This window comes from Zingiber officinale, chromosome 3A (genome assembly GCF_018446385.1).
Source record: "Zingiber officinale cultivar Zhangliang chromosome 3A, Zo_v1.1, whole genome shotgun sequence".
In the NCBI taxonomy this organism is placed as follows: domain Eukaryota; kingdom Viridiplantae; phylum Streptophyta; class Magnoliopsida; order Zingiberales; family Zingiberaceae; genus Zingiber; species Zingiber officinale.
Window position 1 is genome coordinate 147,020,002 of NC_055990.1, and position 72,089 is coordinate 147,092,090.

Below are 72,089 nucleotides of genomic sequence, written 5' to 3' on the forward strand. Positions count from 1 at the left end.
CTCATCAATATAATCAATCAAAACTCTCAATAAGAGAATGATAAGCAAAGATTACCTAAGGTTTAAAATGCTAGATGAGAATATTTCAAGAAAATTGTGAGAAACGGAATTGGAAAGTATATCGGGGAACAAAATTGACAAAATTCTCAATTTCCATGCACACAAATGTTATTGTGACTTTGAAAAGAAATTAAGCAAATTCTAGAGTTCAATTGTTGTAAGTGCATGCCACACAAAAGAAAATAATGTATAGGCTTAAAGTGGACCTCACTAGGTGATATTCATGCAACAAGCTCAATCAATCAAAATGGAATTCACCACCAATTTAACCAATATCATGTAAGTAAAACATCCAATCATGCCACATAACCTAAAATTGTTGATCAAATTTAAGAGACTTTTACCATCTTAAAAGTATTACTTAGAAAATTTCCATGGAAACTTTTATTCAAAAATGACATGCTATGTAAACAAGACTAAATGCAAAAGTGTGGAAGCAAAATGCAAAGTATGTAACTAAAGAAATGCATAAAAAGGATTTATTAACAAAGCATGAATTAAAATGTAAAAGAAAATGAAATTAGAACCAACTCCCCTTTCATTCCGGTGGTCGAAGAAGATTTAGCAACAAAATCCACACCAGGAATGGAGTACTTTTGGTTGCAATCAATTTCTTTTTATTATTGATCATTTTTCCCTTCAAAGTTTTTCCTAGAGGTCTGAGGCGGTTCAGTTCAAGCATCCACTCCGGAAGTTTGTGTTCTCCTACAACATCATTAAAAGAAAATCCCTCCCATATACATGTGGGGTAAAAAGAAAATAGGAGAATATTAGTGTGGGTAGAAAATTTAGCAAGGAATGAATCACAACTAATGAAATCAACAAATGGTACCTCTATTGAATTTTCTGATGACTCACAAAAAATACTCACCTTGTCGTTTTGAACGGTACCTGGAGTGGTGATTGTTACCTCTTCTTCATCATGATGTGGCTCAAACTGTCGTTCTGGTGAATGTTCATCCTCATGTAGTGATACTCGGGTGCTTGGCTCCATAGCACAAGTCCCTACACTTACATCTTCAATTCTTGGTGATTCTTGAGGTAATGCTTCCAGTAAGCACTCCCCTACACTTAACTCATCTTCAAAAATATGTTCAGAACCTGAATCACTAACAACATCTTTAGCAACAATATCAGTAGGATCAGAAATTTGCATAATCACATAATCATCACAATAAATACTAGAAAAATCATGTGAAGTAATGGAAGTAGGGTCGGGCCTGACAGAATCGCTACTTTCCATCTCTCCACTGGAGTTTTGTGCTTTCAACTGATTGATGGATGATGCAATTTGATCTATATGACTCTGTATATTCTGTATCCTTGAAAATTGTTGCTCTTGATGCTCACTCATTTGTTGCATGATCTCCTTGAGTTTCCATGTTGATTCATCCATCTGGGGATTGTTTTGTTGAAAAGATTATGGGGTAAAATTTGTTGAAACTTCTTGGAACCCATATGAACTCTGGTAAGCTGGATATGACTCAATAAATGGTCCTTGTGCACTTTCATACCTGAAATATGAATTATCTACCCAATTAGCATTAAAACTATTTGAAAATGACTCATACCTATTTTGTTGATCCAAATTTGGGTAAATTTGATACTCAGGCTGAACACACTGATAACTCTCCATTCCACCTCTAAAATTCTGAAAATATGGATCCATGCTAAAGAAATCTCCTGTTCTTCACTACAACACTAGCAAACAAAATTAGAAAATTCTAAAGCATAAAGTTTCAATCTCATGAAAACATGAACAGTAAAAGCACTTAATAATTCAAGAACAAATCAACATGAAAATACAAAAAGAATAGGCAATCAAACCAATCAACATGCTAACAAATAAAATCAATCAAATCCAAAATAAACACACATTGCTAGTTAATTCCCCAGCAACGACGCCAAAATTTAGTGTCGCCCTTGTTACATGTCACGAGACACTCCAAATTAATTAAGATTGTAACTCATTGTAATTAAAGTAATCACTAGGGATGGCAATTTTCCCCGCGGGTTTGGGGCCCCGCGGGGAAAACCCGAAATGGGGATGGGGATCCCCGATTTTTCGGGGATGGGGCGGGGATGGGGCGGGTATGGGAATACTATCCCCATCCCCGAACCCGCCCCGAAAAATGATTTTTATATCGAATCATAATTTAATTATATCATATTATCATATTATCAATTTTATCTCGAGTCAAGTACTCAAGTTTAAAAACTAAAGTAGATCTAATAAACGTGAATATTGGTAGTTTAAAGTTCAGTAAGCTAGGATGAGTATATAATTATATTGGTAGTTTAAAGTTCAGTAAGTTAGGATGCGAAATCATGCTTTCTTTTGGAAATGGGGCGGGGATGGGGAATCCCCGAACCCGTGGATTCGGGTTCGGGGAATCCCCGAACCCGAAAAAATGAAAACGGGGCGGGGATGGGAATGACAAACCCGCCCCCGCCCCGCCCCATTGCCATCCCTAGTAATCACGTGTAGTAAAGAGTCCCAAGTCGTATTTTTCCAAGGGTAACTAGTAAATTGTGTGTAAATTCTAGAAGTGACTCAAATTGAATTATTACATCCACAAAGTCAAATTAACTCTTCCATTTATCTTGCAATTCAAATTCAGTTCTTCTAATAAGATCAAGAATAGATTCAAGAAAGGTTCCTCTCATTTAAACATGATTCTATTCCATCTCATCAATTAAACAACAATTAAATTTGAAACCTAATTCATTATTGAATCGAATGACTCAATTACTTGCTCTCTACTTCACAATCACAGTAGCAAGTAAACCATAAGCTCAAACACTCTTGTACAAACCTAATCAGTATCAAATTCACAATCACCACTAAATTTAACTATTAAACTCAAAAGTTCAATCAGTGACAACAAATCCATTGAATAGAACTAAGGTTTGCTAACTAAATGAACATCACTCAACAATTTGTGACAAGTGAATCATCTATGTCAAAAACAGAAACTAGATTAATACCTAAGTCAGTAGCTAAGCATGGGGTTTGAATTGCAGAAATCTAAAGAAATCAAAGTTACGAACAAGAAATCAGGAATAGAATTGCAAATGAAATTCAAACAAAACAAGATAGCAAGAAAATGAATCAGATCTGAGGATCTGAGCAAGTTCAATAGCAATTCAAAAACAAAATAAAGAAATCTAAACCCTAGCATTCCATAAACCACAACCCGTAGCAAAACTTCTTCAACCTGCCAAGAAATAGAGCATCTCTGAGAAACACCCTTCGGGCGACCACCAACGACAAAACAAACTTCCAACTAATCCAGCCGACTCCTTATAGCATCTGGGAAACACCTTCGATCTCACAATCGGCTGAAGTTTTCAATGCACGAAGAAACAATGGTTGAATCTGGATTTTGCGCACACTCGATTGGATGATCAGATCCAATCGAATGCAGCTGATGAAATGGGGAGGAAATGCGATCAGAAGCTTCTGGGAAACACCCTCGAGAGCATCCGATGCCGATGGAAATCTAGATCTGGGAAACACCCTCGAGCTGGATTGCGGCAGATAGAACAAGCACTGCGGACTGGGAAACACCCTCGATCGCTCTCTGTGACCTCGGAGGAAGATCGCCGGAGCTCGGGAATCACCGACGATGAAGAAGAATTGCTCACTGATATGGAATTTGGAACGGGGACTTCGGCGTCGCGGTGGAGAAGAAGAAGCTACAATGGAATGTCGTGAGGAAGCCGAGCCCATCGTCTACTGTAGCTTCTCGTTCCTTTTAAATCCTCCTCAAACTTGATCGGACGGTCCAGAGTATTCCGGGGCTTGATCAATGGTTAGATTGTCTCTGATCTGGCTCAAAACCCTTGGATCTTCATCTATGGCTGTGATATGCTTCCTCGTAGCTCGGATGGACCACATCTTTGATGGATGGCTCAGATCTCTCCAATCTTCAATGGACGGTTCATAATGCTCCAAGGTTTGATCACCTCATTAAGCCCTTGATTTGAGCCCAAATGCGGTCTGATTTAATCGGATCCATGACCCTTTTGATGCCTACAAAATAAGAATCAAATATTAGCATCAAATACCATAATTATAAGCCAATTTGCAATTAAGTCTAAATTCAAATGTAATTATGAAATATGATGTAAATGTGAGATTAAGCTATGAATAAACCATTAAAAACATGCATTATGAATTAAAATAATGTAGCAAAATCATGGTTATCAATAACCCTAGGTCCTAGGGGGTGGTAACCCTAGGCAGAAAGTCTTGGCGGGTTGAGAGTTTTGGGCAAAATCCTAGGGGGTGGTAACCCTAGGTTGAAATCCTGGTGTCGCGAACTGGGTGGAAGACTGGATGGGTCATGGAGCGGACGTCCAACATGAAGACCGGAAGCTTCGGACGTTGAGCAAAAGTCCAGTTGGTCTAGAGGATCAACTGGCAATAGGTAAGTGTTAGGACCGAAAAGTAGCTAGAGGGGGGGTGAATAGCTCTTCGCGTGCTCGTTGCTCGGCGTTGCTTGTTTCTTCAAGGATGCGCAGCGGAAATACAAAGAAACAATACAAACACGCTAACACTTGGATTTTACTTGGTATCCACCTCCAAGGGAGGTGACTAATCCAAGGATCCACACAACGCACGCACCCTCCACTAATGAAACTCTCCTTTATGGTAACTACCAAGGGCGGAGAAGCCCTACAAGACTCAATACAAGAAGAAGAAAGGGTAGTAAAGAAATACAAGCTTACAAGCTTACAATGAGTGCACAAACCTTAACCCTAGTTTCTTCTTCTTGCTTTGATCCACCTCTTGACTTGGAAGAGCCTCCAAGAACCTTCAAGAACTGGCGATCTCGAGCTTGAGAAGAGTTGTGGAGGAGCTGGTGAAGATCTGAAATGAATCGGTGAAGAGATGCTGAAGGAATCGCACCACCTATAAGCAGCCTAACGGTCGAATCCCAATCGATTGGATTGCTCCCAATCGATCGGAGGCTTTGGATCGATCCACGATCGATCCGTGGCTCAATCCATCGATACGGATCGATCCACGGATCGATCCGGCGCTTATCGCGCGCAGCGTCCCAATCGATCCACCGATCGATTGGGACCTCTGATCGATCCACGGATCGATCCGAGGGTTCTCGCGTGGACTCACCGGATCGATCGGCGGATCGATCCGGATCTCCGATCGATCCACCGATCGATCCAGATCTCCGATCGATCCACGGATCAATCCAAACCTGCTGGATCAATCCACGGATCAATCCAAACCTGCTGGATCAATCCACGGATCAATCCAAACCTGCTGGATCAATCCACGGATCAATCCAAACCTTGGTTTTTGTCCAAAACCAAGTCTAAAGCCCCCTAAATCAACATCTAGTCAACCATGACTTGTTGGTACATAAGACCTAGCATCCGGTCACCCTTGACCGGCTAGGACTCTCTCACCAAGTGTCTGGTCAATCCCTTTGACCCACTTGGACTTTTCTCTTCTTGCCAAGTATCCGGTCAGTCCCTCTGACCTACTTGGACTTTTCTTTCTCGTGCCAAGTATCCGGTCAATCCCTTTAACCTACTTGGATTCTCACCAAATGTCTGGTCAACCTTGACCCATTTGGTTTTCTCTTGCCTGGCTTCACTCACCAGGACCTTCCCAATTGCCTAACTTCACTCACTAGGTCTTTCACCTGGCTTCACTCACCAGGACTTTCCCAATTGCCTAGCTTCACTCACTAGGTCTCTCACCTGGCTTCACTCACCAGGATTTTCCTCCTGCCTAGCTTCACTCACTAGGACTTCCCAGTCAAGTATCCGGTCATCCTTGACCTACTTGACTCTTCTTCAATCAACCTTGCATTGTCAAACATCGAAACTCAAACTAAGACTCAAGCTTGGTCAACCAGGTCAACCTTGACCTGAGGGATGTTGCATCAACAGTAAGCTCTCCTAAGTGGAGTAGGTGAGGATGTGTTCCCGAATAGGAAACAGTAGATGTCGGTTCGACCTAGGATTTCCGGATGGAAATCCGAAGTCAGAACCAGACAATCCGGTGACTGTCAAATATTTATCTTAATATTATTTTATTATGATAAACTCTGTTTTGTAGGATATGTTTTGTATTTTGGACTAACACATCTTGCAGGGAGTGAAAAAGTCTTAAAGGCTCGGATGAAGAGTACCTGAGGCACCCTCCATGGAGCTTGGAGGCGCCTCGGGTGTAATGCTTGAAGACTCCGCGCAGCAGAGCAAGAAGCATCCTCCATGGAGCTGGAGGTGCCCTGGACGTTGGGTGGAGGACGCCGACGCTGGGGTGGAGGGTGCCCTCCATGGGCTTCAAGGCGCCCTCGGGCGGATAAGCTGTGAGCGAAGCGGAGCTTATCCACGCTGTGGATCCGACTGGGTTGGAGGCACCCTCCATGTTGTTGAGGGTGACCTCAACAGGCTATATAAGCCTGTCTCGAGCAGCAGCAAAGAAGAACAATGAAAACATAATCTTTCTTCTGTGTGCTGCTCAAAGGATGATTTGATAAAGCTGTAACTCGACTCCGACAACCAGAAGCTTCAAGTTTACTAATTCCTTGTTTGTCGGTATAAGTTTTTCATTTATATTGTACTTCAAATTGTAACTTCCAAATTGATAGTGATTGCCCGAAGTAAACGCTCAACGAGTGTGGACCTTGGAGTAGGAGTCACCACAGGCTCCGAATCAAGTAAAACCCTTAGCATTTGTGTTTGTGTTTTACTATTCCACTGCGTATTACTCGAAAGTTTTTCGAAACGAATGAAATAGCCACGAGCGCTATTCACCCCCCTCTAGCGCTTTCGATCCTACAATACTTGTATTAAAAACCTATGTTCGATAATTCAAACTCAGCCAAAGGTTTGTTACCAACTTTTTGACATGAGTTTTGAAAAGAAAATCATGAAAAAACCTCTTTTGGAGATGCCTTAAGTGTCTTTCTTTAGGTGGGGGCAAAAAAAAACCCCCGAACCCCACGATTGGAGATGCCCTTAGAAGTTGTTATTTACTGAGATGACATTTGGTTCTTTCCTAAGAATCAGAATGAGAATGTGAATGAAAGCATTGTGGAATGAGAATGGATATGAGCATGAATATCAATCTTAAAAATAATGTTTGGTTAGTTGAATATTTTCTATCGGAATATTTTTTTTTTTACCCATAGAGAAAAATAAGAGAAAAAATTAAATGGGAGAGAAAGTTGAATGTGAGAGAAAAATATGAGAGAGAAAAAGATAGAGAACATGTAATGAGTGAGAATAAGGGGAGAGAAAGTATCATGAGAGAGATTAAGGAGAGAGGAAGTATGATGAGAGAGAATGAGGAGAGAGAAAGTATAATGAGAGAGAAGTGTGATAGAAGAGAATGAATAGAGGGAAAATGTAATGAGAGAAAATGAGGAGAGAGAGAGTGATAGGAGAGATTGAGGGAAGAGAAAACATGATGAGAGAGAATATATGACGAGAGAAAATAAAGAGAGAGTGTGTGATGAGAGAGATTGAGGAAAGAGAAAGTATGATAATAAAGAATGAGGAGAGAGAAAATATAATGAGAAAGAAAGTGTGATGGGAGAGATTGAAAAAAGAGAAAGTGTGATGAGAGAAAATGAGGAGAGAGAGTATGTGATAGGAAAGAATGTGTGATGAGGGAGAAAAGGATAGAGAAAGTGTGATGAGAGAAAATAAGGAGAGAGTAAGTATGATGAGAGAGAAAGTGTGTTGAGAGTGTTAGATTTTGAGGGATATTCTAAGGTAATCACCTTATGATTTTTACTAAATATAGATTCTCTATTTAGTGTATATTATATATTTGATTGTCTTAAACTCATTTACTCAATGCCCACAATATAATTTATAGCATGAGAGAAATTGTGATTGAATCACAACTAGTGATTATCTCTACATGTGCAATTATGAACGTATTAGAATTTCCCTAGTCGTCAAATTGATACATTCAAGATTATCGATTCTATAAGATTAGCATGAGTTATACTCTATGGTTTGCTAAGCAGTTGTTTTCTCACTGGGTGGAGACATTGGGATGTCGAGAGTTAAATGTGGATGCTAGTTATGATAATTAGTTCATTGAAGTGACTTGCTATAAGACTTCATATGACTATCTATATATATGAATATGTCTGTGAAGCTTTTACTACAGCTTGAGTGCAAGTTTCCTTTTACTTGAAGTATACAAGTCATTTTGGTGATGGAGACTTATACTTTGACATTTTAAGCAAGCATCTCATTGAGGTGTGGACCCGAGATGATTGGATATAAGTAGAGATGTTCGAAGATATTTGGATATCCCATAGAGGATTCACCGCTCCTTACGAGGAGACGTATACCCTATGACCACTTGTTAGAATTATTACTTAAAGTTTTTGGCCAAAGTATCATATGTTAAGAGCACGAGACTCTTGTACACATATACGAGTAATTTAAATTCGTAGAATGAGGAAGTATTACTTAAGATATGTGTGACATAGTCAGTTTAGTGGGGATAGACACATAGACCGTGTCCTGAACCAAGTGGGATAAGACAAGTGAAAGGAAGAAGACACGACTTATTGTAGCTGTTGAAGTGTTTAGAATTAGTTCTAAAATCAACTATGATTTTCCGACTAATTGGAGATCATGATGTACTACTAGGTACCACTTATGATCGTTCTATAATAAAGTAGTTAATTATGGACGACCAAGATAAATCGGGAACCTATTTGGTTACATGTACTAACGAGTCTCTAAAAGACGTAAAACAAGTTAAAGAATAGGATTCTTAGATCAAGAGATAAATATTTGGTTGGACCATACATAAGACAAATATGGAAATATTTGTCGCAATGGAAGCACGGATGTACCACATCTCTTATGGAAGAGTTGGGCCATATTTGGTTTAATCATGAATTAGTCATGAATTAACTCAGTTTAGTTGTGAACCAAACCAAGGGGTTAATGAGCTAATTTTTGATTAAGGGATAACGAGTTGAATTTGAGCTTTCTAATCCAACTCTCATTAAAGAGGATTATATATAGATGCAATTAGGAGAGAATTAGACACAAGTTTCATTATTTGGTTGATTGACTTTTGGAAACCCAATCCTCCTCTCTCTCCCACAGCCAACAAGAGGGTGCTCCCTCTTATTGTCGTGACGACCGCAAGGGAGAAAAACTCTCCCTTGTGTGCCTCTCTTCTTCTTCCTCTTGATCTCTCTTCTTCGCTTGTGGCTAGTAACTTCCGAAAGAGAGGCTTGTACTCAAGGAGTTGTCTTGAGGAGCTCAGCGTGGATACGAATAGAGGCAAGGTTCGACAACGTTGCTGTGGTTGATACCCTTCTCGTTACAGGTCATCCATAAGGTATACTTAGTGTAAATTTACTTTCCATAAAATTCTAAATATGCGATCATGTTTTGAATGTTGTATCCTTGTATATATGTGGTGTATGTGATGTAATAATTAGGAATTGTTGGTGCGAGAAGCACCAGACGATAGAACTTGTGTTTTGATTATATCAAAGGGTTCAAAGTTATGGTTATTTGTTATTTGACAAGTTTGAATGAGATTGCAGGAAAGTCCTAAGTGTTCTTAGGTAAAAGTCTTAGTGGATTCTAGGCACATGGAAAACTCTAGGGGGTGGTAACCCTAGGCAGAAAGTCTTGGCAGGTCGAGCGCTTTGGGCAAAATCCTAGAGTCGGGGACTCTAGGTTGATATCCTGGTGGTCACGGACCGGGTGGAAGTCTGGACGGGTCATGGAGCAGATGTCCAATATAAAGATTGGAAACCTAAAGTGCTGAGCAAAAGTCCAGTCGGTCTGGAGGACCGGTCTAGCAATAGGTAACTTCTCTTGAGAGGAGTATGTGAGGATGCGTTCCCCGAAGAGGGAACAGTAGGCGTCGGTTCGACCTAGAATTTCGACGAAACTCAAAGTCAGAAATGGACAATCAGAGGCTGTCAAATTTCAGTTTAGATATATTGTTTTTGCCTGAACTAACTTTATTTACAGAAAATAAGGGCTGAAAAAAGCTGGTCCGAGCACCCGAAGCTGGTCCAGGCGCTTGGAGTAGGTCCGGGCACTCGGAACTCAAAAGTTATCGCCAAGCTGATGTGGAGCTCGCAGAGTGGCCAAGCCACGTAGTCTAGGAGCTCGGAGGGGTTCCAGGCGCCCGGAGCGACATATAAAAGCAGCTTCGACCAAGAGCTTGAGTACAACACAACGAACAACTTTCGTTTTTTCGAGCTGCTCATAAAACACTTCTACGACACCCAAAAGCTCCAACGACGGTTCTACTGAAGATTTTCTTATACAAAGTTATTGGTATTCTTTAAATTTCTAATTACTTGTAAAACTCTATTTGTAATCTTTCCGATTGATTAGTGATTTCCCATCAAAAGTACTCTCACGTACGACCCTTGGAGTAAGAGTCGTCATAGGCTCCAAACCAAGTAAATTCTTGGTGTTTGCGTTGTCTATCTTTGTTTTCCGTTGCGTATTTACTCAAAACGAACGAATTAGCCACGAGCGCTATTCACCCTCTCTAACGCTTTTCGATCCTACAGGAGTTATTATTATTTTATTTTCCACTATGCATGTTTACGAAACATATTCTAGTATGCACCTGTATCGGATATATCCCAATAGAAAGAATGAGAAGAAAGAAAGTATGACAAGTGAAACAAGGAGAGAAAGTGATATGAAAGAAAAATTAAATAAATATATTAAAAATATTTTCGTCCAAAATAATTTAGATGATATCCAAGTTTTTGGATAGGATGAAACCCAAGGAGGAGGTGGATTTCATCAATACCCAAATTTTTAAGCTTCATTTCAAAATCTTATTCCCATTCCCATCTACCAAACATAAATTTTGGGAATGAATCCAAACGCCACTCGAGAACCTCCACTTCTAAATGAATTTTGTTTAAATAATTTAGTTGGAGGATATATATGTTGGTCCCTTTGGAGGCCGACAAGAGGGGAGGGGTGAATTTCCATGAAAAAAATAAATCTACCCTTTCTCGGACTATCAACTAAATAAAGAATACTTGTAATTAAAAAAACATAGACTAATTAAAAGAAAGCAGACACAAAGGAGTTACTTGGTTTGCAATCAAAAGATTGCTAATCTAAGGAGAAAGTAGCGCACTATCTGAAGATCTCCTTCGGGCGGAGTAGCCTCTTACAGTGTTAACAACACAGAAGAAAAGTATAACACAGAGAAATGAATTACAAGTAAATTACAAATTGTTGTTCAGCTTCTTAGACCAAGTCTATATTTATAGTCTTGGTCGGGGTGCCTGGAAGGGGATAAAATTTTATCCCTTCTCGCACAGATCGCGTTTGACCGCGATCTGGATAATCATCCAGGTCCGGGCGCCCGGAAGGGTTCCGAGCGCCCGGAATGGTTCCGACGCTCAGACCAAGAAAGTCAACAAAATTAACTTTTTCGGTCCGGGACCTCTGCTCCAGTTCAGCTCGCCTCGGTCCGGGTCTTCTGCTCCGACTCCGCTTGCTTGGGTGATCTCGGCCATTCGGAAAAAGGCTCACTCGAATCCAAATTTCGACCTTCTCCTCGAGCAACCTTCCTTCCTGGTTTCTCGTCCCTTGAACGTCACGTACGTTCTTCTTGTCCACCGGTGTACTCTTCCGCGGCACCTCGTCCCTCGAATGCACCGAGCCTGTCGGCTCTCTCCCTGTGTCATCTTTCTCGCTAGCCGTGTATTTCACTCAACTTCCTTTGCTCTTAAGCTCCTGTACACTTAAACACAAGGGTTAAACCAAACAGGACCTAACTTAACTTATTTGATCACATCAAAACACCTTGGAGTTCCAACAATCTCTCCTTTTTGATGTGAGCAACCCAAGTTAAGTTAGGGTAAAACAAACATAATGTAAAGACAAACAATTTTGCAAATAAGATTTTTCAATGAAAAAATTTTGATTATACCTCCCCCTAGACTTAACATTCTTCTCCCTCTTTGATCACATAAAAAAATGGGATTTCTTAACCAGTCTAAAGTTAACTTTAACACTTAAAAAAAATTGCAAAAAAAATTTAAGTAAGCAAATTTTTAGGCAGAAAAAAAATATTTATAATTAAGAAAATTTCTAAGTAAGAACAATTTAATTTTCTGAGTTAAAAAAAATTTAAGTGTTAAAAAAAATTAAGTTAGAAAATTTTCAGGCAGAAGAAAAATTTCTTATTAAGAAAATTTCTAAATGAGAACAATTTAATTTTCTAAGTTAAAAAAATTTTCTAAGTTTTTGCAAACATAAATATTTTTGAGAATTTTCTAAGTTTTTACAAACATAAATATTTTTGAATAACCCTTAAAGGCATTAAGTAATTTCAATTCAATGTTTTTTCAATTAGTCAATTAAACTTTTTTTTTCAATACTTGGCTTCCAGGCAGTGATGAGGTACTAGACTTTCTTGGTTATTGGAGCAACAACCACTTTCTAGACAAAGTCTCATAAAGAATTTAAAAGTTTAATTTTCTCACTGAAAGTGCTAGGTCTTAATTTTATATTTAAATTAAAAAAGTTTTTGGAACTCAATAGAGGTTCCTTCCTATAGGGTTAATCAGATATTTTCTAGGTATATAGGCTTTTGATATTTTTCTGATTTGATTTTTGTGAAACCTATAGTATCAGTTTAATCCTCTATAATTTCTAAAAACAGAAATATTTAACAAGTGAAAATTTTCAAGTTTTCTATTTTTTCTTTTAATTTATCATTTTCAATTCTTATTTTATCAAGATCTTCTAACAGACATGATTTTTCTAAAATTCTTTTTATTTCTAAGTTTTATTTTTTAATTTATTATTTTACTTTTTAATTTACACATGGATTTTGTCATTGACTTAATACCATAATAAAGCTGATCAGGAGGTAAGAGACATACCTCACTTACCATATCAGACTTGAAGTCTGACTCTCCCCCTGCTTCGCTGCTTTCATCTGAAGTCGCTCCCCCTTCATCGATGCTGGCTTCTGATGTACTTTGCCCTTTAAAGCTCGCCATTAGTGCTAGTTCGGCATATTCTTGTATTTCGGACTCAGATGATGAACCTTCGTCCCAAGTTGCTTTTAGGTTCTTATGCTTCTTGGGTATCTTGACTTTATCCTTCTTGAGTTCTGGGTAATCTTCTTTTAAGTGTCTTTCCTTTTGACACTGGTAGCAACGAACCTTTCTTCTATTTCTTGGATTTTTCTTATTATGCATTTCTTTAAATTTATTAGATCTAAAGATTTTTTTAAAATTTTTTATCATATAAGCTTCTTGATCTTCTTCTGAATCTGACTTGGGTTCATCCTTCTTGGTTGCATTTAGCGCCATAATCTAGCTTGAGTCTTTTGATGTTCCTGCACATATGGTTTTATGTAATTCAAGAGTAGAAAATAATTCCTCTAAGGTACTTACCTCTAGGTCCTTTGAGATGTAGTAGACATCGATGATTGAGGTCCATTCTGGAGTTCTAGGAAAGACGTTGAGTGCGTAGCGTATCGTGTCCCGGTTGGTTACCGTTTCACCAAGGTTCTCAAGTCCAGTAATTAGTTCTTTTACCTTTGCGTGTAGATTGACTACCTTCTCACCTTTTTCCAGATGGATATTTGTCAGCTTGTTCCAAAGTATATCTCTTCTAGCGAGCTTGGCTTCAGACATGCCTTCGTGAAGTTCCAGGATTTTTTCCCAGAGTTCTTTGACCAACGAGTAGCTTCCGATGCGGTTGACTTCTTGAGGCGGCAGCACGCTCAACAAGTGATACTCCACTCGGTTATTCGCTACGGAATCATTTTGCTCCTTCTTCGTCCAAAGACTCTCTTCTTTTTCTTCTCCATTTTGATTCGTAGGAGCTACAAGACTGTATTTTATTATTAAACGAAGTTCAAAATCGGTTTTCAGAGAATACCTCCATACGACGTTTCCAGTGTGTGAAGTCTCCCTCGAATTTTGGTGGAACGATGCTTGGTCCGACCATTGGTTGCTTTGCTTCGGTCGGCGGTTAGTCATTCTGAAACGTCCTGGCTCTGATACCACTTGTTGGTCCCTTTGGAGGTCGACAAGAGAGGAGGGGTGAATTGCTCCGAAAAAAATAAATCTACACTTTCTCGGACTATCAACTAAATAAGGAATACTTTAATTAAAAAGACAGAGACTAATTAAAAGAAAGCAGACACAAAGGAGTTACTTGATTTGCAATCAGAAGATTGCTAATCCAAGGAGAAAGTAGCACACTATCTGAAGATCTCCTTCGGGCGGAATAGCCTCTTATAGCGTTAACAACACAGAAGAAAAGTATAGCACAGAGAAATGGATTACAAGTGAATTACAAGTTGTTGTTCAGCTTCTTGGATCAAGGCTATATTTATAACCTTGGTCGGAGCGCCTAGAAGTGTTTTAAGCACCTGGGAGGGGATAAAATTTTATCTCTTCTCGCACAGATCGCGTTTGACAGCGATCTAGTTAATTATCCAGGTCCGGGCGCCCGGAAGGGTTCCAGACGACCCGGACTGGTCCGGGCGCTCAGAATGGTTTCGGGCACCCAGACCAAGAAAGTCAACAGAATTGACTTTTTCGGTCCTGGACCTCCGCTCCGGCTCCGCTTGCTTGGGTGATCTCGGCCATCCAGAAAAAGGCTCACCCGAACCCAAGTTCCGACCTTCTCCTCGAGCAGCCTTCCTTCCCGGTTTCTCGTCCCTCGAACGTCGTGTACGTTCTTCTCATCCACCGGTGTACTCTTCCGCGGCACCTCGTCCCTCGGACATACCGAGCCTGTCGGTTCTCTCCCTGTGTCGTCCTTCTCGCTGGTCGCGTCTTCCGCTCGACTTCCTGTGCTCCTAAGTTCCTTTACACTTAGACACAAGGGTTAAACCAAACAGGACGTAACTTAACTTGTTTGATCACATCAAAACACCTTGGGGTTCCAACAATATATATATATATATATATATATATATATATATATATATATATATATATATATATATATTTTTATTGAACCCAGTAGATAAGTAGTTTCTAAAATATCCGAATCATGTATCATAGTTTCAAAATTATCAAATCGCGTACCACTTCCTGTTTTACCCTCGTCCTTAAAGCAATTCGACTGCAAAAATAAATCAATCGACTAGTTTTTTTCCAGTCGAATCGATTTCATTTTGTTTAAAAAATCCATCGGCTGAATTCGATCAAAATCAGTTGATAGACCTAGAGACGTTGGAATGATATGAAATCAGTTTCTATATGTTCGTCTAATTCTCCTAATTGTAAAATGCTATCAAATATCAATTTTACCTAATATATTAAGAGCAGTGATTTTTTTAACATGAATTGATTTTTTAGACATATTTGTGTTAAAAAAAAATCATTGTTCTCAATATATTGGATCAAATTGATGTTTGATAGCATTTTAATAATTAGGAGAACTAGACAAACTCATAAGAACTAGTTTCATATCGTTCTAAGGTCTCTATGTTCATTAACCGATTTTGGCCGAAACCGGTCGATGGACCTATATATCTTGAAATAACATAAAACCAGTTCTTATGTGTTTGTCTAGTTCTCCCGATTGAGAAAAATACTATCAAATATTAATTTGACATAATATATTATGTCCTGTGATTTTTTTTAAAACTATGACCGAATGAACCTAAATAAAATCAATATAAGTTCATTCAATCAAAATAGGTTGATGGACTTAGAGAGCTCCGAATGAAGTGAAATTAAATTCTATAAGTTCTTATGATTATATCCATATCCTTAAAGATCAATTTATTTGACCCAATATACTGAGAGTTTTAATTTTTTAAAAATGAATTAATTTTTCGGATATATTCATGTTTAAAAAATCATTGCTCTCAATATATTTGATTAAATTGATTTTGATATTATTTTTACCATTAAGAGAATAAAAGAAAATATAGAAATTGATTTTATATCATTTAAAAGGACAAAGGTAAAATAGAAAGTGGATATGATTTAATAATTTTGGAACTATAATATGTGATTTGAGTGTTTTGGAAATATATATATATATATATATATGTGATGTGCGCGTTGCGCAGTATATCATGATTTTTTTTAATTTTAATTAAAATAAATAAATAAAATAGATTAATTTTGATTAAAAAAATAAATAAAATATATTTTTAAAGATTTTATTAGTAGGGTTCAGGCATCCTAATTGGGATATAATTTTTCAGTTAATTTTTTTTTTTAAGATTTTACCTCTAGGGTTTAGGTTTTTCAATTAAATTATAATATTTAGTTAAAAAAAATAAAAAATGAAATAAATTTAAATATTTATGGAGCATTGTAATATGTTAAGGGGATATGTTAACGTAGCTACTTATATAAAGAAATATTATTTTTTTAATTCAAAATTGTTGGATCGAGATCGCGCTAGAGGGGGGGTGAATAGCGCTCGTGGCTATTTTATTCGATTATCGGAATCGTAAGAATTATCGAAGTAATTAAGCAGCGGAATAAAACAAAACAAGCACACAGAGACAGGAGGATTTTTACTTCGTTCGGAGCCTTCATCGACTCCTACTCGAAGGCCCGCGATCCTTGATCGCTTCCGGTGGGCAACAACTATAAGCTCGATAAAAGGATTACAAGATGAAGTACAAGTAAATGGAGAAACTAGTTATACCGACGACAAGAGTAGAATTTTAAAGCTTCGGGTCGTCGGAGACTTGTAGCAGCACTTCCGGGCGTCTTTCGGAGCAGCACGTTGAAGAGAGAAGACTTGGAATGCGTTGTTTTGAAGTGCTGGTCGAATCCCCCTTATAAAGGGTGTTCAAGGCTCGTTCATGGCGCCTCCATCTTCCTGGTCTTCCGAGTGGATAAAACCTGACCTGGTCGTTCATCCATTCAAGGCGCCTTATATCCCTCTCAAGGTGCCTTCAGGCGCCGCCTTGAGCGCCTCCAGGTGGTGTGGCCAGACTGCAGGCGCCCAAGCTCCACGTGGGCGCCTCGGCTCATCCGAGGGTTTAGGTTGCTCCTTTGCACTGCAATATACGTTAGTCCCAAACACTATCCCGCAACACAAAGTTAGCACAATACACATGATAAATGAAGTATAGCCAGTCTCCGGAGTCTGACTTCGGTTTCCAACCGAAAACCCTAGGTCGACCCGACGCCACTTGTTCCCTCTACGGGAACGCGTCCTCACCTACTCCACTCGGGAGATTTATTGCCAGTGCGATCCTCCGGATCGATGGACTTTTGCTCAAGACTCGACCCGGACTTTCTGCTGGACATCCGCTTCCGGCTAGTCCAGTCTTTCACCTGTTCGCGACACCGGGACTTTCCACCTAGGGTTACCACCCCTAGGACTTTTGCTCAAGGTCGTGATCTAGCCGAGCCTTGGGTTACCACCCCCTATGACCTAGGGTTACCACCCCCTAGGGTTTTCCCTTTGCCTAACCGCAGCTAGGACTTTTCTCCACCTAGGGTTACCACCCCCTAGGACCTAGGGTTACCACCCCCTAGGGTTTTCACCTGCCTAACCGCAGTTAGGACTTTCTTGAAATACTCATTCAACATGTTAGATAACAGAGAATATTAACTTTGAATCCCTTTGCCATTATCAAAACTTAGGTTCGATCGTCAGATGCTTCTTGCACCAACAAAAATGTATGTGTTTTGTTATTTTTTATAATTAATTTTTAAATTTAAAAAAAAATTAAAATATTTTTTTAAAATTTTATTTCTAGGATTCAGGTTTTGAGTTATAGTATCAAAGCTATTTTTTTTTTAAGATTTTACCTCTAGGGTTCAGACTTTGGGTTATAGTATCAAAGCTATTTAGGGTTCAAGCTTTGGATTATAGTATCAAAGCTATTTTTTTTAGATTTTACCTCTAAGGTTCAGACTTTGAGTTATACTATTAAAGTTATTTTTTTTTAGATAAGCTATTTTTTTTTTAGATTTTTACCTCTAGGATTCATGCTTTGGGTTATAGTATCAAAGCTATTTTTTTTTTTTTAGATTTTATCTCTAGGGTTTAGGTTTCCTAATTAGATTATAGTGTTTAATTTAAAAATGAAATTAAAATAAAATAAATTTAAGTATTTATTGAGTATTGTAATATGTTGAGGAGATATATTAATGTATTAGAGATTTATATAAAAAAATATTTAATTTTAATTAATTTTTTTTAATTTAAAATATTAAAAAAAATCAAAAAATAAAAAAAAATCACGGACGTGCACGATATCAATCATCTATATATATATATATATATATATATATATATATATATATATATATATATATATATATATATATATATATATCAAATTGTTAATTTTTTTATATAATATTTTTCATGAAAACAAGCATATGCAAAATTTCTTGCGCTCTGTATCATGATTCCAATTCCTTCACAGATCGGTAAGTAAATTGCTTATAGCACAGCAAAATTTTCTTCTTGTTTCACATGAAGAACACTCGAGCAAAGAATCACTTGAAGTCTGGGCGGACCTCCTCCTCCACTGCTTCCTCGTGATCACACCACTTCGCTCCCTTCATCGCTTCCCCTTCTTCCTCTTCTTCACAATCCAAGTATTCGCTCCATTTCGACGAACCGCAACCGCGCTTCTCGTCCATCGCCACCGCCTTTCCTGCTACATTGATCATAGGATCGACCTTTTTCACATCGAGAGGGGCTGTGGAAGCCAAATTGCAAAGGAAAGCACTTGCCTGAAACACCAATTGGCGTCTTCTTCCTCTTTTCCACCGGAGACTTGAAGCAGGAACTCCTCTTGGTAGCTGATTTCGCCAGAGGCAGTTGCGTCACCACCACCGCAGGCTCCGGCGAAGCATCTGAACACTCAAATCGAGCAATCAGAAGGTAAAACACAGACGGATTTGAATTTTGAGAACCAAATAAGAAACAAATTAACCTGCCTTGTTCGATTCCATCGAGATCAGCTTCCAGATCCAGGTACTCGGACCAATCCGTTCTCCTCTTCGAGACGGAGAAGGGGTCGTCTTCTGCGCGGGAAAGGGGCGGATTTGGATTTCCCAGATCGGCTTCAGCGGCGGCTCGGGCCATGTTGAAGTCCTGGACGAACTCGCGGAGGTCGCGAGCGAGGGGGCCGCGCGCGTGGATCCGCCGGACCGACTGCCGCTGGTTGCAGACGGCGCAGACCCACTTGGAGATGGTGCCCTTCCGCTGCTGCTTCACCTGCAGTTTCACCACGTTGCAGGCGCGAACAGGGAGAGGAGAGAAGAAGAGATGGGTGCCACCGACCTGCATCGTGGAGCAGTTACAGCACTGGAGGGCGATGAAGAGCGTCGCCATGGCCACCGACTTGATCGCTCTCCACTCCCAAGTTCGTTCTCCTGCTTCTGGGATTTTGAAGGAGAAACGTTGTCGGGCCATCTAATACCCTAACCGGCCCAAGAACCTGCCCATCAAGATCAGCCCACAGCAGCAGCCATTATATTATTTAGGGAAATATCTCTTAATAAACGCTTTTTTATCATTGTTATCATTAAAACAATGTCACTTTGAACAAAAATATATTAAAACAAGTATTATTATTATTATTTTAACTTTTTTATTTTATTTTTTTGCATTGCGTGCGTGGACATTACACTGGTAAATTAGTAATAGTAGTATTGTTAAGAAGCAAAAAATATGCAATCTAAAGTCTCGAGCCGTTCTCAACTGTATCTCGCGAAGTAAATACCACATCGACCGTTACTGATGGTCGATCTGGACCGTTCAATAGAGTCTGCATTGGCCCAAACCGGATCCTGTGACCGTCCGATTCACAAACACCAGGCGAGAATCCTGTCGATCAACGGTGGGGATGGTGGGGGGACGCCCCACAAAGCGGGCGAAGCCGCCATGGGAGCTCAACTGGGTTTCCCTCGGTCACTGCCGCGGCGGGGGTAGGGTTTCATCATTGGATACGACTGCTCCTCACCCGAGCGGAGAAACCTTCTCGATTCCACCTTCCTCTGCCGCCTTCTCCCCCTCATATCTGTCCTGCGCTTCGCCTCCTGAGTTTCCTTAGATCTAGCCGAAAATGGGGTCGTCTCTCCCCTCCAAAGAAGCTAATCTCTTCAAGGTCATCGTGGTAAGTGCCCTCTCAGCGTGTTTTTAATCAGAGTCGCCACCTTGATTTCATACGATACTTTCTTAATACTATCTCGATGCTAGTTTTATCGGAGCTGATGTTTCTCGGTGTTGGTCTTCTCATGGCCTTGATGAAAGATTGCGATTTTGTATTTACTCTTCTGGCAGTGTTATGTATTGCTGCCGTATTTCCGGGGCTAGAATTTTGATCTGAGGGAGTCTTTTAGATGGATTTGAAACTACAAAGTCAATGTTTTTTTTTGGAGAACTCAATGAAACGTCGCTATGGATGCTCGTCTCTCTTCTTTTTTTTCTTGGATCTAGTTATTTCTTTCCTTTCTTCTTCTGTCAAGTTTACAATTTGGTGGGTTTTGGAGCGAAATAGTACAAAGCTAGTGCAGTAAACATTGGATTAATAAAGTACCAGTTTTGTGATTGATAATATTCTTTTCTATGGCTCTGACCTCATGATGTGCAGAAAATTTTTCCTTTTTAATTTTTTTTTTTTTTGAGCTAGTATTGGGAGGTAAATCCTATTTATAATGATCGGAAGAAGATGTCAAATTTTGATGAAAAATTATTTGCTTCTGCTTGCCCTTCGTGACATGCCTTAATCTCACCATGTCCCGTACAGTTTCTTAAACAATATGTCTGATAGCCTGACTCACCCCGATCAATTAGGAAGCACATTTCTAGAATGAACTCAAAAAGATCCTGCATATTCAGCTCTTGAGCTTGCTTACCATCTATTATGTACAGCTAGCATGCAACTTTATAAGAAAACTACTTGCAAATAGTGCTGCATGCAACAAGTGAAAAGTAGAGCTTTTGATTTCTGATGTCCACTTAGATGTCATTATGAAAAATTTGCTACAAGGAGCAACTGAAGGTACTGGCATATACAAGCCTTTCATTTCGACTCATAACTCAGTGTTTGCTCCATTATAAGTTCCAAAACTGATTTATCTGTTGGAAGTTAGAATTTATCCATATCTTCTATTGAAAATTGCTGCCCTTACATCACCAAGAATTCAACAGTCGCTTCATGAACTACACATGAGAAAATTCTTTTGTAAATCTGTTGTGGCAGGAAATTGAAAAGGTGTGTGATACATGAAATTTTGTTTGAAAAACATTAATTTAAATTTTATCTTAAAAAATTTGTTGAAATATTGTGATACATGTAAGCTTGATCAATTTGTAATGGAATCATCAGGGGGTGGTAAAGTTAAATCTTTAAAAAAAATGGCCATTGTGATTTTCAAATATCTAAAATGCATAAATTATAGAATCAAAACATGATTGATTATAAGATTTTTTTAAAAAAAAAATTGACATCCAAAAATAATTCAATGGAACATCTGGTAAATTGCATCATCTTACAAATTAATTCTAAAATACTTTTTTGTTCCTGCAAAAACATAAGATGCTTTTTTGCTATCCTAGATGCAGGAAAATATAAATAGAAGTAAAATTATTCTGTTTAGATGGATAATTTGCCTTTTAGGCTTCAACTCATATATGTCTTGCACTAAGAAGTAAAGTTTTGAAACTCATCATAAAGTTTAGTTGCTGATTTCTTGTTGGGCTAATGGGTTTCTGGTCCGGGAAGCAGTGATGTCATATATATTTTGTTTTCACAAAAAATCTCCTATACTTGCAAATTTGCACTCATCACACAGACATTATTGTGTAGAAGTAACAACACATTATTTTACCAAAAAAAAGTGGTTCTAAAACCTATTGGTTTATCATTTTTATTTCCTTGCTTTCATTAAACTTTATGTCAGAATGTTAATGCAAATGCTCATTGTTTCGTTTTTCAGAAATCATATGAGACAAAACAATACAAAAAAGGATTAAAGGCTGCAGATACCATATTGAAGAAGTTTCCTGAGCATGGAGGTAGGATTTTGAGTTCTCAGCAATAAGAATCTTTATTATTGATATCTTGATTCAGTATTGGTTGACTGGTTTTACTTGCTGCTGCTAGAAACCTTGTCCATGAAGGGATTGACGTTGAATTGTATGGATCGAAAAACAGAAGCATATGATCTTGTTCGTCGTGGTCTTAAGGTTGGCTATTAGTTAGTTTCTTTTGTATAACTTATAAGGTTGCTTTCATTTTTTCCATAGGCATCTCTTATACAAACTTTTTTCTTTTGTAGAATGATCTTAAAAGCCATGTGTGCTGGCATGTTTATGGTCTACTGTACCGGTTTGATAGAGAATACAGAGAAGCTATTAAGTGTTACAGAAATGCTTTGAGAATTGATCCTGACAATATTGAAATCCTGCGGGATCTATCATTGCTGCAGGTTGGTATTTTATTGGCAATTAATGCTGTCAACTTTAGATTGTGAGTTTGCATTTTTTTTTAGCACTTTCAGTTTATTAAGTTAACAAATTATGTTGTAATATTGTGTTGCTGAATGTAGCTATTCTGTTTCTGAATTTATGGAGATTGTCCTGGTTTTCAATAATATTGCTGTTCTGTAAACTAAAGGTATCAACTTCATGGATCTGTAAGATTGATTCAATTGAAATCAATAAATAAAAATCAGGAAACAAAAAAAAAATCACAAAATGGAAAAAAATAAAATTAATTTGTCTAATCTATGACATAACAGAAGAAGTTTGAAAGCCTAAGAATGATGTATGCTATATCACTTTATATATTGATATCATAAAAGTCAAATAGAATTCTTAAAATTGACATGTAATTAGCATTCTTGTTATTAAGATATTGTTTGTCAAAGTACATAACCAAACGTTATTATTAGATTAATAATATCAATTATTTTATTGTTGTATTATATTTGATTCAATAACCAATAGATGTAAATTTAACAACATCACTCATTTGATTGTTAGCATTAAACAATATTCAATAATAATGGAATATTATTTCTTTCTTAAAAATTATTCAGATAAAGAAATAGTGTAATAATATTAATTTTAAATTATAGATATCAATAATAAGTAATATTTGAATAGTTAATGTAAAAATTTAATTATTGATTTTAATATCTAAACTTTTTAAGCCATAAATAATTGAGTCTTTGTTAGTTAAATGTATGAATAATTAGCCTATATTTTCCTTATGATACACACCTCTTTTTATTAGAAAAACTACAAAAGTTCTCGTAGGGGTTTAGACATTTTTAACAGTAGTTGATAAGTTGCAATTGCACAAGACAACTCTCATTCTATTTTATCTAGGCTTGAGACCTCCATTGACATTTTTTTAAAACTTTGTTGCTACAAATCCTTTTTAATTTTATCACTTACACACTTCACAATTTTATTTTATACTCACTCCAAAGTCCAGTATGGCTATTTCTCAAAGAGAACCTGTACGGGATATTATTCGTTAACTCCATTGAATGCGGCTGCCCTTTGGCCTAGTCAAACTCTACACCAAGATTTGAAGGATCAATGTGGTTGAACTTATTGGAACTATTTTTCTATGGCAATTTCTCTTTTTAATTTATATCTAAACGTGGGTACGCTTATAACAGGTTTTGCATCTTTTCCATTTTCTGACCGATATCTAATATCTTCTAGCCATGTGATATCAACCTCACCTGTTTATTGTTATAACTTCGATTCTTCATGGATACCAACAATTACAAAGTTCCAGTTCCAGAGGTGTTCATATAACTTTTCTAATTTAATGTACAAGTTTGATCATCTTCTGTTGGCATCATTAGATTGTTACTATATTCAATTCACAAGACAAATTGAATGTTTATATGTCTTTCTTATCTCTTGCACATTTTTTGGAACTTGGTTTAAATTCATTGATCCTCTTCTATTTGATTGTTTTTTGAAAATAGCTCTTCCTTATTAATGTTTGCAATTCTGACTGTGAATAGTAGTACTCGATTTCCTTAGGTAACAACTATACATGTCTCCTTCAGGTTCAGATGCGAGACCTGACAGGGTTTGTTGAAACTAGACAACAACTTTTAGCGTTGAAGCCAAACCACCGCATGAACTGGATTGGCTTTGCTGTTGCACACCACTTGAATTCTAAGTAAGTCATGGTTTTCTAGGGTAAATATGTTAATTATTGACCAGTTACCATTGGAGAATACTTTTTCAAGTGTTTTGGTCACTCACTTTTCAGCTTCTCCAAAACGCGCTGTCTGTCTGAACTTTGTTTTTTGAATCTCCAAATTCACCTTTTTCTCCGCTTGTTCTATGTAAAACTTCCTGTGAATCACATAGTAGTTGGAACTATTATTCTAAATTGTAAACAATTATATTATGTTTATAATATGATCTCTTTCACCATTATATGTGATGCATTGCCTGAGCACATATTGTACCTGTATTGGAATTATCCATCATTTCTTGGAAGATGACATTAATACTCTTATTATCAAATTATCTCCATTGTATTTTTTTATACTAAGTGATAACTTTTTTGTTACTTGTTTTCTTTCTCTTTTTAGCCCTTTGAAGGCAATTGATATATTGGAAGCATATGAAGGGACGTTGGAGGATGATTACCCCCCAGAAAATGAGCGTTATGAGCACAGTGAAATGCTCTTGTACAAGGTGTATAAACTTTAAAAGAGGGGCATTTCCTTCTTTTGTTATGTTAATTAGATCTTATGGAATAATCTTTTATAAGTGAATTCATTTTCTTCTGCTTTTCTACCACTTCACCTTGTTCATAGTTTTTTTGTGATACTTCTATGTGGGATGGTGAGGTTATATTCCAGATTACATTTTGCAGATTACATTGCTAGAGGAAAGTGAGTTGCTTGATAGAGCACTGGAGGAAATGCACAAGAAGGAGTCTAAAATTGTGAGCTTATGCTGTAGCTGATAATATTTTTGTTAATGATTCATTTTCATGGTTATTAAATGGGACAAAATGCTCTTGCAATATGTAATTTCAATCTCTAGTAGTTCATTTCATATTTGACAGATGCATATTGCTTGTTGCATCATACTTATTTCTTTGTTGCTTGATTTCATCAGTTAGATAAGTTAACCTTCAAAGAACAAATGGCTTCCATTTTACTGAAATTGGGGCGCTTTGAGGAAGCGGAAAGGATATATAGGTCCCTACTCTTTATGAATCCTGATAACTATAGGTATGCTATTTTGCATACATACCAAGTAATGTTTTTCTTTTTTTCTTTTTTCTTTTTCCCTTTTCCTTTTTCCGGCGTCACTTGTGGGCAGGATGCTGATGGTTTTTTTTGTTCTTTTTTGTTTCTTGGGTTTTCACTTTTTTGTCTGATCGCAATGTTCTTACTACTTGTTCTTTATACTTTGCTTTGTTATTTAAAGATGTGATTTCATTTTTGAGTTTTTTAGCTGCATTCATACTGTTGCTTGCTGGTAACAGGTATTTGATTGGCCTGCAAAAATGTGTCCAATTATACTCTGAAAAAGGTGAATATACATCTGATGAGATTGATAAATTGAATGCTTTGTATAAGTCACTTGAGGAGCAATATGGTTCATCTTCTGCTGTTAAGGTAGGGAAACTCTTTTTTGGCATTGGATGATGTTACTCATGTATCTCTATGTATTCCGTCTATTAACTAACTTGTACCAACTTCTTGATTGCAAAAACTCTATTTTATCTTCTTGCCAAAGAATGTATCATTATTTACTTAATGAAATGCAAGGATCAATTCTATACTGATTGTTGATGTGGTTTTTGAAGACTACAAACTATGAGGGAAGGCATTTCTTTTTTCTTCATTTTAATAAGATCACCATGCTTTTCAAATGCCTGCTTTTCCTGTAATGCAAGCTTCCTAGTGGTTAGCATGAATTTTATTTGAATTATGTTGTCTATTGTGCATGTATGTAATGTTCTTTTATTCAAATTATCTGTTTATTGTGGCATCTTTCTTGCAATGTTCTACTTTCAATTAGCAAATCATCTATTGGGATCTTTCTTTTTTTGGATCAGAGAATACCACTTGATTTTCTGGAAGGTGAAAAATTTCGTGAAGCAGCAGACAACTATGCGAGACCATTATTAACTAAGGTTTGTGAATCCTTTTTACTACTCTTTTGTTCTATAGACTATAACATTAGGATACTTTTGTGTATTATTCTTTTATTTATTAGATTAATATAGCTTTTGATGCAGTGGGTTTAGTCCACTTTTGTATTTTAGGTTAGGTTTTTATCATGAATATGTATATGTATGTATGTACACCACCTATGGGTATCTCATTGATAAAGAAGTATAATATTTTCTTTCCAAAAATAAATTTATATTATTAGGTGAACAAGCTGAGATGTCTAACTTTTTTCACCTATGCTAATTCAGGGTGTTCCTTCACTGTTCTCTGATCTCAGCCCCTTGTATGACCAGAAAGGAAAGGTTTGCAGAATTACTCAAGACCTTCAAGAAGTAGCTCAATCTATATGCTGTTTAAGCAAGAGCTTGATGAGTTGTTATGCATTGAATTCTTTTTGCAGGCATTCATTCTTGAAGAATTATTTCTTTATCTAGAAGACTCACTTAAATCTACAGGATACTTTCCAGGAAGGTAATTTTGTGGTCTCAATTTTTTTATTTCCAGATAGGTGCTCTGTAATCAGTGCAGATTGATGTTTACTGACTGTGGGCTGTTCTAAGTAAATGACTCAAGAAAAGTACAATCTTTATTCTTTACTTGAACAAAAGCGGTTATCATTTTCTTTGTCTTAAATTTGTTGTTCTCTTTCCTTTTGGTGAAATTGATGTTTTAGACAGACTTATCTTTAGAAAAGTTATTGGATGTATCACAAGGTAAGTTGATCTTTTATGCTATAATATCTGGTATAAATTGGCATGTTCTGGCATCTGACTCATTATATTGATCTTAAATTTGAATTCTTTTGACCAATACTTTCTTGAGACTACTTATTTGTTGGCAATAGAGTTATAGTGTAGCTTTTAATAACCAGAAATTCAACACTGCAGAAATTTAAGATGATTAACTAAAGCATTAAAGAAAACAGTCAAACTGAAAGGTTAAACTTATTTCTTTAAATGACTATGATTTTCCTAATGAGAATCACATCAACTGTGTTATATTTTTCATGAGCCTTAATGAAATATCCTTTCTAATTCTAAACATAGAGACCAGTATTGCTCAGTTTCCTATACTTCACTTAAAGTTTTTGCCCATTTTATGAGTTTCATTCACATTCTTAGAAAATGATAAACATGTTATCATGTATATTTTTTAGGAAAAGTAATAAGTTATGTTTATCAACCATACCATGTTGTGTTAATATTACTTATTAGCCATGGTTTTGATTTCCCCCCTTATTTTAATACAGTTCAAAAAAAGAGCCTCCTTCAACAATCATGTGGACAATGTTTCTGGTTTCACAGGTTCAATTTGATTCCTCCTGTTAATGCAGTGTTAGGTGATTCTGGTATGTGTATTTCTAATCTCGTTGTCTTTGCTTCTATTGTGTCGCAGCATTATGATAGACGAGGCCAACATCTTCTTGCTCTAGTTAAAATCGATGAAGCTATTGCGCACACACCAACAGTAATTGATTTGTACTCCATTAAGGTTCGTGCAATAAGCCTTGCAAATTCCATTACCTAGTTATCCGGGTGTCATCATGAGCTAGCAGTGTGGAATCTGTCATAGTTCATGCAAAATAGTTAACTAAGGGGGTGTTTGGTTTAGGATAATAGGAGTGGGGAATGGGAATGAGAATCATTGATTCCCATTGTTAATGTTTGGATTATAGAAATAGGAATACAAATAAGGGAATGAATCCTTGAAATTGGGTAATAACTCATTCCCATGTACCTCCCCTTCAATGAGTCATTATCCTATTTTCATCATTCAAAATATTCTCTTATTCCAAAAATACCCTTGACTTAAAACTAAAATTTTCTCCATTAATATCAAATATCAAAATATATTTATTTATTTTTTCTTTCATATCACTTATCTCTCCTTATTCTCTCTCATTATATTTTCTCTCTCATCATAGTTTCTCTCTTATCATTTTATCACACACTTTCTCTCTCCTTAATCTCTCCTATCACACTCTCTTTTCTCTTTTTTTTTCTCATTACACTTTCTCTCTCATCATACTTTCTCTCTCCTCAATCTCTTCCATCGCACTCTCTTCCTTCTTTTTTTCCTTATCACACTTTCTCTCTCATCATACTTTCTCTCTCCTCAATCTCTTCCATCGCACTCTCTTCCTTCTTTTTTTCCTTATCACACTTTCTCTCTCATCACACTTTCTCTCTCCTTAATCTCTCCCATCACACTCTCTTTTCTCTTTTTTCTCATCATACTTTCTTTCTCCTCAATCTCTCTTATCACACTTACTCTTTTTTTCCTCAACACACTTTTTCTCTCATCACACTTTCTCTCTCATCATACTTTCTCTCTCCTCAATCTCTCTTATCACACTTACTCTTTTTTTCCTCAACACACTTTCTCTCTCATCATACTTTCTCTCTCCTCAATCTCTTGCATCATATTCACTGTTCTCTTTTTCTCTCACCATACTTTCTCTCTCATCACACACTCTCTCTCTTCATTTTTTCTCACTATATTTTCTCTCTCTTCATCCTCTCCTATCATACTTTCTCTCACATCATATTTTCTCTCATCATGCTCTCTCCAATCACACTCTTTTTTCATTTTCTCTCATCACACTTTCTCTCTCTTCATTCTTTCTTATCACACTTTCTCTCTCATCATTCTCTTTCATCATTCATCTTTCTCTCACATCTAATTTTTTCTCTTATTTTCCTTTAAGGGTAAAAGAGGAAACTTTGATTTATTCCGATAGAAGATATACAACTAACCAAACATTATTTTTAAGAGTGATATCCATGCTCATACCCATTCCCATTCCACAATACAATGATTCCCATTCCGATTCCTATTCCTAGGAAAGAACCAAACGCCCCCTAAATTTCCTACATTTTCAATTGTTCATAAGTCTTGCCATTTAGTTGCTGCAGTTATTCAGTTTGGTGTCATCCTTGATTTATTGATGAGTTAGTACACCCCTTCTATAGATTCATTTACTATATATAGATTTCAATTAAATATTGGCCCTAGTTGGCTTCCTTCAAAAACTTGTTGCTAAGTTTCTCTGAGAATTATTCCATAATTCCTCAAAACTTCACGAGCTTAGATGTTGTGAAAGTTGATTGACTAATTAGTTATCTCAAAAACTATAACTCTTAGGAAAAGGACCATACTTATCTGTTTATGACTAATGAGTGTAGAGCCACCCCCAACGCCATCTTAGCTCAGAGGTATAAGCTATCCTTTTGACACAAGTAGATTTTAAATTCTAGACCTCTTGCTTTGATACCATGTTGAAGTTGATATACTGACCACTTATTACAAAAGCCTGAACTGGTAGGAAAGAGACTAAATTATACAATGGACCTCCAAACTTGTTCATGTGGGACTAACACACATTATGCATCCTAGTTTCAACAAACATATATCCACAATTGTGTGTTATTTTGAGTATTATGGTATTCAACCAAGATCATATCCAAGTACACCCTTTAAGGCATGGTTGAAATGGTTGAAATGTATCATTTTGATAAATCACCGAAATTGGATATCACTCGACACCAAGTTTCAAAATCTCGAGTTGTGTCATAATTTTGGTCTTTGATTGGAAAGATACCTTATCATGCCAATGTTTCGATGCATGGTGTTGGTGATAGATTAGAGGTTGAATGAGGAAGGAGATGAAGGAAAGGAAGAAGACATTGTATGTGCTTAGTGTGTGTCGAGTTTCAATAATTTAGTGGAATGATATGTTTCGATTGTTTCACCCGGCGTGGTACAAAATTTAGAATCTTGATCGGCACAGACAATGTATCCTTCCTATGCTTCATTTCCTTCTTCGATTCCATTCCATTACCGACACCATACATCGAAATATCAGCACAATACCGAAATAGTATTGTCCCTGAAACTTCAATATGGTGCGAGATTTTGAACCTTTCTCGAAGGTATGTGTGACAAATGTTTTAGCTGATACCTGCCAATTGACAAGTAAGCGACTTTCAATCTAATTGGCTGCAAATTGATAAAAGCCACCATTATGCACTGGTTATATAACAATATAAGAAGTCATTTATTTTGCTAGAGCAAGAAACAAAATGTAGAAGGAATCTAAAGATAAAATGGTTCTTCCAAAAGCCTTATATTTCTTCCACTTGAGCAGCATAAGGAATCTAAGATAAGATTATTCTTCCAAAAGCCTTATATTTTCTCCACTTGAGCAACATTATGGCTTACATGATCAAATTAGTGAAGTTGATTTCTTTACTATGATTGTTTAAGACATAAAAGTTGAAAGAAGTGAAATTGACTTCCTATTTACTGTGATTGTTTAAGACATCAAAGTTGAAAGAAGTGAAGTTGACTTCCTATTTTCTGTGTTTGTTTAAGATAAAGTGTAGAAATTCATCACAGTTGAGGGTATCTCTGGTGAAAGCTCTCTAAACTTTTAGTTTCGAGTGATTAATTTGGAGGAAATATCTCTGAACAAGGGTGCCTCAGACTTGCAGGAAGTTGATTTGTATATGAAAATTGGTTCTGGAGACATGGATGTCGAACAAAGATTCCTAGAGTGCATTCTATATCTTCTTAGAAAGAAGAGAATAAGGAGATCTGACTATATTTAAATATTATGTGTTACTGCAGTACCTATTCTTTGTTTGGAAATCAAGACCTGAGAAGAAAGAAAATGAGCATTGCTGAGCTACTTTGGTGCCTTGTCAGCGTCTGTCTAATCTCTCTTTTATGTTTGATGGTGCAAACTAGATGGACTTCAACATTGTTGATTCCTTTTGATGTTGGGGCAATGAATTCTTTTTATAGTTTAAAACTTATCTGATTTAGGTTGCAATGCTAATGATGTTTAACCATAATGTCTCTTCCCAAAAGCACCTCTGGCAATTCTGGTAATGCATTCTTTTTATAGGTTATAGCATATCTAATTTTGGTTGAGATGCCAATGATGTGTAACCACATTGTGTCTCTTGCCATAAGGACGGCTGGCAATTATGTTTCTTTTACTGGAAATGTACATAGGTCATGCTGACATGTTTCAATCTGGACCACAGGGCAGAATATTGAAACATGCTGGTGATTTACCTGCTGCAGCTGCCTTGGCAGATGAAGCTAGGTCTATGGATCTTGCTGATCGTTACTTGAATAGTGAGTGTGTTACACATATGCTCCAAGCTGATCAGGTATGACCTTATGCTGGTAATGGTATTTAGTTATTATCAATTCTAATTTTGGCACATAAAATGATATTTTATTTGTTGATTTCTCAAGGTTGCTTTAGCTGAGAAAACAGCTGTTTTATTCACCAAGGACGGGGACCAGCATAATAATCTTCATGACATGCAGTGTATGTGGTATGCACCTTTCAGTTGCATATCTCAATTGCTCGAATAATTTGTCCTTCCTCTGATCTTACTCATATATGTTACTGTGGAAGGTATGAACTTGCTTCTGGTGAAAGTTACTTTCGTCAAGGTGATCTAGGACATGCACTTAAAAATTTCTTGGCCGTTGAGAAGCATTATTCAGACATCACTGAGGACCAATTTGATTTCCATTCTTATTGTCTGCGGAAAATGACTTTACGGTCCTATGTGTCAATGTTGAAGTTTCAGGATCAGTTGCATTCACATGAGTATTTTCATAAAGCAGCAATAGGAGCTATAAGGTGATTTTTTTTCAGTGATTTTACATTGAATTACACCTATTACCTTGGAGTTAGTGCTTATCTGTGTATCCACATATTTATTAGAAATTGAGAATTTAAATGTGCAAACAAAGTGTTCCCTTGATTTAATGAATGATTTGAAAGAAAATGTATGTATTATGCAGGCTTCAATTCTTTTATTTCTTCTCCTTTTTACCCTATTTTTTAAACTTCATTGTCATGTCCTCCTAAGTGGAAAGCTAAGGGCCACCCCCTAAACTCCAATTGCCATTGCCATGACTATAACTTTAACAGATGTTATGTATGCTATTTGCTAGATATATTCACAACAGTCCTACAATCATATATTCTGTTTAATAGAAAGAAACTCAAGGATGGATCTATAGTTAGTCTCCATTTGTTTTTTGCATAAGAAATATTATTAAACTTGATCTTTTGATGATGGATTAAGAATGGTAAAATGACAATTTAAGAATTCCCACTTCGATTTCTAAACGCTTGTACCACTATCCAGATGAATTCATAGGCATATTGTGACTAGGACCACAAAGCCTTGAAATTTTCATTTTCTATTTTGAAAATTTGAGCCCCGATTCTTTACATCTGGAATGCTTAAGCTTGAATTTATTTGTTCTGATGACTGATTCTGTTTTAACAACAGTGGAAGATATTGCTTAATTATGAGACATTTGAACATGCTACGAACTTGATCTTGGTTCAAGAACCAAGTATCGATACCCCTCATGTTATTTGTGCCCTTCCTAACCAACTAATTAGTCTTTCTTTTCTTGTGAGTTTAAAACACTTCATGTATCCCATGTGTAATGCTAAACTGTGTTGCCACCCTTATATTCCTTCACGCCACAGCTTTATACTTATCATGCTTCTCCAATTGGATCTTTAGCCTCTCTTTCCTACAAAGAAAACTGTTGCTAGGGAAAGAAAAATGTAGAAACAAAACTCTTGAAAAATAATTACAGAATATATATCCTTTGATTGCTTCCTTGGAAGGAAGGAAAGATGGAGAGAAAATTAAATTTTTATCTATCAGAATATAGAAAAAATAATAAAAATATATATATATTTTTTTATTTGAGCTTCATTTCTCTGGAAAGTAAGTTTCCTCACAAATTAGACAAAGTAATATGAGGAAAACTGGAAAAAAGATTTCTACTTGCTTAATAGTCCCTCTCATTTCCTCCATGAGAAACAGAGGGAAAGTTCCACTGGGAAAATCTGTCACTTTATTTCTTCCCAATTTTCGTCCTTATAGGAAAATGCGATTACTGTGCTTTCAAATATGACAGTGGGAACCATCACCAGTTCAATCACAAACTCATCTGCACTCGTCAATATTGATAGACTAAGCATTTTTTTTTCCTGCTGCAAAAACATGAATACCAATTGGCTTGTAATGGTTTTGTAACATTTTTGTTGGGATGCTGATAGTAGTAATTAGAAACTTTCTTTGATCATAGAGATATTGTAGATAACTACTGTATATTCTGAAAAACTGATGGCACTGAAATGTACTTGATGTCTATTCTAGTAGACTTCACCTACATTCCTGTACGTTTGTTGGACATTTGATATGAACTTTGTCATCAACACCCAATTTGGCATATGTAAGCAATTTTAGGAAATATGGTATTCAGGCTTCTAGATCAATGCACATATCAAATAGGCAGATACACCACTGAAGTATGAGTGGTATATTGGCTCACACCATCCTAGTGTCATCATCCAGAATTATTATAAAAAAATTCTTTTAGGCTCTGGGATAATCTTTTATAGAGTGATATGTTATTTATTGAAAAGAAATAATATTTTAATTCAAGTTTCCTTCTGTAGATGTTATGTTAAGTTGCATGATTCTCCACCAAAAGCTGCAGTTGAGGAAAGTGATGAGATGTTAAACTTGCCTGCTTCACAGAAGAAAAAACTGAGACAAAAACAAAAAAAGGCAGAGGCTCGTGCTAAGAAAGTAATCTTGATAGAACTCTATACAGGCGTAAATGCTTTATTTTGGAATGTTTCCTTCAGTTTTCTCCTTGATATTCTGCAGGAAGCTGAAGAAAGAAATGATGAGGAAACAACTTCTTGGACATCTAAATCTGGCAAGCGGCAAAATGCCAGACCAGTTGATTTAGATCCTCATGGTGAAAAGCTATTGCAGGTTCTTAATTTTACATTGAAATTTTATAGTTATACATATGATTTCCTTTTTAAAATTTTTATTGTTTTTAAGGTATAGGTTTGATATGCAGTCTAGGCATCTGCTACCAAACAGTATAATTTTGCTTAAGCAGTGAATTAAACTATGTTCCTCATATGCAGGTGGAAGATCCATTGGCTGAAGCTACAAAATACTTGAAATTGCTTCAGAGTAACTCTTCCAGTTCACTGGAAACTCACATTCTTTCTTTTGAAGTGAATATGAGAAAGCAAAAGATTCTATTAGCTTTTCAGGTACACTTAATAGCCATATTAACTTTTTCTAGTTTTGGTCTTAGCATTTGCCAAAATAACATCAAATTAGTATTTGGATTCCTGATTCTTTCTAATTGATCCATCAAATAAGAGGATGGCTGGAGCAAAAGTAGAACAGAACAAATTAAATATTTATTCTTCAAAAGAAAGAGGATGGAAGTTATGTCAAATTCCATCCTCTTAATATCTAGGTTTGATGGACTATGCGATCGAACACTTAAAAGAAAGAAGCATACCACAGATGAATTATCAAAGAACTCACGTCATTATTATGTTATTCATTACATGGTGATGTTAATCTCCATCTTCATTCTCACTGCATTGACTGATTTTAATTCTGCAGGCTGTTAAGAATCTGCTTAAGTTGGACGAAAATGATCCAGATTGCCATAGATGTTTGGTATGGATTTTTCACCATGCAGTTTGCTTCTCAGATCTATCCTTAGAGAGAGGATTTTCCTTATTGAATATATTATCTTGCCATTGCATTCCTCTGTAAAAAAAGGGAAAATGTGGATACAATAAAATAAGGGTATTATGGATTATTCTAATTTTTAATTGGCAACAAAAAGGTCAGATGGGTGATATCTCCTAAATTCATGGCATAATCACAATGTGGAAGCAACCAATTCAACTACATCAGAGCCTTTTCTCCTTGGAAATGCATCTTCTGCTGTAAATATGTCGATTGAGGAAAGCCTAAACACCTGAAGGCACTAGTCCACTATTTATTAGCATAGCTGGTACTCGGGTGGTGGTTTGCTACATTAGGACAAGGGGTCAATTCTCATGGGGTTCATTCCCCACGAGGAAAAAATGTCCCACCCACCTAGGAGGCCACTGCATATCTTGATTTACTTGCCTATATCTTGCCGTGGGGTCGTCAATACTGGCTACTTGGGGCGAGCACATCACCTTTTTGCCACCAATGACATATTATAGAACTACTTCAAACAAATTACTATTTCTGTATTCTTCTTCTTCTTCTACTCTCTCTCCCTCTTTGATATTGTAATTTATATTTCTTGCTTAAGTGGTCATTTTTAGTTTCTGTATGTTTTCTAGTAAGAAAATTATAATCCACTTTATCAGTGACATTTCTTATTACTTTATTATATTAATTCATTGTTAATTTCACAGATAAAGTTCTTCCACAAGATTACCAGCTATACTTCTCCAGTGACTGATACAGAGAAACTCATTTGGAATGTATTAGAAGCAGAGCGACCAATTATAAGGTTGCATTTGATTTCTGTTTCCCTGTCTCTAGAAACATTTGCTTGGATTAACAAGTTTCTGGTTTTTATACATTGCAGTCAGTTGCATGGGAAGCCACTAATCGAAGTTAATGAATGCTTCCTCAAGATGCACAGAGGTTATCATGTTATTCCCTTTAGGTTTTGCATTGGATCAATTACTTTCATGCTGTTAATTTGATTTTGTCTTTCGAAACTTCTAGATTCATTGATGCATCGAGCGGCAGCAGCTGAAATGCTGTATCTTCTTCAGCCGGATAAGAAGGCTGTGGCGATTAAGTTAATTGAAGAGTCGGAAAACAAGCTAGCAGTGGGGTGTGTTACAATAGTCTACCATCTTTAATATCTAACAATACTGTGACAACATAAATCACTTTGTTATGTTTTGGACTTCCTCAACAGGAATTCGGAACTTGGCCCTGTCAACATATGGAAACTACAAGACTGCATTTCAGTCCATAAATTGCTCGAGACAGTGTTCAATGACCAGGGAGCTACTTCTAGTATGTATCTTGTTATTCATTCATATTGTGTCTGCTGGTCGAGTGTTTTGAGATTTTGCTCCTCGACGAGTGGAAATGTGAGTTATGCATATTCTCAATGCTTTTGTGTGACTGCAGGATGGAAGACACGGTGTGCAGACTACTTTCCTTACTCTACATATTTTGAAGGTAGCCAAAGCTCTGCTGTTACTAGGAATGCCAATAAACACACAGACACTTCGTCAGAAAATGGACTGGCAGATTCTCATTCTTTGATTGGAAAACTGCAAGCCTTCCATGACCTAAAAATTCAATAGCATTTCTCATCATCTAACTCGAGTTGAAATGAGTCGCGAGAGGCATGAGCGGGCGCTTCAAACGAAGAATGTTGCCGCACTCGTTACTGTGAAAATATACGGAGACAACATGAATTATTTTTTGCGTCTGAGCTAGAGCATCAAAGATGTTCCACAACCATTGCACTGTGCATCTTCAGTTTCTCTTTCATTCAGGCATGTTATACAGGATTGTATTACCAGATGTCTCGTCGGATATTGCAGTTGCTTTTTCCTCGCATCTGACATTGATACTAATTATTAGTTCTTCAGGTCCAGTAGCAAAAGTTCTTAGCATGTTGCAAATATATTCAAGTTGCAGGGTTGAGTAATCTTAACTAGAAACTTTTGCACTCCGTTTGATCTGTGTTGCTTTTGTTAAGGTTCAACTTTTGGCACGATTTTGTATGCGATTGTCCTTTTTGGAAGAATAATGTGTAGATGTTGAAAGGATGGTAATTGTATGCAAATCTTGGCTGTTATGCTGTTTATTTCCAACCAGATTGGCTAAAGGTTTTCCACGCAGTTTAATGACATAAAAGATCGTTTCTTTCATTTGATCTATTTTGCCCAACTTTTATTGTATTGCAGTTATAATCATAGTCGTTATAACACGAACACTAGTAATATTATGTTATGGCAGTAATTGATAGTAGTTATTATAATATGGATATTTTATTTTCGTTCAATATTAATTAATATTATATTACAGTATTTATGAATTTTAGCTTATTATAATTTTGTAATAGTTCTGATTTATAATTTTTATATCTAGAGTTACGATATAGTTATAGTTAGAATTTATAATTGTTACAATTATGAAATAGTTAAAATTAGGGGTGAACCAAAGTCTAGTTAATCGGAATTAATCGATTTAGTTATAGTTAGAATTTATAATTGTTACAACTATGAAATAGTTAAAATTAGGGGTGAACCAAAGTCTAGTTAATCGGAATTAATTGATTTAGAAGTTCGGTTCGATTAATTTAGAAATTATTTTTTTCATGAAATATCAATTTTAAAAATTATAATTTAATTAAGCTGATATTATAAGTTGAATCGAATTAAATCGGAATTAAATTGAACCGATATGATGAGTTTAATCAAATCGGAATCAAATCAAATAAAATTAAAAAAATTTGATTATTGCAATAAAAATTAAATTAATTGATATTTTATAAGTTCGGTTGGTTTTTTCTTTCAAAAGTTTTATTGATTCAGTTGGTTTAGAAAAAATTCAGTCGGTCAGTTCGGCCGGTTTAGTTTAAATCGATTGCTCACTTTTAGTTAAAATTTATAACTATTGATATTATAATTAGATTTCCAAGTTGAAAGCAAGTCATTATCCAAGATAAATTATGGTTTAAGGTTCACAATCATCCATTCACAGTTCATAACAATTTAAGATTTCTATTGTTTTAAAAATATACATATAGAGTTTGTATTTGCTTAAGTTGCCTATCTATTTATTATGATTTTATAAGAATATTTTGAATCGTCATATATAAAAACTGTTTAACAAAATAAAAACTCTTTTCCCTGCTTCTGTAAAATCATCTCATAATTATTTTTACTCATCCTCATTAGATTTTAAATCGCATTAGGATAAATAAACTATTATAAATTTGAAAGAGATTATTTTTTTATTTTTTATTACTTTTCTTTAACTATTAATAAGAAATAGTTATATAGTTCAAGAAAATTACTAAGTAGTTATTGAATAATAACTAATAGATAAAAATGTCAATATATGTTATAGTCTTATTGGTTAGGATATTAGATTTTCGTTGTTCAAGAGATAGGTCTCATGTTTATCAACTAAGGCCCAGATAGAGAGCATTTCGATAGTATTTTGATGATAGAAAAGTTTACAAGGTAATTTTAAAAATTGTTAAACTTGGAGGGCATATTTTGAAATTTACGCTAAATTAAAATAATGAAAGGGGCAGGGTACGATAGATATGATGTTCCCAAACACTAAGCAAGATCCCCACAAGTCCCTATAAAAATTTGATTCCATTATTTATGGCATTTAATTTGTTCTTATTGATTATTTGCCCATAGAAAAAGGTACCTTTGACTTATTGTTGCCCACTCAAACCTAAAGCCCTCCTCTAAACAATTATAGCTTCCGTTACACGTCCCTCGTAGTCTCTAAATTATATCAAAAGTCATAAATAACATGATTAATTTATAATTAATTAAATATTATAATAAAATATAATTACATTCACTCTAGATATCACTTAAGTTCTCTAAACAATTATAGGAAAAAGTTATTACGTTCATATTAGATGTCTAGTTGACCATCAAATTGGCTAGGGATAGGAGTTTTTTTTCTCCAAGGATATATGTCCCGTCGAGAATTGATCCCTTATCCTATTGTAGTAAGTTTGTCATCCTCTAGCCAACTGACATCCCATGGGAACTACCTTCCTCTAAACAATTATAGCAAAAAAAAAAAAAAAAAAACTGATTACGCTCACCCTAAACGTCCCTGACAACTCGTCCCTAGGTTATGTGAAAGGAGGTAAATCACAGGGTCAACTTATAGGTGACCACCAAGTTGACTAGGGGATGGGAGGAGTTTTTTTCCCAAGGACATGCGTCCGCCGGAAATTGATATCTTGCTCCATTGTAGCAAGTCTGTTGCCCTCCTCTAAACAATTGTAACAAAATATGAAATTTGTCACCCCAGTGGCCTCACAAGACCAATCTCACGGGCCCTTCTCTAAATAATTTTGCAAATCTATCATGTGATAACCAACTACCTCTAAACAATTCTACAAATGGTGGAATCCATTATCGTGACGACCTCCCCATGACTGTCCCACACCATTAGAAGGGAGTAAATCAGAAAATCGAAGCTAGCAATCACATGGAAGGGTAATTCCTCGGCCTTTACTGGGATTTGACCCTTGATCAATTCTATAAATCTATCATCTGATAACTAACTCAGCCATACTCTTAGGGTGTGCCCTCCTCAAGGAAAAAAAAAGATTAACCGGGTTAGGTAACATCGAACCTGAGACAACCATCCTCACGGAAGTTTTCCATCGACCATTGGAGTAAATCGGGAAAGTACACATGAAGGCCCATCCACAACCATTCTCAGGTCCACTATCCATTAAGGATAAAAATTCTCAATAATACGTTAAAGCTGAGTCTTAAACTCTAGATCCTTGATCTATGGAGGGTCTAACTATGACACTCTACCCCCGGGGCGTGCTCTCCTCTAAACAAAAAAAAAATATTAACTAGGTTAGGTGATGCCGAATATGGGGTGACTGGTCTAGCCTCACAGAAGTTTCCCACCGGTCGCTTGGGTAAATCGGGGAAGTGCACATGGAGACCATCCTAACAGCCAATATTCTCTGGTCCACTACCCATTAAGGAGAAAAATTCTCAATAATTTGCTATAACTGAGTCTCAAACTCTAGATCCCTAATCTATCATTAGAGAACCTAAACATGACACTCTATCCTCGGGAGCAAATGCACTCCTCTAAACAATTATAGCAAAAGGTGGAATCCGTCATTCCAGCGACCCCACACGATCGACCCCATGACCATCTATGAGGAGGTAAATCGAGAAACTATAATTTTCTACTATGGGGGAGGGTCGTTCGTTCAGCTTTGCTAAGAAACGACTCTTACCCATTGTAGCAAGTTCTGTCTCATAGTAGTCAACTCAACCTTGTCTCAGGGGTAACAAGCTAGGTGAAATCAGTTGGAAGCTATAAAACTTGCTTTAGTCAATCATGCACTATACCCCTATTGCCCTCCTCTAAAAAAAATGATAATCCCAATTAGCCTCACCTGGGGTGACCGGTCGATCTCACGAAAGTTTTTCATCGGTCATCAGGATAAATTGGGAAATACACACGACGACCAGTCTAGAAACCCAGTATCCTTTGATTGCACCCTTAATTAGAGAAAAAATTCCTATAAATATATCATAAACAAGAATCCTACTAGGTTGTTGCTCATTTAATTATCATCATTATTGCTCCTTACTAATTAACTGCTTGTAATAAAAAAAACTAATCTGGATTAAATTTAAGAAGTCTCATTCAAAAATAAGTAAATTTAAAAATACACCCCTTTTTTACTGGAATTATTATTATTATTATTATTATTATCAAAACAACAACGCCCATCTCCCATCAATCTATTTTTCTTTAAAAAAAAAATATTTTCAATAATATTTAATCCTATCCGAACATAGAGATGATAGTAAGCAGGAGATGTGGCTTGAAAGTTGATGAAATGAAGACTCCTCATAGTCCTACAACACAAAAGAGTGAGTATCAGACCGAGAAGAGGTTCCCAGTATTGACTCTCCAACGTTTAAGTCAGTCTCCGATAATGTAGAAAAGTGGAGAACTGTAGATAAAGCATGTATAAAATGAAATTACGCATACCTTCATCTGTAGATGGGAACCCCCTTTTATAGCATCACTGTAGTGGTGATGCACGTATCTCAAAGTGTAGACACATTTTTCTAGGTATCCTAGGAAAATACAAATAAAAAAGTATCTCTGACATCATTCCTTAAGCAGCCATGCAACTCTTTGATGTGATAACTTGGAAGCTTCTAAAGTATGATTTTGCCTACTGGACATGCTTTGCTGTCAGTGGTATAAACTTCCAAAAAGATACTATAAGATAGTTAGTAGGTCCACATGAGGCCGACCAGCCATCGTTCGGCCCGGTAGTCCTCGTCTGGATGCACTAAGTAGAGCTATTATCCTACTTTCTGTTTGGCTACATTGTTAATGAAGGGTTGCCCTGTGTCCGACTGATCATGCTTCCCGCTTGGGGGAAGTGGATCGGGAGGGTTGTTGTTTGTCTATTATCCTCAAGCACGAACTTTCAGAGAGCAGCCCTTTCGACACCTTATCGTAGTCGGATGGCTACGCCCGACCGAATAGTCAATAACATTGCTCGGCTCAATTAGTTTGCTTCAAGAACTTAGGCTTTTGACTGCCCTGACCTTGACTTCCATATCGACCACTTTTTTTCTACTTTAACCCATTGGTGGGTCTCTCTTAACGACCGCATCAATATTATATTAGCTATATGATCTTATAGCTACTGATACAACTAAATAGTTATAACAACTATGATCCTATAATCATTGATACTATATAATATTGGTTAGTGTTGATAAAAAAAATAAATTATCTATATTGTAATAATTATAATTCATCATTATTATAAAATAATATTGATAAGAGATGGTTGTTCTAACTATATAGTAGTTATTATTCCGTAGTTGTGAGAATATATATTATTGACTAGTATTGATAATAATAAATTATTTAGGTTATATTAGTTATAATTTATAGCTATTGGATATATGGGAATGGAGAAGAGGTGGAAGAGGAAAGAAGCTCTATATTGTGAATGAGACTTTAGTTCCACATTGGGAGTTTCAAGACATATTAGTTGGTTTATATTGATTCACATGCATTGATGATGTGAACAAATGTATTGGGAGAGACTCTCCCTCGTTCATGGATGCAAGGGGGTGCAAATTCAAGGTCTGGATAAGTGGCGGATCTGGACAAAAAATGAAGAGGGTGCTCAAAGAAGAGAACTGGAGTTTGTCTTCTTTTTATCCGCCCCTCGGACTGCAACATACTGGTGGAATTTTTCGAGAGCAAGGGGGTGCTCAAGCACACCCCCGCTCCCCCTAGATCTTCCACTGTCTGGATTGCATTAAACCAAGTTAATTCGTGTATGAGCACAACCTACGCGAGCCAAATGCCGGATCAGTCAGGGCAAAATTTGTCCAAGTGGAATAACTAACACTTTTCCACCTGGATTATTTTAATGACAATTTTTGTAACCTTCCGGATAGTAATGGTTGACCATTGATGGCCGACGACTATCATTTATCATTGCATATTGAATGTGTTGCACAACAAAAACATAAAAATGCCTTTCTCAAAATTTTACAGCTTTAATAAATCTAACACTTGCATAAAAAATAAGAAACCAATTAAGAAAGGAAGAGACACAACGAGATTTACTTGGTTACAACTGAGGAGGTTGTTAATCCAAAGAAGTTGAAAGCACACTAAACTCTCCTTCAGGCGAAGAAGCCTCTTTCCAACAATTAACTCACTATATCAGAAAGCTAAACGAAAGAGAAATGATAACAAGTATTCTATCTTAGCTTCTAGGACCAGAGCTGTATTTATAGCCCTGGTCGGGGCGCCTAGAAGGGTTCCAAGCGCCCGGGGGATAAACTTTTATCTCTGTTGCAACGGAACGCGCCATGTTACGTTCCTGATAAAAACCTGCTCCGGGCACCCAGACCGTCCGGACGCATAGACTCAGTCTAGGCTCTCAAACTAAAGTTAACCTTATGTTAACTTGTTTGGTTCGGGTTCTAGCTCCGGCTCCGCACGCTTGGGTCCGGTTCTTCTGCTTTGGCTCCGGCTCCGCTTGGGTGATCTCGCCCATCCAGAATAGGACTCACCCAAACCCAGCTTTCGGCCTTCGAGCAACCTTCCACTCCGGCTTCTCATCCCTCGGAAACACCGCTCGCTCTCTTTTCATCCGCCCCCGTACTCTTCCGCAGCATCTCGTCCCTCGAGCGCACTGAGCCGGTCGGCTCTCTCCCGTGTCATCCTTCTCGCTAGTTGCGTCTTTCGCTTGACTTCCTATGCTCCTAAGTTCCTACACACTTAGACACAGGGGTTAAATACTAACATGACCTAACTTGGTTAATCGTATCAAAACTACCACAGGGTACTTACAATCTTTCCCTTTTTGATGTGAATAAACCCCAAGTTAAGTTAGGATAAAGCCAAAAAAAAAAATTTAACAATTATAAAATAAGATTTTTGCAAGTTCAAAAATTACAAATTGTACTACCCTCCCCCTAGACTTAATCTTTAATACTCTCCCTTTTGACCTCATTAAAAATGGGATACTTTAAAAAATTCTACTTAACAATAATAAAAAGTCTAAGGGACAATTAAAAAAATTAAAGTTTAAGCTTAGAATTTTTTTTAACATATTTAAGGTAGGAAAAAAATTAATATAAAGTTGAAATTATCATTAAATTTTTTTTTAAAAAAAATTAACATTTAGAAAATTTTAACATTTGAAAATTTTCTTACAGTTAAGTGATAAAGTTCTTGGAAAAATTAACTTTTAAATAATTCCTAACCAAATTTTTGACAAACATTTGAAAGTATTTTTATAACAACTAATTACTTAACAGCTAGTTAATTAAATATTTATTTCAATAATTAGCTTCTAAGCTGTGGGGAAGCACTATACCTTCTTGGATATTAGAGTAACAATCACTTTCTAGACAAAACCTTTTAAAGAAATTAAATATTTAACTTTCTGTCTGAAAGCTAAAAAAAATAATTATAAATATGATTTTGGAATCCAAAATAGGTTCCTTCCTACAGGATTAATTATAAATTTTTTAGGAATATATTTTTATAATATTTTCCTAATTTACCCTTATGGTATTTAAAATATTAATTTAAATTATTATATCTCCTAATATTTTGATTATTTGAGCATGCATGATTTTTCAAATATTCTATTTCTGTTTTCAATTTGTCATTTTCTATTTTTACTTTGTCGAAGTCTTCTAATCGACAAGAACCAGCTAAGGTTGATTTTAATTCATTATTTTCTTTTTCTAACTTACAACATTTTTTGATAATATTTTTATAAACTGAAATAACTTGTTAGGAGGAAGAGACCGTACCTGATTTACCTTGTCGATCTCGTAATATGAAGCTCCCCTTGAAGTGCTTCTTTCTTCTGATGTCGCTCCCCCTTCATCGATGCTTATTTCGGACGAGCTTGCTTCGTCTTTGTCTTCTTGGTGACTTGCCACGAGTGCAAGTCCGGCGAGGGCTTCTATCTCCGATTCGGACGACGTTTCATCCCATGTCGCTTTTAGATTATACTTGGTCTGGACTGGCTTCTTGTTCTTCTCCTTGTCTTTGTCCTTTAATTTTAGGCAGTTGTCTTTTACATTCCCTTCTTCGTTATAGTGGTGACATCTTACTTTTCTTTTTCTTCTTGTACCCTGCAGTCGATTAAATTTCTTAGTTTTAAATAACTTTTTAAATTTTCTTACCATCAGTGTCGTTTCATCGTCATTGAGAGAAAATTTAGAATCTCATTCGTCCATTTTTGCCTTTAAAGCAATGTTATGCTTTGTCTCCTTCTTCAGATCTGCATATCTTGTTTTATGGACTTCAAATGTTGAAAATAATTCTTCTCAAGTACTTGATTCTAAATCCTTAGATATATAATAAGCATCTACTAATGATGTCCATTCAGTAGTCCTAGGAAATGCATTAAGTGCGTACCTTAGCGAATCTCGGTTGCTTACCTTTTCTCAGAGATTCGTGAGTCCAGTGATGAGTTCCTTTATTCTTAAGTGGAGATGTCTAACAGTTTCTCCTTCTTCTAATTTGATGTTGTTGATCTGGTTTCTGAGCAGATTTTGTCTCGCGAGTTTTGCCTCTGAGGTCCATTCGTGTAGTTCCAGGAATTTCTCTCAGATCTCCTTTGTTGGCTCGTAGGCTCCGATCCAGTTGATTTCTTGTGGCGTTAAGATGCTTAGCAGATAGAACTCTGCTTTGCTATTTGCTACAAAGTCGGCCTGCTCCTTCTTCCTCCATTAGGATTCTTCTTTACCCTCAGGTGGTACAAAACCATATTTCATTATTAAAAGAAAATCAAAATTTGTTTTAAAGAATACCTCCATCCTTTTCTTCCAGCTCACGAATTGCCTCTCGAACTTTGGTGGGTAGATGCTTGGTCTGGCCATCTTGTGCGTTTCGTTCGACGGTTAGTCCTCCTGAAGTTGTTGGGCTATGATACCACTTATTAGACCGTTTGGCGACCGACTAGAGGGGGTGAATAGCCTGCACAACAAAAGTACAAAAATATCTTTCTCGAACTTTTATAGCTTTAATAAATCTAACACTTGCATAAAAAATAAGAGACCAATTAAAGAAAGGAAGAGGCACAATGGGATTTACTTGGTTACAATCGGGAAGGTTGTTAATCCAAGAAAGTTGAAAGCATACTAAACTCTTCTTCAGACGTAGAAGTCTCTTTACTGCAATTAACGCACTAGATCAAAAAGCTAAACGAAAGAAAAAAGATTACAAGTGTTCTATCTTAGCTTCTGGGACCAGTGTTATATTTATAGCCCTAATCAGGGCGCCTAGAAGGGTTCCAAGCGCTTGGGGGTATAGACTTTTATCCCCGTCAAAATGGAATGCGTCACGTCGCGTTCCGGATAAAAACTTGCTCTGGACGCCCGAACCAAATTTAACATTATGTTAACTTGTTTGGTCTAGGTTCTAGCTCCGGCTCAGCTCGCTTGGGTCCAGGTCTCCCGCTCTGGCTCTAGCTCTGCTTGGGTGATCTCAGTCATCTGGAATAAGGCTCACTCGAATACAACTTCCGGCCTTCGAGCAGTCTTCTGCTCCGGCTACTCGTCCCTCGGAAACGTTAGGTGCCTCATTCTAGTCCGTCAGAGTACTCTTCCGCAGCACCTTATCCCTCGGACGCACCGGGCCCATCGGCTCTCTCCTGTACCATCCTTCTCGCTAGCTGCGTCTTTTGCTTGACTTCATGTTCTCCTAAGTTCCTATACTTAGACACAGGGGTTACATATTAACAGAACCTAACTTTACTTGATTGATCACATCAAAACTACCACGGGGTACTTATATAATGGTTATTGCTCGGCGTTCAATGCAGGTGATGGATGATGCTCCTATATAAACAGAGACTATGGTCTTGAGCAGAATATACACAAGGAAAAGCTGAAGCTCTCCACCTACATTCCCCCTCCTCTTCTGTTGCGCTTATCTTGCTCAGTATAATATCCGTGATAGCAGTCGGATACTTCTCAGTTTGTCGTGACCACCAGTGCTTGGTGTGCATCACGGTTAACCATTCTATCCTGGGAACAGATAACCTGAGAAAACCTCGAAGCACAGCTGGAGATGGGGTAAATCTGTTTCAAGGAAACTACGCCCATTGCAGACCTCGGTCCGCTTCGCCCTCTCAACCGCTTCATCCGCTCTGTCACTCTACCTGCTCGGGTTGTACTACCTTCTACTATTTGTTGGTGTAGTTGGCACCAATGGTTAAACCTGAGTTTTGATGAATGACAAATAGGTTAAAGTTAGACGTGTTGCGATTTAACCTTGTTATCGAGTGTGCAGGGTTGACTAACCCTAGTCAGGATGTTCAATTCCTAATTGATTGAAGACCAAATGTATGATTCCGACAAGTCAGGATGTTCGATTCCCTATAGGTTGAAGTCTAGATGTGGGATTCTAGTAAGGGTCGGGATGTGTGATTCCTGATTGGAGAAGACTGTTGATGCAGGAAGCATCCGATGATCGAACTTGTGTTTTGATAATGGCAAAGGATTCAAAGTTAAGGTGTTTTGTGATCTAACAAGTCTGCTTGAGTATTTCAGGAAAGTCCTAGCTGCGGTTAGGCAAAGGAAAAACCCTAGGGGGTGGTAACCGTAGGTGGAAAGTCCTGGTGTCGCGAACCAGGTGAAAGACTGGACTAGTCGGGAAGCGGATGTCCAGCAGAAAGTCCGGAAGTGTCGAGTGCTGAGCAAAAGTCCAGTCGATCTGGAGGATCGCACTAGCAACAGGTAAATCTCCTGAGTGGAGTAGGTGAGGACGCATTCCCCGTAGAGGGAACAGTAGGCGTCGGGTCGACCTAGGGTTTCCGGACGAAAATCCGAAGTTAGACCCGGACAGTCCTGTGACTATCACGATATTCTTTATCATATTTATACTGTCATTTTATGCTAACTTTGTGCTGCAGGGTATTTTTTGTGATTAACATATCTTGCAGGGACCAAAGTGCACAATTACCCTCGGATGAACAGTGTCCGAGGCGCCTCCATGGAGTTTGGAGGTGCCTCGGGGGCAAAACCTGATCTGGCTGCGAAACCAACTTGGAGGCGCCTTGGAGGAAGCCAAGGCACCTTGGACAGAAGACTGAAGGCGCCTTGAAGGGCGTTGAAGGCGCCTTTAGGTCCCAGCAGTCAAAGACTTATCGCAGCGAACTGATCGGGATAGAACTTAGCTTCAAGGCGCCTTGGAGCTTGTTTAAGGCGCCTTGGACACTGTTTAAAAGCAGGGTTCGAGCAGCACTTCAAGACAACAACTCCCAGGCTTTCTTTCTTCAATGTGCTGCTAACAAGATCATTCCGAGGTGCTGTTGCGACATACCGACGACCTGGAACATCAACTTAGATTCTGTTATTGTCGGTATAATTTCTTTTTGTGCTCACAATTGTAAATCTCTTATTGTACTTTTAACGAACTTATAGTTGTTGCCCACGGAAAGCGATCAAGGATCGCGGGCCTTCGAGTAGGAGTCGCCTTAGGCTCCGAACGAAGTAAATTCCTCTATGTTTGTGTTTCGTTATTTTATTCCGCTGTGTTTTAATTACTCTGATAGTTTTGCGATTCGATAATTGAACGAATTAGTCACGAGCTCTATTCACCCCCCCTCTAGCGCGTCTCGATCCAACAATTGGTATCAGAGCGGGGTCGTTTTGAATTGGTGCAACCACCATTCAAAACATTTTTTTTGTGATATTTTTTGGGTTTTTCGGAGTCAATTAGAAATTAGCTTAGTAGCTAAAATTCTAATTCTTTTCAAAATCGGTGTTGCTCAAAGTTGGTCAATACCACTTGAGCTTGTTTTTTTTTCTATTCTTCCCACACTGCTAATCCAAGACTCAGTCTTGGAACAGATCTTCTTGTTTTTAATTTTTGCAAGATTTAAATGGCCCAACAAGAAGGATATAGTACTGTTCGCCCCCCACTATTCTCCGGAGAAGACTTCGGGTATTGGAAGGGGCGAATGGAGACATATCTGAAGATCCAGTTCGACACCTAGATGATAGTCAAGACGGGACTGCGACTACCAACTGATGCAGACGGCAAGCCTACATCCTGCGAGAACTGGGAGCCAGCCCTTATAAAAAAGGTGGAAGCCGACGCCAAAGCCACCTGCATCCTCCAGTGCGGTCTTACCAAGGAGGAGATCAACAGAGTCGGTCCGTTCTCTTCCGCAAAGGAGCTGTGGGAGAAACTGATCGAACTCCACGAGGGCACTTCCGACACTAAGGTGAGTAAAAGGGATCTTTTACTTAATAAATTATATAATCTGAAAATGCAGGAAGGCGAGACGGCGAGTTCACTACATGTGCAAATTCAAGATATCCTTCACTCCCTCCACGGAATTGGGCAAAAGGTCGAGAATAGGGACATCATAAGGTATGCACTCAACTCCTTTCCTAGGAGCACATTGTGGGCATCAATGGTAGATGCCTACAAAGTCTCTAAGGATTTATCTTGTATTAAATTAGATGAACTATTTTCGGAATTCGAACTTAACGAGCAGATTAATGTACAGCCATCCGAGAAAGGTGTAGCTTTGCTTGCAGATACCAGTAGAACGCGCGAACCGAGATCCCGGCGAAAAATTGAATCGGAATCAGAAGATGAACCCGACTCAGAAGATGAAGAAGATGAACTGACCAGCGAACTCGTGAACCTCGTGAAGAAGCTCTACAAGAAGAAGAAGGGCTTCAACAAGAAAGACCTGAAGAAGGCAGTACAATCCAAGGAGACCCAACCGAGTCCGAAATTAAAGTTTGAAGTTACCTGCTACGGGTGCAACCAGAAGGGGCACATCAAAGTCAACTGCCCCAACCAAAAGGAAGCCAAAAAGCAAAGAAGAAAGAAGACCCTGAAGGCAACCTGGGACGAAACTTCTTCGGAAGACGACGGCGACGAACTTGATCAGACGAGTTTACTCGCATTGATGGCATGGGACCATATCGTCGAATCCGAGAGCAAGTCAGAGGCCGAGTCCGAGCGAAGCCACGGATCCGCATTCGTTTCCGAAGGGCCAGACTCCACTGTAAGTATTCCTGGACTTAACAATTTAGTCAATTATTTATTACGCAAGTTAGCTAAGTCGAACCTTAAGATAAAATCACTTCTAAAGGAAGTAGCTATCCTTAAAGAAGTGACTAACATTAAATCAGTACCTGATCAAGTTCAGACTGAAAATTCTACTCATGTTCAAAAACTTGAGGAAGAAAATTCAAGTTTGAAAAATCAGGTCAAGGATTTAAAAAATACCTTAGAACGGTTTTCTTTAGGTTCCAAGAATCTTGACCTAATTCTTGGGACACAAAGAGTCGTTTACAATAGAACTGGGCTAGGATATAAAATTAAAAATAAATATAAATTTTATTTATCCTTAATAAATAAACAAAATAGTAAATCAGTCCAAGCATGGGTTCCCAAGTCCAAATTGGTCAATCAAGTTGGACTTGGTCAATACTGGGTCCCGAAGGATCAGATAGACCATATCGAGGCTATGATTCAGGGGGAGTTAAAAGAAAAACGATCTTAATAAAACAAAATAAAAATAAAAAATTCAAAATTAAAATATAAATTCAAAATTCAAAATCAAATTAAAAATTTGAAATTCAATTATAAATTCAAAATTCAAAATCAAATTAAAAAAATTCGAAATTCAATTATAAATTCAAAATTCAAAATCAAATTAAAAATTCGAAATTAAAATATAAATTCAAAATTCAAAATCAAATTCGAAATTAAAATACAAAATTCAAAATCAAATTAAAAATTTGAAATTAAATCGAATTCAAATCAAATAAAATATAGATGGAGGATCCAGACTAGCTGGCACCCCCAACTAACCTACCCGACAGGGTAACTGAACCTAATATACCCGAAATGGGTAAAACAATAGTAGATTACCCGGCAGGGTAATTAAGGTTAGATTAAAACGGGCTAGGTTTAACTTGACCCACAGTACTGGTGAAGTTTTTGGATGATAGTACGTTAGGGAAGCTTGGGCATCGCATGTCTAGGAAGATATGGCTTCGACCTGGTGCGTTTGGCCAAGTGAAACTAACCGAAACTACCCTTAAATGGATCCTAACTAGTTAGACCAAGGTTTAGTATTAAGCTCAATGGGTAGGACTATTTGGGAAACCTCGAAGGCATGGTTACTTTAATGAGTTCCTTGTGACTCACCATAGCCCAGAAGTTTATCCAAAGAATGCTTACTTGTTGAACCCAAAGCTAAATCTGAATCTAACACAAAGTTAAACCAGACCCTTAAATTCAACAATAATTCATCTCACAACAATTATAGGGTTCCCTGATTGAAAATTTAGATCGGGTGAGATGACTAAGAAATTAAAAATTAAAATAATTTTTAAAACTTAATTTCAAAATATTTTTAAAACTTAATTTCAAAATGATTTTAAAACTTAAGTTCAAAATATTTTTAAAACTTAATTTCAAATTATTTTTAAAACTTGATTTCAAAATAATTTTAAAACTTAATTTCAAAATATTTTTAAAACTTAATTTCAAAACAATTTTAAAACTTAATTTCAAAATGATTTCAAAACTCATATTTCAAAATGATTTTAAAACTCAAATTTCAAAATGGTTTCAAAACTCAAATTTCAAAATGATTTTAAAACCCTAATTTCAAAATTATTTTAAAACTTAATTTCAAAATATTTTTAAAACTTAATTTCAAAATAATTTTAAAACTTAATTTCAAAATGATTTTAAAACTTAAGTTCAAAATATTTTTAAACTTGATTTCAAAATAATTTTAAAACTTAATTTCAAAATATTTTTAAAACTTAATTTCAAAACAATTTTTAATTTCAAAATGATTTCAAAACTCATATTTCAAAATGATTTTAAAACTCATATTTCAAAATGATTTCAAAACTCAAATTTCAAAATGGTTCCAAAATTCAAATTTCAAAATGATTTTAAATACTCAATTTCAAAATTATTTTTAAAACTCAATTTCAAAATAATTTTAAAACTTGATTTCAAAATATTTTTAAAACTTAATTTCAAAATAATTTTAAAACTTGATTTCAAAATATATTTTAAACTTAAATTCAAAATTATTTTAAATCTTATTTAAAACCTCTTCAAAAACTTTTCAAAATGTTAATTAAAAACAATCATTGGATTAATTGCTTGCTAACTTAGATTGGGTGAGATAGAAAAACTAAAGAGTCTACTTCAATTAAGCAATCTTTAAATCCATTAAAGAGAAACCAATTCAACTACTTCATGTGTAGGAATTGAACCAATGGATGTTGGATAGTGGATGCTCCAGACACATGACTGGAGATAAATTGAAGTTTACTAAACTCAAGTACAAGAATTTAGGATCGGTTGCATTCGATAACGACGGTAAACTTAAAGTAATCGGAAAAGGTAATATTGAACTGAGTTCCGATTTCATTATTCAAAATGTTTTATTGGTTGAAAATTTTAACTTCAATTTACTAAGTATAAGTCAATTGTGTGACAGTGGATATCTAGTCAATTTTGATAAATCTGGGTGTCTAGTTAAAAACATCAAAAACCCTGAGATTAGACTTAAAGGGCTTAGGAAGAATAACATCTACATAATTGACCTATCAATATCCTCAATAAAGTGTCTCTTGACACAACAAGAGGAAACCCAACTGTGGCACAGAAGACTGGGTCACACTCACACTAGACTCATTTCAAAAATGAGTCAAAATGGTCTAGTTAGAGGTTTGCCCAAATTAAAATTTATTGAAAACTCAATCTGTGATGCGTGTCAAAAAGGAAAACAAACCAAGTCAACCCACAAGTCAACCAACCTAGAAAGAACCAACTCCTTACTTGAGCTCCTTCACCTTGATCTATTTGATTCACATGGAGCCAAATCACTAAGCAAGAACCAATATTGCTTAGTGATAATTAATGACTACTCTAGGTACACGTGGGTAAAATTCCTAAAAATAAAAGATGAAACCTATGAAATATTTAGTAATTTTTGCAAATTAACGGAAAATGAAAAAGATACTAAAATGAAAAGAATAAGAAGTGATCATGGGGGGGAATTTGAAAATCATAGGTTTACCCAATTTTGTAAAATAAATAGATACCAACATGAATTTTCATGTCCTAGAATCCCCCAATAAAATGGTCTAGTGGAACGTAAAAATAGAACACTACAAGAAGCCGCTAGGACTATGTTAAACGAATATAATTTAAATCATCAATTTTGGGTTGAAGCAATAAATACTGCAAATTATATTCAAAATAGAATTTTAATTAGCAAACCTCACAATAAAACACCTTATGAACTTTACTACCATAAAATTCCCAACCTAAACTATCTAAAAGTATTTGGTTGTAAAGTTCACATTTTAAATACTAAAGATTACTTAGGAAAATTTACACCAAAGTCTAATCAAGGAATATTTTTAGGATACTCCTCTACCAGTAGGGCCTTTAGAGTATATAATCAAAATACCTTGAAAGTTGAAGAAACAACTAATGTAATATTTGATGAAGAAAACAACCTACCCAATATAAATGAAAATATTGACATCAATCCAAGAGCTATAGAAGATGATGAAATCCAACCTAACCTTATTGAATCAGAAGAACCAGTTTCTGACCTACAGATAAGACCAACTAGAGTAAGTACCTCTCACCCGCCTGACCAAATTTTGGGTGACCCAAACCTAGGAGTCAGAACTAGATTCTCCTATAGAAATCTTAGTCAGATTGCACTTATTTCTAAAATTGAACCTAAGACTATAGAAGAAGCCCTACCTGATCCAGACTGGATTATAGCAATGCAGGAAGAACTAACACAATTTGAAAGAAACCAAGTCTGGGACCTTGTACCTAAACCCATAGATAAATCAATAATAGACACCAAATGAGTTTTTAGAAACAAGTTGGATGATCAGGGTGATATAATAAGGAACAAAGCCAGACTAGTAGCCAAAGGGTTTAGTCAAGTTGAAGGCTTAGACTATGATGAAACCTATGCACCGGTAGCTAGACTCGAATCCATTCGAATGTTATTAGCCTATGCTTTAAAGGGTTTAAGTTATACCAAATGGATGTTAAGTCAGCCTTTTTAAATGGATTCATCAAGGAAAAGGTCTATGTAAGCTAAGCCCCAGGATTTGAAGACCTAGACTACCCAAACCATGTATTTAAACTAAAAAAGACGTTATATGGACTAAAACAAGCCCCTAGGGCATGGTATGAAAGATTATCTAACTACTTAATATCCAAAGGCTTTAACCAAGGATAAATAGATCCAACCCTGTTTGTAAAAACTATAGAGAAAGATATCTTTATAGCCCAAATTTATGTTGACGATATAATTTTTGGCTCAACAAACTCTAAGTTTTTAAAAGAATTCGTTAAGTTAATGGAAAATGAATTTGAAATGAGTATGGTTGGGGAACTCAACTTTTTCTTAGGCTTACAAATAAAACAAACCAAAGATGAAATCTATATTTATCAAACCAAATATGCTAAGGAATTAATTAAAAAATTCTGCATGGAAAATTCAAAAATTATAAATACTCCAATAGCAACCAACATTAACATTGACTCTGACCCTGAAGGAAAATCAGTAGATCCAAAATACTATAGGAGTGTCATAGGTAGCTTACTTTACCTAACTGCAAGCCGACCCGATATATTGTTTGCAGTAGGAATGTGCGCAAGATACCAATCCTGTGCAAAAGAGTCACACCTAACATATGTTAAAAGAATACTTAGGTACATTAAAGGAACTCTAAATGTAGGACTCTGGTACCCTAGAACTTGCACCCTTGACCTTTATGGCTATTCTGATTCAGACTATGTCGGGTGCAAACTAGACAGAAAAAGTACAAGTGGTAGCTGCCAAATTCTAGGTCAGTGCCTAGTAAGTTGGTCAAGCAGAAAGCAACATTGTGTTGCTCTATCCACTACAGAAGCTGAATACATAGCTCTAGGTGACTGTGCATCTCAACTGTTGTGGATGATGCATACATTAAAAGATTATCAACTAGAATATAAAAATACAAAAATATTTATTGATAATATCAGCTCAATTAATCTGACAAAAATCCTATTCACCACTCTAGGACTAAACACATAGAGGTAAAACACCATTTTGTAAGGGATCACGTAGCTAAGGGTGAAATTGCACTCAACCATGTTGAGTCCAAATCAAACCTAGCTGACATTTTTACAAAGCCCTTACCTGAACTTGAGTTCAGTGCACTTAGAAGGCAAATAGGAATGTGTTGGGTAGAGTAGGTGTCTCATTTTGTTTAATTATCTTGTTTTTCTTTAAATTCTAGGAAAAATAATTTTCAAAATTCCAATTTCTTAGATTTTACAAAAATTGGACTTAGCCTAAGCTTTCCCCCTAGAAATCATGTTCCCCTAGACTTAAATAAGAGCATCTCACAAACACCTAGGTATACCTTGATTGTGTTTGAAAGACATAGAACGGTGTGAGATGCATAGGGTTCAGTCTGGACTCAAGAATGCTTATATCTGTGCATCAATATGAGTCTGGGCGTTAAACACATAATATACATCAATCAAGTCAAGTTTTCCAGCTCTAGTCAAATCTAACTGGACCAAATTTGTTGGTGCAACATCCCTCAGGTCAAGGTTGACCTGGGTGACCAAGCTGAGTCTTGGTTTGAGTTTAGATGTTTGACAATAAGAAATTGATTGAAGAAGAGTCAAGTAGGTCAAGGTTGACCGGATACTTGACAGGGAAGTCCTAGTGAGTGGAGCTAGGTGAAAGTCCTGGTGAGTGAAGCCAGGCAGAGTGAAAGTCCTGGTGAGTGAAACCAGGTGAAAACCCTAGTGAGTGAAGCTAGGTGAAAGTCCTGGTGAGTGAAACCAGGTGAAAACCCTAGTGAGTGAAGCTAGGTGAAAGTCCTGGTGAGTGAAGCCAGGCAGAAGGAAAACCCTAGTGAGTGAAGCTAGGTGAAAGTCCTGGTGAGTGAAGCCAGGTGAAAGCCCTAGTGAGTGAAGCTAGGCAGATGGAAAACCCTAGTGAGTGAAGCTAGGTGAAAGTCCTGGTGAGTGAAGCCAGGCAAGGGAAAATCCAGATGGATCAAGGATGATCGGACATCTGGTGTTGGGAAGTCCAAGTAGGTCAAAGGATTGACTGGATACTTGGCACGAGGAAATACAGATAGGTCAAAGGGATTGACCAGACATCTGATGGAAGTCCAAGTAGGTCAAGGGAGTGACCAGATACTTGGCATGAATAGAAAAGTCTAAGTGGGTCAAAGGAATTGACCAGACACTTGGTGGGAAGTCCTAGCAGGTCAAAGGAGTGACCAGATGCTAGGCATGATGTACCAACAGGTCAAGGTTGACCGGATGTTGGTTTGAGAGGCTTGGAACTTGGTTTTGGGCAAAAACCAAGTGTTGGATCGATCAGTGGATCGATCCAGGCTTCTCCTAAGCGAACAGAGAGCCTCTGGATCGATCCGTGGATCGATCCAGATGTTCCAATCGATCAGTGGATCGATTGGGACGCGGCTGCTTCGCGCGATAAGCGCTGGATCGATCCAGGCGCTTTTCCAGAGCACAGAGGCGCTCTGGATCGATCCGTGGATCGATCCAAAGCCTCCCCGATCGATTGGGAACATTCGAATCGATCGGGATCCGACCGTTGGCGTCGATAAAGGCCGCAGGCGTTCATTTCCTTCGGCATCTCTTCTCCGATTCACTCCAGATTTCTCGCCAGCTCCTCCACAGCACTCACAAAGCTCAGATCGCCAGTTCTTGAAGGATCTTGGAAGTTTTCCAAGTCAAGAGGCGGATCAAAGCCAAGAAGAGAAGCTAGGGTTAGGGTTTATACTCATTGTAAGCTTGTAAGCTTGTATTTCTTGTATCCTTTCCCTCTCTTCTTGTATTGAGTCTTGTAGGGCTTCTCCGCCCTTGGTAGTTACCATAAAGGAGAGTTTTATTTAGTGGAGGGTGTGTGTGTTGGTGTGGATCCTTGGATTAGTCACCTCTTGTGAGGTGGATACCAAGTAAACCAACCGTGTTAGCGTTGTGTGATTGTTTCTTTGTATTTCCGCTGCATATTCTTGAAGAAACAAGCAACGCCAAGCACCGAGCGAACGCGACGAGCTATTCACCCCCCCCTCTAGCTACTTTTGGTCCTAACAAGTGGTATCAGAGCGAGGCCGCTCTTCACCGGAATCATCGCCGGAAGGGTCAAGCATAACAAGAAGAGCTAGAGGGTGAAGAAGTTGAAGCAAAGTTGTCAAAGTCAAAGAAATTCAAAAGCTCAACTTCTACAATGGAATTCCGAGATGGGCTCGGATTCGACACGAGGGTGGCTCCTCCATACACTTCCACGAGCTTCGATTCTTGGAAATCAAGAATCAAAAATTTTCTTATGATGGAGATAGAGCAATGGTTTGCTCTTATGGAAGTCTTGAAGACTCCAACAAACTCAAAGGGCAAAATTCTCAAGAGGAGCAAGTGGAGCCAAGAGCAAGTCCAAAGGTGCGAGGCCAATGACAAAGTGACCAAGCTTTTGGTCAATTTATTGCCAAGCACCATCCTTTGCAAAATTGGAGAATTTGAAGATGCAAAGGAACTATGGAGCAAATTGGCCAAGCTTCATGAAGAGATCCCCTCCACTGTACAAGATCATGAAGAATCCGGAGAGGGTGACTCTTTGGAGCAAGATCAAGAGGAGGACTCCAAGGTTGAGAGATGCTCAACCTCCGAAGAAGAAGAAATCCAAGAAGCTTCATCCTCAAGGGAATGCAACGAAGGGAACAAGGAGGGAGCATACTCCTTGTTTCATATTCAAGATGATGAAGCCTCCACCTCTAGGATTGAGGGGGAGCAATCCTTGGTGACGCCGGATCAAGAAGAAGGAGAAGCTTCTACATCCGGGTCAAGAGATGAAGAGATTGAAGAAGCTTCTACCTCCACGAGTCAAGAAAAATCAAATGGAGGAGAATCAAGATCGGATCAAGAGGAAGCTTCTACCTCCGGATCCAAAGGGAAAGATGCCACCCCTACAAGCAAAGGTATAAATATTTTAATTAAAAATAAAAATCATATTATATGCTTTGAGTGTAGGGAACATGGGCACTACAAGAGCAAGTGCCCTAAATTGGTCAAGAAGAAGGGCCAAGTGGCACAAAAGGGCAAGGCGAAGCCCAAGGAGACCATCCCCGGAATAAAAAGGAGCAAGGAGCACATTGTGTGCTTTTCTTGCAACCAAAAAGGGCATTACCGAAGTCAATGCCCCAAGGGGAAGAAGATGGTCAAGGCTCAAGGAGGCATTCGTCAAGGGGGAGCCTCCAAGGTAAAGAAGAAGGTAACATTTATTGAGCCTACCCCTTTACATTATGGTAAAAAGCATGATAGTTCTAACTTATATCATTTTAATGCTATTTACCATGAAAATAGAAAGCATGATAGCGTTAAAGAAAGACATATAGCTTTTCATGCTAAAACTACTACACCTAAGGCTAGGAATGTAAGTAAAAGTCTAGGCAAGAACTCTAAGGATTATATCTACAAGCCTAGGCACAAAAATGCTCATGAACTTAATGGAAAACCAAAAACTAAGGACTTAGTGATGGAAAATCAAGTCTTGAGGTCAAGACTTGATAAAATGGAAAAGACCCTAAAAAGGATGGAAAATATCCTATTAGGGCAAAATGAGCATAACCTAGGTTTAGGGGTACAAAAGCCATCCAATGGCCATAGAGGTTTGGGATACAAACCAAAGGCTAAGAAGGATGTGCCCTCTTACCATAGAGTTCCATATAGTTATGGAACAAACCCTAGGTCTAGTGGTCAAGCCAAAAATACTAGGGAAGTCATCCCTAAGAGTATTTTTGCAATAAATGTGACTAAGACTTCTAAGAAGTCTAAGAAAGTCACAAACAAGGTCACAAGGGAGGTTATCCCTAGAGTTGACCTAGAAACTGTGACCAAGGCTTCTAAGAAGCCCAACAAGGTCACTAGGAAGGTATCTAGGGAAGTTATCCCTAGTGAGTACCTAGAGCATCCAAGGAGCACCAATAGGTGTTGGGTTCCTAGGAGCATCTTCTCTACCCCATAGATGGGTTAGAGAGTGTCAACTCCGATTAGAAGGGTAGTTAACCTGACTTTGAGGAAATTGACACTCAAGGAGCATTTTCAAGGTTTTTGTTAACCTTTGAAAATGAAGTGGATCTTTGTTTACTCCTTGAAAGAGTAAAATGTGCCTAATGGTGGAAGAATTGATTTTAATCTAAAATGGCACAAATTGGGAAAACCTTGAGAAATACCAAGTTGGGATTTTGGTATTCTCTTGGAAATTTAAGGCAATCCGGGCCTTGATTTATGTAATCACTCTTGAGGAAAAATGGAATATGCCAACATTTGAGGACATGTTTATTTTCAATTGGCATACATTAAATCAAGGAAATTAGAAATGCCAATTTAGGCTTTGGCATTCTCTTGTAGCACTTTAGGGCAATCTAGGTTTAAGTTATAAGTTTAGCTAAGACTTTAAGGATACTTAGATAGTTAATCTAGGTATATTTTCTGTATGCTAAATCTTGCAATGATTGTTTGCCCATCATATGCCATGACATCATGTCTAGTTTTGCATTCATGTTTTATTATGAAAAATTCAAAAATACCATGTCATGACATTCATACATCATGTAGTTATAGAATATTTTTCTTTTGAAAATTATTTTACTTTGATGTATGCCATAACATAATCATGCGTTAAATTTAATTCCTTGTAATTAAGGACAAATGGCATTTAACGACACTTATTGACAAGTGACATCCTAGGTGGATGTCTAATATTTCTAAAATGCCTAGATAGATATGCATGATCCCTAGATTAGGGCAAAAACTAAAATCTACATCTCACAAAGACTATAAGGTGACTTGTATGTGATTAGTGCACATTAGATACAAGTGAGATGTTAGGATGATGAACAAAGCTCAAGATGTTGATTTAGTGCATTCTTTTGAGTTTTAGGTTCATCAAAACACATAGTTATGTGTTTTCCCATCATTGGGAAAGTTAATGTACAAGTCATGTGCATTAAGCCCAAGGAATGTGATGGGATATTGGCTTTGAAAATGTTTTTAAAATGTTTTTGGAAAACCTTGGTGAAGGCTATCTTTTGATAGTAATCACCATTGAATAGTTAGACACAAACTTGAAGAAAAACACTAAAGTTTTTGCAAGTTTTCAAGTTTGTGTCAATCTTTGAAAATATGATGTATTTTCATAGAAAGCTATTTTTCCATGATTAAGTATGCCCTAAATAATGTCTACACAAAATTTCATGATTTTTTTATTTTTGTAGGATTTTCTAGGGGTTTTTGAAGTTGACTGAAATGGAATTTCAGCAACTATCAGAGCTCCGATCGATCCATGGATCGATTGGAGTGCCCGAATCGATCCGTGGATCGATTCAGAAGGCAAGTCTTCCACGAGCAGAAGCTCTCTGGATCGATCAGCCGATCGATCCAGGTAGTCTGAATCGATCAGTGGATCGATTCAGAAAGGTTCAATCGATTGGAACCCAACTCCAATCGATCCAAGTTGCTGATTTTGGCTGGGAAGGCTTGATTTCAGCATCTTTGAACCTCTTTGAGTCTAGGTAACCATTCCAAACCCCTAAAATATATTTGTATACATACAAAGAGTGTTTTCATGTGAAAACAAGGATGGATTGGTTAAGGAAGGCTTCATTGAAGTTTAGGTTGAGGTTTGTTTCAAATTTTAAGTATTTGAACCTCAAAACTTCTAAATTTGGGTTTCCTAAAGGTTTAGGGATTCCAAGTCATTGTTGGTGCAATGACAGAAGTCACCACCATGTCTTTAGGGGGAGGGACTCTTTAAAGACATGAAAAATTACTTTTCATGAACCTTGGAAGGTGGTTAACCTTCTTTAAAGAAAATGCTCATGTATGAGCTTTTGAACTTGAAATGGGGAGTGGATATCCTCATTATTTCAAGTGGGAACTCAAGTGGTTAGATAATGCTCAAGGTTGGGTATTTGTCTACATTGAGGGAGAAGTTAAGGATAAATGAAGGGTATGAGACCTTCATTATCGTGTTGATCACAACGAGTGATGTTGTGAACAATGATGAGTAACTCTTGGGAGAGTCGTCAACAAATGGATTTGTTGATGTGTACCCAAAATTGGGGCATGGGTTGATGTGTGCCCAAAGATGGGTTGATGTGTGCCAATAGGGGGAGAATGAAAGGACCTATGAATGGGTGTAAGTTAGGCTTTCATTACCTAGAGGGAGTGTGCCCTCGTAGGGGGAGAATAAAGAGCTTAATTTATATGTTCATTACCTAGTGGCATGAAGATTGAGGCTATAGGATTAGCCTAACTTACATGTGGTATTGTAAGTGTTATTGTGGTATTGTCAAACATCAAAAAGGGGGAGATTGTTGGTGTAACATCCCTCAGGTCAAGGTTGACCTGGGTGACCAAGCTGAGTCTTGGTTTGAGTTTAGATGTTTGACAATAAGAAATTGATTGAAGAAGAGTCAAGTAGGTCAAGGTTGACCGGATACTTGACAGGGAAGTCCTAGTGAGTGGAGCTAGGTGAAAGTCCTGGTGAGTGAAGCCAGGCAGAGTGAAAGTCCTGGTGAGTGAAACCAGGTGAAAACCCTAGTGAGTGAAGCTAGGTGAAAGTCCTGGTGAGTGAAACCAGGTGAAAACCCTAGTGAGTGAAGCTAGGTGAAAGTCCTGGTGAGTGAAGCCAGGCAGAAGGAAAACCCTAGTGAGTGAAGCTAGGTGAAAGTCCTGGTGAGTGAAGCCAGGTGAAAGCCCTAGTGAGTGAAGCTAGGCAGATGGAAAACCCTAGTGAGTGAAGCTAGGTGAAAGTCCTGGTGAGTGAAGCCAGGCAAGGGAAAATCCAGATGGATCAAGGATGATCGGACATCTGGTGTTGGGAAGTCCAAGTAGGTCAAAGGATTGTTGGATACTTGGCACGAGGAAATACAGATAGGTCAAAGGGATTGACCAGACATCTGATGGAAGTCCAAGTAGGTCAAGAGAGTGACCAGATACTTGGCATGAATAGAAAAGTCTAAGTGGGTCAAAGGGATTGACCAGACACTTGGTGGGAAGTCCTAGCAGGTCAAAGGAGTGACCAAATGCTAGGCATGATGTACCAACAGGTCAAGGTTGACCGGATGTTGGTTTGAGAGGCTTGGAACTTGGTTTTGGGCAAAAACCAAGTGTTGGATCGATCAGTGGATCGATCCAGGAGCTGGATCGATCAGTGGATCGATCCAGGCTTCTCCTAAGCGAACAGAGAGCCTCTGGATCGATCCGTGGATCGATCCAGATGTTCCAATCGATCAGTGGATCGATTGGGACACGGCTGCTTCGCTCGATAAGCACTGGATCGATCCGTGGATCGATCCAGGCGCTTTTCCAGAGCACAGAGGCGCTCTGGATCGATCCGTGGATCGATCCAAAGCCTCCCCGATCGATTGGGAACATTCGAATCGATCGGGATCCGACCGTTGGCATCGATAAAGGCCGCAGGCGTTCATTTCCTTCGGCATCTCTTCTCCGATTCACTCCAGATTTCTCGCCAGCTCCTCCACAGCACTCACAAAGCTCAGATCGCCAGTTCTTGAAGGATCTTGGAAGTTTTCCAAGTCAAGAGGCGGATCAAAGCCAAGAAGAGAAGATAGGGTTAGGGTTTATACTCATTGTAAGCTTGTAAGCTTGTATTTCTTGTATCCTTTCCCTCTCTTCTTGTATTGAGTCTTGTAGGGCTTCTCCGCCCTTGGTAGTTACCATAAAGGAGAGTTTTATTTAGTGGAGGGTGTGTGTGTTGGTGTGGATCCTTGGATTAGTCACCTCTTGTGAGGTGGATACCAAGTAAACCAACCGTGTTAGCGTTGTGTGATTGTTTCTTTGTATTTCCGCTGCATATTCTTGAAGAAACAAGCAACGCCAAGCACCGAGCGAACGCGACGAGCTATTCCCCCCCCCCCCCCCCCCTCTAGCTACTTTTGGTCCTAACAAAATTGACTTACCTTGACTAACCATGTGAAAGTTGTTGCCCTGTAGGCAATCAGCAAGTAACTAAAGGTTAGACAGTTGGTAAACGATACTCATTTTCTAGTTAAGCATGTTTGATCTTTAGGGCTCTGATACCTCTTAAAGTGAATCTATAGAACTTGACTCATGCTTGGACTTAAGGACCAACTGAGAATAAATAACCTAAATCAAATCTTTAGCTACTCTACTCCCTCCTTGCCCTAAAATTGAATAAGTATTATTTAAAATTAAGCTAAGTTTTTTTTATTAACCTAAGCTATAGATTTCAAAATCCAATACTTGTAAAGAGCTAAGCTAAGTTCTAATCGTTATTTTCACAATTTTAAAACTTAGCTTACTTTGAAATTTAACTTTGTAAATTCTTGCTTTCCTAAGTAAAGCACAGTTTTGCAAAATTCAACTCATTGCTTTCAAAAATTAAAAAGCAAATTTTCAAAAATATTTTCTACAACAAATTTTCAAATGTATAGTTTTACTAGCTTTTCAAAACCTGTCAAAAGGTTCCACCTTCTAGTAGTTTTATAATTTTAACTAAGTTTCCAAAGAGCTAACATCATCTTTTCACTTAGCTAAAAATAAGAAATGAAAATTATGAATTGTTAAGTGTTCTCAAATTCTTGTTATCTATCTTTAAAAATCAAATAACTATTTTGCTTATTTTTGATATATGACAAAGGGGGAGAGTAGGCAAAATTCAAATACTCAATAAAATTCAAAATTAAAACAATGAATATTAAAGGGAGAGTAACAGTTAAGGGGGAGCATTTACTTGGCACTATACTTTAATATTCATAGAGTTTACTTTAGCAAATTTGCTAAGCTTGCTTTAAATGTTTTCATCTATTCGTTTACTTAATATCTGTTTACTTAACTTTGAATTTGAGTTGCCATAATCAAAAAGGGGGAGATTGTTGATGCGGGAAGCATCCGACGATCGAACTCGTGTTTTAATAATGACAAAGGATTCAAAGTTAAGGTGTTTTGTGATCTAACAAGTCTGCTTGAGTATTTCAGGAAAGTCCTAGCTGCGGTTAGGCAAAGGAAAAACCCTAGGGGGTGGTAACCCTAGGTCATAGGGGGTGGTAACCCTATGCGGAAAGTCTTGGCAGGTCGATAGCTTCAGGCAAAAGTCCTAGGGGGTGGTAACCCTAGGTGGAAAGTCCTGGTGTCGCGACCCAGGTGAAAGACTGGACTAGCCGGGAAGCGGATGTCCAGCAGAAAGTCCAGAAGTGTCGAGTGCTGAGCAAAAGTCCAGTCGATCTGGAGGATCGCACTGGCAACAGGTAAATCTCCTGAGTGGAGTAGGTGAGGACGCGTTCCCCGTAGAGGGAACATTAGGCGTCGGGTCGACCTAGGGTTTCTGGACGAAAATCCGAAGTTAGACCCGGACAGTCCTGTGACTGTCACGATATTCTTTATCATATTTATACTGTCATTTTATGCTAACTTTGTGTTGCAGGGTGTTTTTTGTGATTAACATATCTTGCAGGGACCAAAGTGCACAATTACCCTCGAATGAACAGTGTCCGAGGCGCCTCCATGGAGTTTGGAGGGGCCTGGGGGGCAAAACCTGATCTGGCTGCGAAACCAGCTTGGTGGCGCCTTGGAGGAAGCCAAGGCGCCTTGGACAGAAGACTGAAGGCGCCTTGAAGGGCGTTAAAGGCGCCTTCAGGTCCCAGCAGTCAAAGACTTATCGCAGCGAACTGATCGGGATAGAACTTAGCTTCAAGGCACCTTGGAGCTTGTTTAAGACGCCTTGGACACTGTTTAAAAGTAGGGTTCGAGCAGCACTTCAAGACAACAACTCCCAGGCTTTCTTTCTTCAACGTGCTGCTAACAAGATCATTCCGAGGTGTTGTTGCGACATACCGACGACCTAGAACATCAACTTTGATTCTGTTATTGTCGATATAATTTCTTTTTGTGCTCACAATTGTAAATCTCTTAGTGTATTTTTAACGAACTTATAGTTGTTGCCCACGGAAAGCGATCAAGGATCGCGGGCCTTCGAGTAGGAGTCGCCTTAGGCTCCGAACGAAGTAAATTCCTCTGTGTTTGTGTTTCGTTATTTTATTCCACTGCGTTTTAATTACTCCGATAGTTTTGCGATTCGATAATCGAACGAATTAGCCACGAGCGCTATTTGTAGGATCGAAAAGAATTTAGATATCTCCACAATAGCATGATATTGTCCACTTTGGGCCTAAGCCCTCATGGTTTTGCTCTTGGGCTCTCCCCAAAAGGTCTCATGCCAATGGAGATATCTTTCTCTTATAAACCCATGATCTTTTCCATGTGTTTTCAATATGGGACTATGTTTGCAACCTTGCAACCCCAACAATCCCCCCCTCAAACAAAGGACCATGGGCTTCCCACGTCCGATCCTTGACCCACCAGGTCTTCCTGCCCCTCGGTCTACCCGACCTACTAGGACTTCCTGCCCCTCGGTCCACCCGACCTACTAGGACTTCCTTGCCTAGCCGCAACTAGGACTTCCTGCCCCTCGGTCCACCCGACCTACTAGGACTTCCTGCCTGGTGTCTGGTCCTCTTAATCCGAACATAGGAGCCCCCACTTTCTTTGTTCGAGGTCAATATTGTACTCACATGGTTCAATCAGACCATAGCTCTTGTGCACAGTCGGCGGTTAAACCTTCTGGCAGTCCGGACTCTGATACCAATTGTAGGATCGAAAAGAATTTAGATATCTCCACAATAGCATGATATTGTCCACTTTGGGCCTAAGCCCTCATAGTTTTGCTCTTGGGCTCTCCCCAAAAGGCCTCATGCCAATGGAGATATCTTTCTCTTATAAACCCATGATCTTTTCCATGTGTTTTCAATATGGGACTATGTTTGCAACCTTGCAACCCCAACACTATTCACCCCCCCCCCGCTAGCGCGTCTCGACGTCTCGATCCAATAAAGACCAGATGTGTGATTCCAGTAGGTCGGGATGTGCAATTCCTGATTAGAGAAGATCATATGTGCGATTTCGATAGGTTGAGATATTTGATTTTTGAAGTCCAGATGTTTGATTTTGGAAGGTATCTCTACATCTGGTAAGTAGAGGTAAGTCACTAGAGGAGAGTGACTAAGTGAGTATGTGTCCCTGTTCGAAGGTACAGTAGGCGTCGGTCCAATTTAGATCTCTTTCGAAAATCTAAATTGAGACCTTGACTAGATCCTTATCTCAAGGAGACAGGGTCTAATTAATACTCATTATTATTACTGTGATAACACTTGTCTTACAGGTTATTGGACTACTACTTTTTGTAGGGCAAAAGAAGCATAAAAAATCTTGGGTGAACAGTGCCCGAGGCACCTTCAAGCAGTGGAAGGCATCTTTACACTGTTCATGGAAAGCGCCTTCGGTACTGTGGAAGGCGCCTTCCGCAAGATAAATTTCAGACTTTGTCACAGATAAAAACCAAGTTGTTAGGGATCAAATTTCTTATGTGGGAGGTGCCTTTAAGGTTATGGAAGGCGCCTTCAACACGGTGGTTCGCCCAAGCCATTAGAATCAACTCCTACATGAGTTTCTATACATCCGATCAACTTTCCAACTGCTCCGACTTCCTGCTGCTACTTCATAGAAGTCTGTATGCCACTAGGCCCCCCTCCAAGTACAGACTGACAATAATACACGAGTGCTCTTAATTGTTGGTAATATTTTTAAGTGTTGTACTTTTTGTTACTGCTTTATAAAGAGAAAGTGTAGATTGTTACACTGCCCCTATCTCTTATATTCAATCACCTCTTCAGGTGGTTCTGGAAGAGACATTTAGTGAATTATCCATCAATAGGTTTGCGGGATCTAGGTCTTGGAGTAGGAGTCGTCGAAAGCTCCGAACCAAGTAAAATCAACTGTATTTGTTTCTATTTTTTGTGTTTGATTTTCCACTGTGCACTTTGTTTGTCAAAATAAAAAAAGTCAATTTTCTAAAACCACATGATTCACCCCCCCCCCCCCCTCTCACGTGTGTTTTGATCCAACAAGTGGTATCAGAGTAGATAAAGCTCTGAATTGGTGCAACCACCAATCAAGCTGGGGGAACCATTTTCTTTGGATTTTCAATTTTTTGCAATTTATTTGACTTGGTAAAATTTACCATTTCAAATAACTGTTTCTTGTTCAGTTCTCACTCTAAATCAGTGCAACATCATTCAAGTCGTAAATTTTTCTTCTTTCTCAAGCACTACTAATCCAAGTCCAAGTCTTGGTACCTTCTTCTAGTTTTCCCTTTTTAGTAATCAAATATCCCAACTTGAGGGATTCAGTACCGCTTATCCTTCTCTCTTCAATGGAAATGACTTTCCATACTTGAAGAAGAGGATGGAAGTTTACCTGAAGAGAGACATCAAGTAATGGTTCATCATCCGACGAGGGCACCGGGCGCCAGTAGACAAAGCAAAAAAAAAAGTATCGCCTGATCAATAAAGATGGAGCCCTAAAGACAAAAAGAAAGCCCAGATTGATTTCAAAGCATTTAACACCATCCATTATGGACTCACAAAATAAAAATTCAACTGAGTCGGCTTGCACGAGAATGCAAAGAAGCTTTGGGACAAGCTCATTGAGCTACACGAAGGAACTCCCGATTCGAAGGTAATGAAACGTGACCTACTCCTCAATTCATTGTTTAACATTAAAATGAAGAATGGTGAAACCGCAAATCAGCATCACACCCGAATCAAGGACATCCTCAACATCTTTCACCTTATCGGACACTAGCTTAAAATTGGGGCGTAATAAGGTACACATTTATCTCGTTTTCTCAAAACACACTATGGGCATCAATCATTGATGTTAATAAGGTTTCGAGGAATCTCTCCAAGTTAAAACTAGATGAATTATTTTGTGAACTTGAACTGCATGAACAAACTAACGGTCCTAAGGTAGAGAAAGGAATTGCCTTTCTTGTAGGTACCTCGAAAGGAACTAAAGTCGAAGCTAAAACTGAGCCCAAATCATAATCAGATGAAGAAGAGCAATTAGTAAACATGGTAAGGAAGATGTTCACCAGACCCAAGAAAAGCTTCACCAAACGGGACACGAAGAAGATGCCCAAGTCTGCATCCAACAACACAAAAGCAAACATCACATTCTACGACTATAACAAGAAGGGGCACTTCAAACACGAATGCCTGAATGAAGACCAAGTCAAGAAGATAAAGCAAAAGAAAGCACTAAAAACAACTTGGGATGAGTCTTTGAACGGATCGGGAACAGACAAACTGAAGCAAGCAACCTACCTCACACTGATGGAAACCAGAGGTGATTCAGATGAAGAAGATGAGTCTGAATATGAATCAAGCCACGAATCTTCATCCGGGTCAGACCGACCTGAGGTAAATTCCTTCATAAGCATAAATTCATTTAAAGCAATTGCTTGCCTGAATAAAAGATTAATTAAAATAGAGGAATACGCTAAACAACTCCTAAGGAAAAATAACATCCTAAAGGAACAACTAAATATGAACTCGGTGACTAGCCAAGTTCAAAAAAAAAAAAATTCAACTCAAGTTAAAAAACTTGAGGAAGAAAACTCTCTCCTGAAAAGTTAAGTCAACGAGCTTAAAGGGCAGTTGGAAAAGTTTATCTCGAGAACCAAGTACCTAAACATGATGCTTGGATCCCAAAGAGCCTTGTACAATAAATTTGGATTCATATACAAACCTAACAAAAAATACAAATAATTTTTAACTTTAATTTAAACATCAAAATCAACTAAAGTTTGGGTTCTGAAAGTGTGTCTAATCATGTAAGTAAGACTTAATCAATATTATATACCAAAAGATAAAATTCACTATATAAATCTAAATAAACCAAATAAATCACTCTTAACTTCAAAAATTAAAACCTCAAAAATAAATAAATATAAATTAAACAAAAACAAAATCCATATAAACTCATACTATAACCAAGTCTACTATAACTATAAAGTAAATCAACACATACCTAAAACCTAAATTACAAAATATAATAATTCAGAAGGAGGCTCTAAAATAGTTGGTACCTTCAAAAATAACAATTTGCTCGGGTGGGTAATTAGGTCAAGAGTAAATAGGGACAAAATCTTGACTTGATTAATGGTACTGGAGAAGTTTTAGATGATGATAGATTAGGGAATCTCTGTCTATGCATGTCTAGGAAGATATGACTTCGACCTGGTGCATTTGGTTTAGCGGAACTAACTGAAGCTATCCCTTATTAATTCTAATTGGTTAGATCAAAGTTTTGTATTAAGTTTAGTGGATAGGACTATTTAAAAAATTTTAAAGGCATGGCTACTCTAATGATGTCCAGGTGACTCACCACAGTTTAGAAGTTTTTCCAAAGAATGTATGTTTTTTGAACCCAAAGCTAAATTTGAATTTAAGACAAAGTCAAACCAAACTTTGAAATTCAACTTAATTCATCTCATAAAATTATAGGATTACCTGATTGAAAATATAGATCGGGTAGATGAATAAGATTAAAGTTAAATTAAAATTAACTTAAAATCTAAATTCAAGTTCAAAGTAAGGCTACACTTAAACTGAATTATTCTTCTTCCTACACTTTATAGGAATCTAAGTGAATATTAGACAGTGGTTACTCTCAACACATGACCGGGGATCAAATAATGTTCACAAACTCGATATTCAAAAGACTGGGAACAATTGCTTTTGAAAACAATGAAAAACTTAAAGTAATTAAAATAGGTAACATTGAAGTAGAGTCTAACTTTATTATTCATAAACTACTACTTATTGAAAATTAAAATTCAATCTACTCAGTATTAGCCAACTGTGTGATTCAGAATATAAGGTTAGGTTTATATCCACTGAATGTGTAATTAAGCACCTAAAAGACCCTATAATAAAATTAAAAGGACTTCAAAATAATAACATTTATACAATCAACCTAGTCAGCTCCTCACTAAGTGTCATTTGACACAAAAAGAGGAAACCTGGATGTAGCATAAAAGAATATCCCAAACCAACTTTAGAAACATCACCAAACTAAACGGCCTAATTAGAGAACTACCAAAACTACCCAACTTATACTCAACAATGATGTGTGTAGATTATATACACTTTTATGAATGTTTTGATGCACATCTACTTGTATTTCATGAGCATAATCTATATTTATTATACCCTATTTTAGTACAATATCATATTTTCACTTCTTTTGTTTAAAGATCTACTTTTTACTTGTTTTGATTGATAAGACACGATTTAGAGCAAAACAGAGCTTAAATGAAGTCTAAAGCCTCACAGAATGCCCGGGTTGTGCTTTTGAGGCATGAGCGTGTGAAAATTTGGCAAAATTCAATGCCCACATGACCTGGCCGTGTCAATTCCACACGACCATGTCATTTTCAGCCCTGCAGATCAAAAGTAAATTGACCATAACATTTTGCTAGGTTAGAGTTTCAGGGTGTTCTTTATACCAAATTATAGCTAACTTCAAGATCTAAAACTTTCCTAAGACTTCAACTCAAGAATATCACGTTAAGATGTGCTAAAATGGTCTACAAGGTCCACATAGCCTTGACACATGGTCATGTCAATTCACATGGTCGTGTGGAATTTTCAGAGAAGAAGAAGACTTTGGTCGTGTGGAATCCACACGACCATACCATCGAACTAGAGCCAAGGTAACACATAGCCTTGTGGATTCACACGCTCGTGTCACGACCCAAGCAAGGGCCATGTCAAAAGCTATAAAAGGGGGGGTTTCTCCCCTTTTTCAATAAACTTTGGATTAGGGCTTGCCCCATTCCTTGGGGAAGGGTTCTCCCCCTTGGGGGAACCCGGGATAGTCCATCTTCGTCGATCCGTCCACCTCTGGAGCAAAGGAACACCTCCAAAGATGCCGGACTTCAAGGATAAACACTCTCCTCTCTCTATTTCTATGTTTTGAGTTGTAGTTTGCTATTTTCATTGTCCTTTAAATTGTAATCCTTTGCTATGGAGTAGATTCTCTAGATCTAGGATGTAGGAAGTAACTATGATATGATGTGATGTATGAACTATGTATTTGAATATTTTTCTATGCAATGATGTGCTTACTACTTGTTCTATATGTTATGCCTTTTATGTGTTTGATGAAATGTGTGAATGGCATAAGGATGTAGATGTATAGGATTTTATCTCTATGTTAAGGTTGCTACTAGACTAGATAACCGAGGGATCTTTAGTGACAGAGGATACTCATTTAATGGGACATATTATGTCCTTAGTGACAGAGAGCATCGATACTTACCCACTTTCTAGAGTCAAAAGATCTTAACATAGAGACTAATTCTTGTTAGAGCATTCTAATTGAAGTGGATACTCCAGTGCTACCGTTAGGAAGTGACTGTGTAATCTAGGAACATATGATCAGGGAGTTCTAGTGACAGGGATTCCCTCTTAACCGGACTTCCTAGATACCTCTCTACTTAATGGCGTAAGAACTTGGACAGACTCTCCGGTGCGACTTTTGCGGGGTTGTACCGTACTGTAGTTAGAATCCCTACATGAGTATAAGCATGAAGTTAGGTAGATGAACAATGCATAGGGATATTAACTAGTATCATAATGAAACTGAAATCCTATAATCTATCATCCTTGATTAGCATACACTTATTTTCTCTCTCTTTTCCTTTCTCTTTTTCTCTAGCATTTGTGACCCAACCTTTGACTGTCTAGATAATTCACTGTGCGAAGTTAACTAGTACTTAATCAATAGTCCCTGTGTAATCGATATTTTTATTACTGACGTCGTAGTCGTGCACTTGTGGCTTCATAACAAGTTTTGACATCGTTACCGAGGACTATTTCCGATTAACATTAGTAGATTAGCATATGAGTTACTTTAGATATTTTTCTTTTTTTCTTTTGCATTTCCTTTCTTATTTTTTATTATGCATTTTATTTCTTGTCTTTAATTATGTATTTTTTTGTTTTCCTTATAATTTTTTTAGATATCATGAGCACTAACATGTCAAGCAGGGCTTCGAGAGAATTTTTACACCCATGAGCGTAAGAGCAAGATCTTCCATTGATGAAAATTATGATTCAGATGATGATCAATTTGAGTTCCATTGTAGCGTGTGTGGTATACACGTCTCTTCCAGCTGCTATTTGTCACTTCTTCCAAAAGTTGCTAATACTTTGAAACTTCAGTATTCGATTCAACCTCAATATCAAGATACATATAAGCAAGTTTCTAATACTTATGGTTATAACTGGAGAGATCATCAAATTCAGAACCTTCAACCCAAGCTAATTCCATAGTAGAGTGAACAGTCACTATCCTAGTAGAAAAACCCTGACCCGCGTCAACATGACAATTAATTTGGATGGGCCATCAAAATTTTGACTACAACTGCATATGAAATGTTAAGCATACTTCCCAAGTAAATTAGCGTCCGTTAGAGTTTCAGAATGATTCATCATTAGACGGATCACATCATTTAGAACTAGATGAGTCGACTGACTGGGAGGGCTCCCATGACCCAAATACTCCTGCTCCTAGTCAGATGAAGACCGCAACACAAGATTCTGAAGAGTTAATGGTACAACGGGGGATCCTAGTTCTATGGTAATTACAACAAATTTCTAATAATGTCATTGATCCTTCTATT

At 37.4% G+C, this 72,089-nt stretch overlaps 2 protein-coding genes across 7 annotated transcripts; one reads left to right on the forward strand and one right to left on the reverse strand.

Moving 5' to 3' along the window:
• Positions 1-18,417: 18,417 nt before the first annotated feature.
• Positions 18,418-19,476, reverse strand: LOC122054110 (MRN complex-interacting protein-like). 6 transcript variants are annotated; one of them, XM_042615940.1, is made up of 4 exons: positions 19,330-19,476; positions 18,984-19,263; positions 18,777-18,899; positions 18,418-18,697 (listed from the first exon to the last, which is right to left on the reverse strand). In XM_042615940.1, the coding sequence occupies exons 1-4, from the start codon at positions 19,459-19,461 to the stop codon at positions 18,537-18,539; spliced, it is 696 nt and encodes a 231-aa protein (XP_042471874.1). In that variant the 5' UTR covers positions 19,462-19,476; the 3' UTR covers positions 18,418-18,536. The 6 variants fall into 6 exon arrangements, with proteins under 6 accessions (XP_042471874.1, XP_042471873.1, XP_042471876.1 ...); XM_042615939.1 differs by having other exon boundaries at positions 18,418-18,700; XM_042615942.1 differs by having other exon boundaries at positions 18,980-19,263.
• Positions 19,477-19,929: 453 nt separating this feature from the next.
• LOC122052706 (N-terminal acetyltransferase A complex auxiliary subunit NAA15-like) lies at positions 19,930-36,951 on the forward strand. The gene is made up of 26 exons (XM_042614378.1): positions 19,930-20,164; positions 21,990-22,068; positions 22,157-22,239; positions 22,332-22,481; positions 24,087-24,202; positions 24,624-24,729; positions 24,911-24,982; positions 25,159-25,274; positions 25,532-25,664; positions 26,108-26,185; positions 26,474-26,527; positions 26,626-26,696; positions 27,475-27,529; positions 27,621-27,716; positions 31,277-31,405; positions 31,494-31,576; positions 31,660-31,890; positions 33,742-33,874; positions 33,956-34,066; positions 34,228-34,359; positions 34,724-34,780; positions 35,521-35,618; positions 35,697-35,755; positions 35,840-35,951; positions 36,039-36,139; positions 36,257-36,951. Exons 1-26 carry the CDS (start codon positions 20,114-20,116, stop codon positions 36,433-36,435), a joined length of 2,685 nt encoding a protein of 894 aa, XP_042470312.1. The 5' UTR covers positions 19,930-20,113; the 3' UTR covers positions 36,436-36,951.
• Positions 36,952-72,089: the final 35,138 nt, after the last annotated feature.

Coding starts and splice junctions, on each gene's coding strand:
- LOC122054110 (XM_042615937.1), bottom strand. CDS start 19,461: ATGGCCCGACAACGTTTCTCCTTCAAAATCCCAGAAGCAGGAGAACGA. Junction 18,900..18,983: donor TCTCGATGGAATCGAACAAG/GCAGGTTAATTT, acceptor TTGAGTGTTCAG/ATGCTTCGCCGGAGCCTGCG. Junction 18,701..18,776: donor GACGCCAATTGGTGTTTCAG/GCAAGTGCTTTC, acceptor TGATCAATGTAG/CAGGAAAGGCGGTGGCGATG.
- LOC122052706 (XM_042614378.1), top strand. CDS start 20,114: ATGGGGTCGTCTCTCCCCTCCAAAGAAGCTAATCTCTTCAAGGTCATC. Junction 26,697..27,474: donor ACAGGATACTTTCCAGGAAG/GTAATTTTGTGG, acceptor ATTTTAATACAG/TTCAAAAAAAGAGCCTCCTT. Junction 31,406..31,493: donor ATATGCTCCAAGCTGATCAG/GTATGACCTTAT, acceptor TGATTTCTCAAG/GTTGCTTTAGCTGAGAAAAC.